The sequence below is a fragment of the Panicum virgatum genome, chromosome 4K, assembly GCF_016808335.1.
Source record: "Panicum virgatum strain AP13 chromosome 4K, P.virgatum_v5, whole genome shotgun sequence".
NCBI classification, from domain to species: Eukaryota; Viridiplantae; Streptophyta; class Magnoliopsida; order Poales; family Poaceae; genus Panicum; species Panicum virgatum.
Genome location: NC_053139.1, coordinates 29,092,914 through 29,165,002, shown reverse-complemented (window position 1 = coordinate 29,165,002; position 72,089 = coordinate 29,092,914). Strand labels below are relative to the sequence as shown.

Sequence of the window (72,089 nt, the reverse complement as noted above, 5' to 3'; positions counted from 1 at the left end):
TTTGGCACATACGAGGCATTATATGATTACCTACCTCGTATGTTATCCCATGTTGCTGCTAGAAATCCTGGAAGCTTTTATGACACATACCTTGTACCAGCCGTGACTAGGGGCAAAGCATTCTGCAACGAGCCTTCTTTTGCCTAGGTGCCTGTGTTAGGGCATTTCAGTGTTGTCTTTCGGTGATCTGCATTGATGGCACATTTCTGATTGGAAGGTATAAATGTCAGATATTCACCGCAATCGGGGTAGATTGCAACAACCAAATAGTTCCGCTCGCATTTGCATTTGTTGAGAATGAGAACTTAGACAGTTGGTATTGGTTCCTTAAATGAGTGAAGGTTCATGTTGTTGCTGCACGTCCAGATGTATGCCTTATTAGTGATATGCATGCAGGTCTGCTAAAATCAATATTGAAATTGCAATGTGGAACTACGACAACGCCTCCATTGTGGCCCGATGTCCAAAACATGTGGTGCATTAGGCATATGGGTGCAAACTTCTATGACCACTTCAAGAACAAGGATCTTAAGAACATGTATAAGAGGTTGTGCACCAAAAATCAACAGAGAAAATTCAATGCATTATGGCAGATATTTGATCAGTTGACTGCAGAGCAAGTGAAGGTAAGGGCATCAGGAACAAGCACGAGTCAGGCTGCAGAGGCTAGAGATTTAATTGAGAAGCCATTTTCACACTGGATTCAAGGTGCACCTAAGTAGAAATGGTCATTCCTTTATGATACCAACGGAATACGGTATGGTATTCAGACAACGAACCATGCAGAGTGTTTCAATATGATTATGCGTTCTTGTCGTGCCTTTCCTCTTGTGGGAATTGTTGAGTTCATCATGTATGGGTGCATGAAATATTTCAGAGAGCGTTACATGGCTGCAAGCATAAACATCAGCAACCCCCAAATTCAGTTTTGCACAAGAGTGACACAATATATGCAACAGAAGATTGAAAAGGCCAAACTGCACCGCGTCATATCGACAGGTACAATGGAGCATAGATTTGAGGTTCTATGCAAGGATAGAACTGGTCGTGGTATCCGTAGAGATAGGGTGGTACAGGAGAGTTTGATTACAGTAGATGGCAAAGCCTTCTGCTCCTACATGAAGCCTAAGTTATTGCATTTGCCATGCTCGCATCTCATTGCGGCATGTGCAGAGTCTGGGTTGTAGCCAGGAGTATTTGTTTCACCTTACTTCAGCAAGGAAGAAGCTGTATCCACCTAGGGACATGAGGTATACGGGATTGGAATAGTGGGACCTTTCATTCAGGATAATGAGAATAAGATGTTTATTCCTGATCCAGCCACTAAGAAAGGCAAAGGCCACTGTCAGACATGTCGTATTTGGAATGGTATGGACGAGTCCGAAGCAAGCAAGGCACAAAAGCGTTGCAGCCAATGTGGAACATTGGGTCACAACTACAAGAAGTGTCCTAAGAATGCACTTCACGATGCTGCTGATGTCGGTCCTTCCGGAAATCCCAGAGATGGAGCACCTCCTACGTTCAGACGACCATCGGCGAGAATTGCTCGTGGAAGGCACTCGGTGTCATGATCCACCAGTGTGCAGTTTGTACCTATATACTAATCGTGCGTGGAGTTTGTATCGAACATATCTGTAATATGTAGTAATCGTGCGTCCAGTTTGTATGGAACATATCTGTAATGTATAAATATCATACGTGGAGTTTGTATCGAACCTATCTGTAATATGTAGTAATCGTGCGTCCAGTTTGTATCGAACCTATCTGTAATGTATAAATATCGTGCGTCCAGTTTGTATGGAACATATATATACCTATGTGTTCTCATATATTTTTGAATGTAGGTATGGAGATGGACTCCTTGCTAGACCCAGTTATCGACTCGAGCCACAGGTCTTTCTTTGCAGCAGTTGAGCACCGAGCCCTAGAGGTGCTACGTCCTCGTCCACCTGGGGAGGCGATCTCTATACACCACGATTGGGTTGACAGGTATGTAATGAAATATTATTGTTTATCACTTATGTATTCGTCGGTATTCCTTTGTTTCGACAATTTTGTTTATTGTAGGTTACGTGAGTCCGGTCTACTGACCCTGGGCCGTCTTGTCAAGGGTGGGCCTGTTCAGCTCGACCGATCCCTCCTGACGGCGCTCGTTGACAGATGGAGGCCGGAGACACACACGTTCCACCTCCCGTGTGGGGAGATGACTCCTACGCTGCAGGACATGGCCTACCTCCTCGGCCTCCCTATCGTCGGGGAGGCTGTAGGTCCGCGTGTGGTGGCGGCCTCGTGGAAGGATGACCTGGAGGCCCGTTTTGCCCTGGTTGACCACGTGGAAGAAGCAGGTCCGATCAACCCGCACCCGCGAGCAGCATGTCCTTCGAAGACCTGGTTCCTACAGTTTACAGTACGTATTCATTGCATATTTAAGTTTAATTGTTACAATTCACATGTTGCATTGTTAGTTGAAACCATTAATCTTAATTGTTTATGCAGCCTACCCTGTTGGCTGCGGATGCCGACGAGTACAGTGTGACCAGATCACTGGAGGCGTACCTACTTTGGTTGTTTGGTTACATCATGTTCAACAACACTCATGGCAACTCGGTCGATAGGGTTCTCCTTCCGTATGCACAGGAGATTGCGGATGGGGATGAGGACGTACCGCCCTATAGCTGGGATGAGGTGGTACTTGCAGCCACTTACCATGGACTCTGCGACGGCTGCATGAAGACACATGGGAACGCTATCCTGGCGGGGTGCCCACTACTGCTGCAACTTTGGTCGTACGAGAGGCTAGCCGTTGGTCGGCCCATTGTCAGCCACGAGCCTTACCACGAGGCCATATACGGCGAGGAGGAGGACGACAGGCCCACTATGGGAACTCTCTGGATCTGGCGTCAGGTACGTTCGCAACAAATCTAATTTTGTTATTCATTGTTACACGATGCATTAGCACACTTTTAATTTTATTTATTCGGACTGCAGAGGTCCTGGACGCGTGCGCAGGTTAGACGCGCATATCCTGAGTTTTTTCGAAGCTCGACATGCTGACGCCCGAGGACGTTGTCTAGGAGCCTTACAGCACAGAGGCTGTGGCTACACATGCACTAGCAGGCCTGTCTTCGCACTGCTCCGCGAATGCGAGCCTGTGGCTTACTACAGCCGTCCTGGTTTACGACATCGCGGTTGAGGCATATTGCCCCTGGAGAGTCAGGAGACAGTTTGGGCAGCGCCAGGAGTTTCCGGTGCCCACCGCGTTGGAGCGTGTCAGTTGCCAGGACCACATGTAATTATGAATGAACCTGGCTCATACATTCGTGTCGAATGTAATGATTCTTCGTGGTCCACTTTTGTAGGATGTCAAGGAGTGGCTTCCGTGCTCTGATTATTGGCTCACCAAGATGCAGCCATGGGTGGACCAATGGGAACAGGCAGACGAGCACTTGGTCCATCTAACAGGACCACACACAGACTCGGGCTCGTCTGGTTTATGTTGACACTCACCCGCAGCCACACCAGGCGAGGCCTCAGGATGGCTATGCCCGGCACCACGTGGAGGCACTAGCTGGCGCGGTGAGTCTCTTGATCATATTTGCATATATATCTTAATATTCATAAGATAATTCATGTGTTTCTAACTGTTCCTTTACTGAATGGATGCAGTTTCGCCTTTGCAACATGATGGAGACAGACTGCTCGACTTACCTGACGAGTGTACGTGCCGGATCCCCAATGACCCAGTTTGAGCAGACAGAGGCATGGTCGAGGCAGCGTGACCAGTTGCGTTTAGTACTGCACAACTTGGGAAGCCGTGTGCAATACGAAGACAGCCACGGGTCGTCCCAGGTCTCGTCATCGTTCCCGTGTCCGGCGACCGTGCACGGGCTGACGTCTCAGTACTACACAACTGCAGGTAACAAAGATATCTCTTTAAAATTAGATCAAGTGTTGCTACATATTTACTAATATCACAAATAGGATACGATCCAGCTACTGCGTTCGGCCATACTGGAATGTTAGATGGGCACCACCAGTTGGCGGACCATATCCAGGGATGGTACCGGGGCCACAGATACCGGCCTACACAGGTTAGTTTATGTTTCGTATTTCGGTTTCTACATGTCATGACGAAATACACGAGCGTACGCTAACATCCGCATTTTATGCGTAGGATTCTACCCTGATGCGGGCGCCGGACTGTGGCGCTACCACCCAAAACTACTGGGCCCGGGTGCACTGATCTTTGTTGCTGAGCAACTCTGACCCAAATTGGCACTCACCGGTAGTTCCTCGAGTGAAGCCTCGATAAAAGCCACGCTATTCCAGGATCAGCAGACAACACTCACACGAAGGTGAGCCCAGAGATTACAACACAGAACAATTCATACATCACAGAGTGATTGCAGCGGAAAGGAAATTTATTACAAACCATGTTCAGCATAGTAAAGTACTACAGAGTTCCATCTACTCAAATTATTCAAGTTTCATTGTTCAGCGGAAGCAGTAAAAGATAACTAGCGAAATAATGTGACGCATCGATAAAGCCCGTACGAAAGCGTCACTCAGCGGGAGGGTGGTCAGCACTAGCTGAAGGGCCATCCCACTCAACAGACTAACCCAGAGGCAAGGTACACGGCCAAGTAAGACTTGCAAACAGATCCTCGAAATTAGTACCTGAAAAATAGTGCCACAAGCAAGGCTGAGTATACTAATACTCAGCAAGACTGACCCGTCTCCGGATATAACATAGTCCGATAACTAGACATGCAAGGCTTTTTGGTTGTTGGGGTTTATTTTGCCAAAAACGCCACTAAATGTTGATCCTTATTTTCAGGTTTTACTTAGCCATATTCTAGTTGGATTAACCATTCTAAATTTGCAACTAACTCTACACAAATATGGTAGAGCAACCATTTAATCAACCAACAGTATTATCATCATCATGTTCCACTTGTTACTCTGTGTGACCGAAAGCATTAAGCAATCTCATGCCGTGAGAGGCGGACGATTCTGAATCGGATTTCAACCTGGCCAGGGGAACCTAGACCACACGCATGAGGATCGACTTCGCTCCCGCCCACGCTACTTTTCCCCTTTCTTTCCAGTCCGTGGATCCGGAACACCCTCCCCGACTACAGAGTCCGACCACTCTGCACCCGTACGTCGCGACAAAAATATAAACCCTACTTCTACCAGGAGGGTGCGAGATCGTTCCACTCGCCGGTCCAATCAGTTACTTAAGCTTACCAAATACCATATTTCTCGGTATGTGGCTAGTACTTTCAAACGCTTAACGAAATGAGCCACACACCGCGACCTTAGCCATTTTTAACTACACCAGCGGGGTATCACAACTACACAACCCCACCCGTTGTCCTTACATTTCAACGAGAATTAAAGTCAGTGCAATTCCTATTTGCTCGCGAGAGGCAGGAAACCACTCGACTTCTACCGTACCTATTTAGCATGGCAACTAGTCGATAAAAGATCCGGTAACAAACATAGGTTACTAGGGATCATGCATCTAGGGTTTTCGATCAACGCCTAGAAAACTTAAATGTAGAAAACAAAATATTACAATACATTAATAAATAGATAGCGGAATGATAATTCGGAAAAATAGTGGGATTATGCTTCGGGGCTTGCCTTCTTGGGCACTGTCAGGCAGAAAAGCCTCTGGGGCTTGGCCCAGGTCTTGAGATAAGTTAGCACAATTCAAATTGACCTCCTGATCCACACGAGAGTCCGCGGGCACCAATTCGTAGTCCCCGTCCGCGAGATTACCCATTTCTATATGCAATGCAAAATTTATGAGTTATCCATGGTTAACGATTTCTTTCCTTCACGATAAAGTTGTAGTTCAACAAAGGTTAATTTAGTGATGATTTCAACATTTCATTTCATGGGCAGTCGTTTATAGAGTAGTAACCACAATTATGTTTCTTCATGAAGGAGTGGTGGTTTTGGTTTTCATTTTCAAAATTAACCCATAGAATGCTTTCATTATTTCATAACAACTCTACTCATGAGCTAGTGGTGAAAAACTCAAGTAATACAGATCCAAACTTAAGCATTCATGGTATAAATTTCAGCAATTTACCATAAAGCACAAACCATAACTATTCATGTAAGTAGATCACCCTAGTTACTTCATCTTTTTGTACAGAACATTTAACGTGGGTTCTGGTGCTACAAATTTTACGAGAGCAACTTTATAGCATAAACTCAGTACTGAAATTGTTCCAGATTTTATACACTTATACAACAGAGGTGACAAAAAGAATAAAAACAGCAAGCCATTTACAAAGATTAAATCTACAGAAAGTTTTATGGTTCTCAAATTTTTACCAGAGCCTATTCATGAGCTAAACATACTCCATAAAAATTATCAAGCTTTATAACCACCAAATAAATTAGTTATGCAGTTAACTTAACATGAGTTAGCATAAATTCCTCAAGGTGCATTTAATTAGTACTGCATATGAACTTTTTATTATAGATAGAACATACTCTAATCAAGATCATGCTCAAAAATCATGATCAGAAACATTGTAGATTACTCAGAATAAAAATAGTAAAACTAACTCTAAGATACTAAGCATGATTATTCACCAAAGCAGAACTCGGTAACTGCAGCTCAAAATTTTTAGACAGGAACACAGAGCTAAAAATAGACTTCAGAAATAAATACAGATTTTTCTGAGCATAAGAACTATATATGAAGAATTAAGTTGATTAAACAAGCATAAATCATGGTATATAGCAAATGAAATCTAATAAATCTAAAATTTATGGAGTAACAAGATTTCAGTTATACATGTATGCAGTAAAAAATTCCAAAGCAAGTTCATGTGCATATTTTCCAGTATTAAATCAAGAATGCTAGCAACAGATTAGAGAATCTTGATTGTTCCAATATGATAACTATTTTGGTTGGGTGTTATCTTTTTACTGTGGTCTTAAAATTCCATTAGTGATAACATCTCCAAAAATCAAGGTCATTTGCTGAGTAAAACTTCATGAACATGCATAAGGTGGTTTTCTTATTCTTTTTCTCGGATTAAATTCGGTTGAGTTTCTGCATATGTGACTGTTACAAAATTTGTAGATTTTTTCACAAGGATTCCAGATCAGTTGAGTTTACATTTTTCCTATTTTTATGTGATTTGTTTCGCATTTTAGAAGTTCACTGATATACACTGGAATACTTGCAGAAACACCCTTGAACGAAAAAAAAGAAATTACAACCGGGTCCTTCGCCGGCCTTCTCCGCCGCCACAGTTCGCCCGGTGGTGTTCTGCTAGGCAGGGCTTACCGGGGCTGCAACGGGGAGGCGCGTGGGAGAGAAGGGATCGAGGAACACTTACCCTGGTCGGCGTTCAAGGGTTGGGTGCACGGATTCGAGCTCGTCGGCGTCAATGGCGGGGTGGTTGTTCGGTTCGCCGGCGCTGGAGGTGAAGGAGGGCTTGGGGTAGGGGAACAGGGCGCTCACGAGCACGGCGTGAGCTTGTGGATGCTTCTGGGGTAGCTGTAGTGCTCGGACTTCTTCTGGGCTGGCCGGTCCGCGGTGAGCTTGAGCTCGCCGGCGACGGCGCAGAAGAGGAACGGCGTCGGGAGGAGGTTTGGGTTTGATTCCGCGCGCGTGTAGCTTAACTAGGAGGTGGCGAAGCTGCTACGGTGGTCGGATGGGACAATGTAGGGCTGGGTTAGCCGGTCCGCGCGAGCTGGATCTCGGCGGCCATGGCGGAGCGGCGGGAGGAGGAAGAAGGAGGAGAAGGCGCGCGACGGTGGAGCTCTGGGGGTTCTTATAGGCCAAGGAGCTCCTGGGCGAGGGATGTAGCGACTGGGGGCGGTCGATTTGGCCCTGGGCGACTCGACGGCGAGCGGGCGGAGGAGGCAGCGGCGCTGCGCCTGGCGGGGGTGTCGTGGCGGCTCGGGGAGGCGTTTGGGACGCGTGTGAGCGTGAGAGGGTGCCAAGGGGCGGGCCAGGTGGCGTTGGGAGTTTTCCCCGGGTCCTTTTGGCCGCGGGCGCGCGGTGGACGAAGTCCACCGGCGGCGTACGGCGGGCGGCGCGAACAGAGCAGGCCGGGGGAGAGAGAGATGGAGATAAGGGCATATCTGTGATTTCTGAAATTCCAGGGACCTCTCGGTAATCTAATATTATCTTCTATTTAGGGGGCTCAAAAGAAAAAGTGTTGAATACCAATCTTGCATAACTTTTAAAGATCTACAACTTTCGTGTTATGCAAATTTTCATTTGAAACTCACATTTTGAACTATTTGTCCATTTGCAAGTTTGCACAAAAGGACTTTAGTTTTAATTAGTTTTTGACTTGATTTTGGCTGAAGTTCAATTGAGCACATGTCAATTGAAGTACCTCTCATGAGCCAACTAAAATTTTGTGCACATTTTTGAATTAAATTTTGAGTAGCTTTTCACTCCTTTTTCTTTCTCCTTTAATTTCTTTTGTATGATTTGTCTTTTATTGGACCCTTTCTCTTTGAATTAATTTTTTAAAACGGACATATATTTTTTAAATTTTTATTTTTTTTAAATATAAAAAGAAAAAAGACGCTTTTCAATTTGATTTCAAGTCTTTCGCAGCCCACCATAGGACTCGGCCCAAGATGCTCATATTCAGAGCCGGAGCACCCACACATCCTAATTTATTTGCTCCTGCCATGTTAGCCTTGCGTCACCTATTTTCTTCCATCTTTTTTTCTATTTTTCTTTATTCTATTTTATCTTTCTGTTCCTTTTTCCTCCGTTATTACTTGTTGATATGTTTGGTTACGTTTCTATTACTTTATTTTTCCATTTTCATTTTGGTAGCCTTTTTCGTTTATCTTTTTCTATTTTTCTCATTATTCATTTAACTTTTCCACTAGTCTTTGTTTTCTTTATTTATAATTTTTACCATTCATGTGAACTTCTTGTAATTTTTCTATGCAAATTCATAATTAATTATTATTATAGTGAAAACTATTGATCATAATACATTAAGAATCATTATTGCAGTAATTTTAGTATATAAAAGTAGGGGCAGGGGGGAAGAGAGTTGCAGGGATGGCCGAGCATGCCTAGGGCCCTGTGAAGGAAGAGGGAAGGAAGGAGCTGGGCCCACATTTAAGTGATAGAAAGAGCGTGAGGAATGACAGAACGTATACGGCAGTGATCAACGGAATGGACGGAAGGGCCAAAAGTCAAAACGAATTTCGTTTTTGGCCAAGTAAATAAGTTGGCAGCCGATGGAAACCAAGGAAGCTATTGCAACCTTACAAACTTTGATTTTGGACCATAGGATGCTCATCTGGTGGCTAGGGATGGAGATAGGTAATTTTGCAAGTTCAATAAGATTTCTTGCCACCAGATGTACGGCTCGAAACGACATCTATTGAAAGCATCTATACCCTAATTTGAGTTTTGGTAATCAATGATAATGATTTGTGGATGAACAATTTCATTCAAGATAATGAGCATAGGTTGATCCACAGATGAAAGGGATTTGGTTGTGAACGTGTGAAGTTTGGAGATGATATGCAAAGCTCGGGCTCAAGGCAAAGGTATAAAATAGGGCTTTTGTATTTTACCGGTCACAAGGCGCTTAGTGGATGAAAAGTGACCGGATTTGTTGGATAGATAGCTGTACTATCAAAAGGGGTTGTGTACTCGTGCTTGACGGGTCTTTAGTGCCATTTTGCTCAAAATGTCTAGGTGCATGCATGAGGGCTAACGACGTTTTAATAAGATTTGAAAAAGAACAAGTTTGAGAGCTGACTGCACAAGCGCGGACAGTCCGCTCCCTAGAGCACAGACGGTCCGCACCTGTATCGGAGAGCATGTTTGGCTCTGGTGGAAATTAGATGTGACTGGCGGACAGTCCGGCCCAGGTGGGCAGACGGTCCACCGCTCTAACTCAAATTGTATCAGAGAGGGTGTTTTCTCTGGTTGAGGCGATGATCTGTGCGGCGGACGGTCCTCCGGCTATTTGACAATTTGTACCAGAGACATTGTTGTCTCTGGTGGTTTTCAAGGATGAACGGCGGACGGTCCGCCTGCTAATTTCAAAGTTGTACCAAAGACGATGTTCATCTCTGGTGGTGTGGAACACATAACTGCGGACGGTCCGCCCCTGGGGCGCGGACGGTCCGCCAGGGCTGTAACGGATAGTTCTGACACGTATTAAATGCACTCTGACTCACTGGTTTATAACGGCGGACGGTCCGCGACTTCGCAGAAAAGAGTGTAACGACTAGTTTTTTTAGGGGATGTCTATATATACCCGATGCCCAGCCATTGGGAGGCTCTCTTGACCATTTGGACTGCATACTTGACACTATAGAGCTAAGGCATACCTCTCACACACACTTGCTTAGAGATTGCATTCTTGAGATTGTGAGGGCTTCCTAGTGCATTGCATCAAGAGTTTGAGCTTTGTGGCACTAGGGAAACTTCAAGCAAGCGTCATCGACTTGTTACTTTTGGGAGTTGCCGCTCCCTAGACGGCTTGGAGAAGAGGATTTCGTGGAGCTCCTCCAAGGAGATTGTTGAGGAGCCCCGCTTTCGATTGTGATAGGTCTTGTGCTCACCTCACCGGAGTCGTGAAGAGCAACTCTAGTGGAATCGAGGTGTGCAGCGGTTCCTTGATTCAAGCCGGCTCAAAATCAAGATGTTTTTGATAGAGGAGCGGTTGATTCTTGGAATCCACCTCCATGTGGATTAGGGGTGACCAACCTACACTACGGAATAAATTCGTTTGTCAAGCTTGGTTACCTCTCTTGCCCACTTTAATTCTTGTTTTTACTTTGAGCAATTTACTTTACTAGAGCTTGATTTTTATCTGGTCACCCTAGGTTGCAAACCCATCTAGAGATAGTAGTAGCATGACATAGGGCTTTCCTTTGTTACTAATTAAATTTTTCTAGTGTTGTTGGTTTTAGATTTTAAACCGCCTATTCACCGCCATTCTAGTCGGTGTTCTTGGTCCTACAAGTGGTACCAGAGCTAAGTACTCCATTAATTGCGGATTTAACCATCTTGGAGTAGAACAATGATAGTGATAATGGGATTCATGTTGGGAAGCCACCGTTTTTTATGGGAACAATTATGATTATTGGAAGACTAGGATGTCGGCTCATCTCAAAGACATGAGTAGAAAGCTATGGAGAATAGTAAGTGATGTATATGTTATTTTGGACTCAAAGAATTTGACACCCCTAGATGAGGAAAATGAGATACTAAATGATCAAGGGGTTAATGTGCTCTTTAGTGCTCTTGATGTGACTGAATTTAATAGAGTCAAGAGCCTCGCAAATGCAAATGACATATGAAAGAAGCTCATAGAAATTCATGAGGGCACATCAAGTGTGAATGAGGCCAAGTTATATTTGCTTAAGGGCAATTTTAGTGAATTTACCATGAAGAAGGATGAGAGTATAGCCGAGATGCTCAACCGGCTAAATGACATTGTGAATGACCTCAAGAGACTTGGATTTGAGGTATCGGATGCGGATTTCAACCACAAGTTTCTTAGATGTCTTCAGAAAAGATATGACACAATTGTGACCTTGCTTGTAAGGTCAAATGTGAAGACCGCAACTCCCACACAAATATTGGGAGAAGTTCTCACTCATGACATGTTCAAGAAATCTCAAGATGAAGCTCATGGGGGAGAAATTGATATGAAAAAGAAAAGTGTGGCATTCAAAGCTCAAGATAGCAAAAATGAAGAAGAAAGTGGGTGCTAAGAAGAAGAATCGGATGAGAAGATGGCTCTTTTTGTCAAGAGATTCAATAGAATGATGAGCAAGAAGAACTTTGGCAAGAAATGTCAATCATAAAAAAAATTTTTTGTGGACAAGACTTGCTTCCAATGTGGTGAAGTGGATCATATCATTGTCAATTGTCCAAACAAGAAAGATGACAAGAACAAGAAGGACAAGAACAAGAAGGACAAGAAAAATGATGAAAAGAAAAAGAAGAAGTTCATCAAGAAGAAGAAGAATGGCCAAGCTTATTTTGTTGAATGAGATTCCGATGTAAACTCCGATGATGATGATGATGACAAGGCATCCAAGAGAGTTGCCGGGATCGCCATCAAGGAGGCTCCATCACTCTTCTCTATACCACATTGTCTTATGGCAAAGGGTGGTGCAAAAGTACAACAAGATGATGAACTTGATGAACTTTCATATGATGATCTTGTTGAAATGCTCAATGATGCCGATAAATTCATGACTAAGGAAAATGCTAAGTTAAAGGACTTGAAGTTGAAGTTTACTTATCTTTAAGATTCCTATGAGGAGCTAAAGACTTCTCATGAGAATCTCAAAGAAACTCATGAGAAGCTTGAGGAAGCTCACAATACATTGCTTAATCATGAAAGAAAAGCAACATTGAGCATTGGTATTAGTTGTGATTTAATTGATGATAAACCTTGTGGCTCTAGCTCTACTAGTTCTTCTTGCACCAAAATTGATAATCCATCTTGCAATGAATCTCTCATTATGGAAAATAATTTGTTAAAAAAAGAGATTACTTGCTTGACTAATGATTTGAGAAAGTGCTATGATAGTAGAGTCAAGTTTAATCATTGTTGGGCAAGCCAAATGTTCACCTTGAACAAGCAAGAGTTTGGATACATTCCTAAGAAGGGGAAGAAAGCTTTTGTGCAAACCAAAACTACTTTTGTCAAGAGTAGTGGTAAGTCATATTGTGAAAAATATAAGAAGGTTGGTTATGTTGAGAAGAATTGCACCAACAAGAAAGTCAAATCCTTTGATTCAAGTTACATTCTTATGAGAAATTCAAATGGAAATGTTAGTGCAAAATTTGTTGGGATACCTATAGATGGTGCTAAAAAGAATGTCATTTGGGTGCTAAAAGTCTTGGTCACTAACGTTCAAGGACCCAAGAAAGTTTGGGTACCTAAAAGAGTTATTTATTTTTTTAGGAGAATTACAAGTCCAGAGGAAGACATTGGGTGCTTGACAGTGGATGCACTCTACACATGACCGGAGATCCAATGATATTTTCCTCTCTAGATGAGAATGCGGTTGGCTATAGTGACATCATCTTTGGTGACAATAGCCGGGGCAAAGTCAAAGGAGTTGGTACAATTCCTATCTCAAGTGATCATTCTCTTGCAAAAGTATTATTGGTTCATTCTCTCAAGTTTAATCTCTTAGCGGTCACTCAACTTTGTAATTTTGGATATAAGTGTAGTTTCACTAAAGATGATGTTGTAGTGACTAGCTTGTAAGGAAAATATCACATCTTTACGGAACTTAGGCATGAGGATGTATATCTTGTGGATTTTGCTACTAAAGAGGCAAACTTGTCTACTTGCTTGTTCACTCAATCATCTTTGGGTTGGTTATGGCATAGAAGGCTTGGTCATGTTGGCATGAAGCAACTCAACCAACTTTTGAAGCATGATTTAGTAGTTGGCTTGAAGAATGTGAAGTTTGAAAAAGATAAGTTATGTAGTGCATGTCAAGCCGGAAAGCAAGTTGCAAATGCTCATCCCACTAAGAGTGTCATGTCAATCGAGAGACCATTGGAATTATTGCATATGGATTTATTTGGTCCTACAACATATAGAAGTATTGGTGGGAATTGCTATTGCCTTATGATAGTGGATGATTACTCAAGATATACATGGGTTTTCTTTCTTCATGACAAGGCCAATACATATGACACATTCAAAAAAATTTTGACAAGGGCCGAAAATGAATTTGAGCTCAAGGTGAAGAAAGTGAGGAGTGACAATGGAAGTGAGTTTAGAAACACAAGAGTTGATGAATGATGTGATGAGAAAGGAATGAAGCATGAATTCTCAACCAAGTACACTCCGGAATAAAATGGTCTTATTGAGAGGAAAAATAGAACCTTGATTGATATGGCAAGATCAATGCTCTCCGAGTACAATGTTTCGGATAGCTTTTGGCCGAAGCAATCAACACGACTTGTTATGCCTCTAATAGATTGTATTGCCATAGATTCCATAACAAGACCTCATATGTGTTGCTCATTGGAAGGAAGCCAAATATCTCATATTTTAGAGTGTTTGGTTGCAAATGCTATATTCTCAAGAAGGGAACTCGGTTATCAAAGTTTCAAAGCAAATGTGATGAGGGTTTTCTTCTTGGGTATTCATCTTGTAGCAAGACTTATCTGGTCTACAACAAAACACATGGCATTGTTGAAGAAGCATATGATGTTGAGTTTGATGAAACCAATGGGTCTCATAATGAACAATAAAATCTTGATGATGTGAGAAGTGATGGTTTGAGAAATGCAATGAAAAATATGTCAATTGGTGATGTTAGACCAAGAGAAGAAGATGAAGATGAAGATGGTCCTTCTATCTCTATTAGAGTTAATCCATCAACTTCTATCTCAAATGATCAAGCACAACCAATTGTACAAGATTCAAGTAATGATGATTCTCAAGTACAAGATCAAGTTGGTTCATCTAGTGCACCTTCTCCATCAACTCAAGAACCCATTTTTCCTCAAAAAATTTATCATATTCTTGCAAAGGATCACCCGGTGGATCAAATCATGGGTGATATTAGTAAGGGTGTCCAAACTCGATCTCTCATTGCTTCATTTTGTGAACATTATTCTTTTGTATCTTTTCTTGAACCTAACCGTGTAGATGAAGCATTGAGATATCCGGATTGGGTGAATGCTATGCATGAAGAATTAAATAATTTCACCCGGAATCAAGTTTGGGATCTAGTTGAGAGCCCAAGAATTATAATGTCATTGGCACTAAACGAGTCTTTAGAAACAAGCAAAATGAAGATGGAATGGTTGTGAGAAACAAGGCAAGATTGGTGGCTCAAGCCTTCACTCAAGTCAAAGGTTTGGATTTCGGTGAACTTTTGCCCCTGTTGCTAGACTAGAAGCTATTAGAATCTTATTAGCTTATGCTTGCTCTCACAACATAAAATTTTTTCAAATGTATGTGAAAAGTGCTTTCTTGAATGGCAAGATTAGTGAACTTGTCTTTGTTGAGTAACCTTCCGGTTTTGAAAATCCCAAGAAGCCAAATCATGTATACAAGCTTTCTAAAACTCTTTATGGTCTTAAGCAAGCTCCACGAGCTTGGTATGAAAGATTGATGGACTTTCTTATCTCTAAGGGCTTCAAAATTGGTAAGGTTGACACTACTTTGTTCACTAAAGCAATTGGTAAGGATTTGTTTGTTTGTCAAATTTATGTTGATGATATTATCTTTTGTTTAACTAACCCATGATTTTGATAGGAATTTGGTGAAATGATGTCTAGGGAATTTGAGATGTCCATGATTGGTGAATTGAGTTTCTTTCTTGGACGTCAAATCAAGCAACTCAAGGAAGACACCTTTGTGTGTCAATCAAAATATGTAAAGGATATCTTGAAAAAAATTTGGTATGAGAGATGCAAAACCAATCATGACTCCTATGGACACCAATGGGCATCTCGACCTAGATGAGGGAGGTAACCCGGTTGACCAAAAGCTTTACCGTTCTATGATTGCTAGTTTGCTTTATTTGACCGCATCTAGGCCCGACATAATGTTTAGTGTTTGCATGTGTGCACGATTTCAAGCCGCACCTAGAAAATGTCATTTGACCGCCATCAAAAGGATCTTGAGGTACTTGAAATATACTCCTAATATTGGCTTATGGTATCCCAAGGGTGCTCATTTTGATTTGGTTGGATTCTCGGATTCGGATTATGCGGGGTGAAAGGTTGATAGGAAGAGCACTTCTGGTGGTTGTCAATTTCTTGGTAGGTATCTTGTTTCTTGGTCTTCAAAGAAACAAAATTCCGTGGCTCTTTCAACCGCCGAAGCAGAATATATTTCGGCCGGAAGTTGTTGTGCACAATTATTATGGATGAAGCAAACTCTTCTTGATTTTGGTGTGAAGTTTGATGAAATTTTATTATTGTGTGATAATGAAAGCACCGTGAAAATTGCAACTAATCCGGTGCAACATTCAAGGACCAAGCATATTGATATCCGTCATCATTTTCTTAGAGATCATGTGAACAAGGGTGATATCAAAATTGATGGTATTGACACGGATGATTAATTAGCCGATATATTTACCAAACCTTTAGATGAATCTTGGTTTTGCAAGTTGAGAAATGAGCTTAATATCATTGACTTCTCAAATGTGGTTTGAAAACTAGCATATGGTTCTTTCATGCATTCTTTGCTTCTATTTTCTGAATTTTCGGAGCATTTTTGAGCCATTTATGAGTTTTCATGGTTTAACTTTATTTATTTTGGATTTCTTGTTGAAACTTGCTCATATGAGACTTTGGATGGTGTTCATGCAAGTTTTGAGATTTTAGGAATTTTATATGAGCAATGATCCCAAATTGAAGTTGGAATTGAGAAAGTTGGCAAAATTTTGGGCTGTCTGAAATTTGGTACAGCGAACAGTCCGCGGGTAATTGGCGGACAGTTCGCCGTTCATGAGACTTGTTCACCAGACGCTCTGCAGAGTTGTTCTCAGCCGCAAAATTACACTGCGGACGGTCTGCCAAAGGAACGCGGACGGTCCGCTTATCATCGGTTCATCTGGCAAGTTTCGGATACACCGATGGTTTGCTACTGACCACTTCTACTCAGTGTTCCCGGCTCCAGTGCCACCTCCAGAGTTCTACCTGCACCAGCCGTTCTACCCACCTCCACCTCCTCCACCGCCGATGAATTGACCTTCTTGGCAATTGATGCTAAAGGGGGAGAAGGAGCTTTGGAGTGCTTGGATCTAGGGGGAGCTCATGGACTTCACATGGAAATCATTCGCTTTCGGCTTCCGCTTGTACTCGTGTTTATTTGTGTTGAACTATTGCATTACATGTTTATGATTTGTGTCTTGCATGAACTCGGTTTGTGATTTGTGGTTGAATTTGAACATTTGGTTTATAATGTGTGATGAACTATGTTGATTTGTGTTACTCGTATCTACTTATGTTCATCTTGTGGTTGTGAGTTTCTGCTAACTAAGCTAAAATTCATATCATATATATATATCTTGTATCTTGTATGCCTCGATTTCCACTTGTAGGAGAAACTCCGTCAAAATTTTCAAATTTCATATATATGTGCTATTGGTATTCATTCAAATTTATATGCACATATCAAGGGGGAGTTCTCTCTACTCATCGAACTTGGTGAATTTATTCATACCATATTCTGAAATTTTCAAAAAAAATAAGTAAATTCTTCCAAAGTTCAATTCCAAGTCCACCTTATGCCTAGTGTATAAAGTTGACTTAAACACTTTTATCACTCCAAAATTTAGTGTTGTCATCAATTACCAAAAAGGGGAGATTGAAAGCATCTAGGCCTCTAATTCGAGTTTTGGTAATTAATGACAACGATTTGTGGATTAACAATTTCATTCGAGATAATGAGCATAGGTTGATCCACGGATGAAAAGGGATTTGGTTGTGAACGTGTGAAGTTTGGAGATGATATGCAAAGCTCGGGCTCAAGGCAAAGGTATAAAATAGGGCTTTTGTATTTTACCGGTCACAAGATGTTTAGTGGATGAAAAGTGACCGGATTTGTTGGATAGATAGCCGTACTATCAAGAGGGGTTGTGTACTCGTGCTTAACGGGTCTTTACTGGCATTTTGCTCAAAATGCCTAGGTGCATGCATGAGGGCTAACGACGCTTTGACAAGATTTGAAAAAAAATAAGTTTGAGAGCTAACTGCACAAGCACGGACAGTCCGCACCCATACCAGAGAGCATATTTGGCACTGGTGGAAATTAGAAGTGACTGGTGGACAGTCCGGTCCAGGTGGGCGGACGTTCCGCCGCTCTAACTCAAATTGTACCAGAGAGGGTGTTTTCTCTAATTGAGGCAATGATCTGTGCGGCGGACGGTCCGCCCCTGGGGAGATGACGATCCGCCGGCTATTTGACAATTTGTACCAGAGACATTATTATCTCTGGTGGTTTTTAAGGATGAACGGCGGACGGTCCGCCCCTGGGGCGCGGACGGTCCGCCAGCTAATTTCAAAGTTGTACCAGAGACGATGTTCGTCTCTGGTGGTGTGGAACACATAACTGCGGACGGTCCGCCAGGGCTGTAACGGATAGTTCTGACACGCATTAAATGCACTCTGACTCACTGGTTTATAACGGCGGACGGTCCGGTTTTTGAAACACGGACGGTCCGCGACTTCGCAGAAAAGAGTATAACGGCTAGTTTTTTAGGGGATGTCTATGTATACCCAATGCCCGGCCATTGGGAGGCTCTCTTGGCCATTTGGACTGCATACTTGACACTATAGAGCTAAGGCATCCCTCTCTCACACACACTTGCTTAGAGATTGCATTCTTGAGAGTGTGAGGGCTTCCTAGTGCATTGCATCAAGAGTTTGAGCTTTGTGGCACTAGAGAAACTTCAAGCAAGCGTCATCGACTTGTTACACTTGGGAGTTGCCGCTCCCTAGACGGCTTGGAGAAGAGGATTTCGTGGAGCTCCTTCAAGGAGATTGTTGAGGAGCCCCGATTTCAGTTGTGAGAGGTCTTGTGCTCACTTCACCGGAGTGGTGAAGAGCAACTCTAGTAGAATCGAGGTGTGGAGCGGTTCCTTGATTCAAACCGGCTCAAGATCAAGAGGTTCTTGATAGAGGAGCGGTTGATTTTTGGAATCCACCTCAACGTGGATTAGGGGTGACCGGCAAGTCATCGACACCACAGGATATATTCGTGTGTCAAGCTTGGTTACCTCTCTTGCTCACTTTAATTCTTGTTTTTACTTTGAGCAATTTACTTTACTAGAGCTTGATTTGTATCTTGTCACCCTAGGTTGCAAACCCATCTAGAGATAGTAGTAGTATGACATAGGGCTTTTTTGTTACTAATTAAATTTCTCTAGTGTTATTGGTTTTAGATTTTAAACCGCCTATTCACCCCCTCTAGTTGGTGTTCTTGATCTTACAATCTGCACTTCATAAGGGATTAAATTACGCTTCCTTCATATGATGGTTGGCCAAACCATCACTTGAAGTGATGACTTATTGCGTCTTGCGCAAAATTTCTTTTCTATTGAGCTCTCAACATGCATGCACTAAATTTTTGTTCGTGATGTTCTGTAGTGTAAATTATTTGTTCGTCAGTTTTATATTCTGTTCGCAAATAAATGCATTTGTTTCGAGTAGTCAGTTCGAGCTTTATGAAAAACATTTTAAAAATATATTTTTTAAATATAATCAAGTGTGATCTTAATTTGAAGGAAAACATATTTGGTGTTACCATCCCTTTAGGTGTTACCATGTTATGAAATTTAATTACATAAAAATTTGTGCCTCAAAAAATTATCCAAAAATATGAATAGATAGATCTACCATCATGCAAAAGTTGAGGTTGAACAAAAATTTATGCAAGAAAAAACAAAAAAAAAGATAAACTTGCATTTGAATAATTGTGGGTTCAACTATTCATGCATGATCCACAACCCGCACTATTCATGTGCAAGTCTTTTTTTTCATTTTTGCATAAATTTTTGTTCAACCTCAAAATTTGCATGACGGTGGATTCTTACGTGCTCTATCTATTCATTTTTTTGTTAAATTTTTGAGGCACAAATTTTGTGTAATTAAATTTGGTAACACGGTAACACCTAAAAAAGGTAACACCGAATACATTCTCAATTTTGAAGATCTCGACACTGGAAATAAAATTATGCAATTAAAATTTAATTTAGATATTCTTTCTAAGATTTATCAACTTTTTTATTTTAAACTTGTTTGTATGTGGATGTCGTGTGCAAAACATCTTGTTTAGTTGGTGAAAATTGTTGGTTTTGATATTGTAGCACATTTCGTTGTTACTTGACAAATAATATCTAATTATGGATTAATTAGACTTAAAAGATTCATCTTATGCTAATCAGTTAGACTATATAATTAATTTTTTTCTCAACTTCATTTAATGTTTATACATGTGTCGGAATATTCACTGGAATTCATATACAAATACACCACTGCCCGGCGCTGAAAGCCTGAACCACTTCCGCGCTGCCACCCTGGCCCCACATGGCAGAGGCGTACCCTCTCTAGTCTCTAGTGGCAGGCTGTTTTTTTTTTTTTTTTTTGAGTAGTAGTGGCAGGCTGTTTGTGCCTGCATTGAAGGGCGAGTTCATTTCAGTCCCCAGAATCTTCCCCAAATCCTCCCCCCGAGATGGAGGCTCCCGGTGAGAAGGCGGCCCGAGGGCCGGTGCTGTCGGAGGCGGTCCTCGGCGAGGTCCTCTTCCGCCTCCCGCCGGACCAGCCGGCATGCCTCTTCCGCGCGGCGGCCGTCTGCCAGGCGTGGCGCGCCTTCCTCACCAGCCCCGACCTGCTCCGCATCTACCGCGGCTTCCACGCGGCGCCGCCAGTTCTGGGCTTCCTGCAGAACACCGGCCGCTCCGACGAGCCGTTTCCTCGCTTCGTAGCCACCGCCGCCCCGTCCCCGCCGCTCCACCACCGGCCGGAGTTCGAGTGCAAGTACGGGCTCGCGCTCGACTGCCGCCACGGTCGCGTGCTCCTCCACACGACATTTCCCCTCGGCCTCATCGTCTGGAGCCCCGTCGCCGGCAACCACCAGCTCCTGCCCGAGGAGCCTATCCAGCTCGACCCGCCTGATCCTCCCTACAGCGACTTCGCCGGGGCGGTGCTCTGCGCGGTGGACGGCTGCGACCACCTCGACTGCCCCCCTCAGGGGCCGTTCCGCGTGCTCTTCGCGGCCACCTCCTACGAGAACGTCGACGTGGTTTCCACATGGGCGATCCTCTACTCTTCGGAGACCGGAGCCTGGACCGAGCCGAGCACAGTCCACCCCGGCGCCGTCATGAACTCGCCCGGCGCGATGAGCATCATGGGCCCAAGTCTGCTCGCCGGCGACGCGCTCTACTTCACCCTGGACCTCCTCAACAACCGCACTGTTCTCAGGTACGATTTGGGCGGGGCTGCCCTGACGGTGATGGACCCTCCACCGTTGGTTAGGAGGGACACGTTCCTGGTGACCGGGGAGGGTGGAAGGCTGGGAGTTGCCGCCGTGGAGGGCTACAGCCTCCGCCTCTGGTCCTGGGAGGCTGCTGGGGGATGGGCGCTGCGCAGGGTCTTCGACCTGGAGATGTCGATACCCTTTACCATCGGAGCCCCCATCACTGAGCTCAAGGTGATCGGCTTTGCAGAGATGTCCGGTACCATCTTCGTCAGTGCAAATGGCATAATCTCCAGTGTCCAGTTGAGGTCTGGCTCTGGCAGAGTCAGCAAGTTCAGCAGGACCCCCAATTCCGACACTATCTTTCCCTTCGAGATCTTCTACACTCTAGGTACTAGCCTCATGCCCACCTATGTTTCAGACTTTCAGTGCTCTCTTAATAATGTTGTGCATATGCGACCGACCGTTCCTGGTGTTATTTGTGGAAAATAAGTTAGTGCTGTTCAGTTTAGCTGTTCATGGCAACTTGATTCCTCTTGTGATTGCTGACAAGTGACAAGAAATTTTGGTTTATGCCCATAATTTTGATTCCTCTTGTGTGTGTTTTCTGCAGGAACGCAGCAGGGGGCATAAGCAACACAAGTTTCCAGTGCAAGGTCTTCTACATCAAGCTGGAAGTACCTAGTGCTGCTGAATGCAGATAGTTTTCTTGGCCTTCTCTGCAAGATGGTGACTGCAATAGAATTGTAGTACTCTCTTTGTGCTTTAGGTACTTAGTTTGCAATCAGATTAGGAGAATGATATTGCTCCTCGTGATGACTTGATGATTTTTCCAGGAATCCATACTTACAAACTAAGTGTGCTCGTTCAAGATTTTTACTGTAGCTAATGTTCAATTCATGGTCAGTTTCTTTTATGGAATTTTGAACTCATGTGTGACGCTGCTTCTCTAGTTCTCTTTCCCTGAAGAAATCAAGAAAGTGTCTGTGTGGGTTTGTCTCAGTGCAAATATTTTAAACATGGTTTGCATAAGTAGCTTCAGAATTTAATTTAATCAATGCACATAGCAGGTGGATATGAAAATGTTTAAAGTTATGCTGGTATATTTTCAGTTTGTTTGTGCGGTATGAATGGAATGAGTTTTTTTTAATACAAATTAAATTTCTGACTAATAACTTGGTTACCTGTTTTAACTTTTAAGCACGAGAGCTACTTCTATTTAGAAATTTCTTTAATGTAGTTTGGTTAAGCTTGATTTCTATCAAACAACTTTGTGCAAGTGTGGCTGTTCACTGGTGGAGCTGCGGATAAGATGTTTCTGCTGTTTGGTTAGCATTAGCTGTAACTTGATGGTCCTTGTTGTTGGCAACAGAAAAAAAAAATGTTCGTTGAGAGCAAATGTTTGATTCATCAACCTGTTGATGTTACTTTCATAATTTGTCTATTTCTGTAACATTGGGAGCAGTCTCTACATGTGAGGGACCAAGTGCAGGTGCATCAGTCAAAAGGGAAAATGGTGAACAACTTGGGTTTTTGGTGGAACAACTCTTTAGCATTAATGAGGTTAGTGGTGGCCTAATTTGTTGACCTTTAGTGGTTCTGCTCAAGGTATCTCATCTCTTCAATTTCTTAGCTAGGTTGATCATGGTGTCAAGTTTGATGAACTTTTTTGTAAGTTGATAACCATATTCTACCCTACTCTGTGTGAACTCCAGAATTGTACATAGCATTGAAAGTCTAGAATGACTAATCAGATATAGGCATTTGAATTGAAATACCGTAACTTTATAAGCGTCATCTTACTCTTGGCCAGTTTAGTTGGGTTCAACGTATTGTGCCTTCAAATTGATTGGATAAGCAGACTAGCAGAGACTTGTTAATTTGTTATGATATCTCTTGTGGGTATTCTGGACTTCTGGTAAGTATTCAAACTAGTAGAGATTTTATATTTGTGAATCTTGAACCGCAATGCGTTTTAACAAGATCATCAAACAGTATTGATCTTGAGCCTGGGATCCCAGGAAAACTGCAAAGGAGCTCAGCCAACAAGTTCATCAGTTTCTTCTAAAACATTCGTCATCCTGAATCTTGATTTCAGCTATAACTAGTATGATTTTTAGATAATGGTTATCATCCTGAATCTTTATTTCAGATGTAAGTAGTATGACCTTAGATAATTATAAGTATTATGGGACAACTAGAGATCAAGCCATCTATACAGAATTTCAGATACTGAATCTTCTTGCTGCAGAATACGGTGTTCGACTGATTGTTGGGATGCTGTGGCAGTTGTTCAAGCTCTGCTCCGCTGTTGAAAGTCCAGACTCTGACGTTCATATGCTGGCCAAGGTAGTCGGTACCACAGCTCCTGGTTGTTACCAAAATCTCTGGACACTGGCCATTTGTTCCCGGGGTACACTGGACGACACAGTCAATGATGGGTTCAGGTTTAGCATTGCCAGTTATCCTATCTCAGAGCGTGAACCGCATTGTAGTTTTGCTGGAGATTCCTCAGTCCATTGCCCTGAACCTATTGAGTCAAGGGTGAATCCATTTCTTCAATGTGAATGCTCAGCATTGTAGTGAAGAGCGCGGCAAAGCTGTTACTTGCGGACATTGCACTGGGAAAATTGAAATGAACGATTTTGCTTGGTTTTTGTGCAAGAGGGTGATCCTGAGTTGCTACGTGTTAGCATCTTAATGTAAATAATCCATTTCCTTAACGGCTATGGTTGTATTGGAAAATAGATTATCTGTGCAATAGGAGTTTATGTTTTACAGCTCTAATCAAATGTCATTTTTGAACTAACCATCTTGTCCTAAACGTCACATTTAAGAACGGAGAGAGTAATAAGTCTTTGTTAATTACTTTTCCCACATGGCCACATACCACGGTCAAACAAGCTGCTCCTGCAGGTTGGAGTGCCGGAGGCTGTCCGTAATCTCTTCGTGCGAGGACTCTGCTTAAGCATCGAAGCAGGGAAAAAAGAAAGCCCGAAACAGAAAAGACACGTCCATCCTAGCATCTGATGCAGACCAAACACTGTACTTAGCACTGGGTTGCACCTGCGTTGAACGTACATCCTCCAGCCCTCGAAATCACTGGACTCTTTGGTTCCCTCCCATCCCTCAACATATACCAAGATGGCAAGATGTTTTTGTTTCAACCAAACTCTCTGCATCCTGACGAACTTAGCTTGTAATTTTGAAACGGGCCCTCTGCACTATGAGTTCAGGGGGGTTTTGGTCGAAATCCTGACGAACTTAGCTTGTACAGTGTTTTGGTCGTTCTCGCACAGGACAAATGTGATCTATGGCCATGCATTCCCTTTGTTTTTCTCGTCTACATTCCATGCAGACAAGGAAACAACTTTGTGAACCAGCACCTCCACCTACATTCATACAGATTTGAAGAGAATAATTTTGCTGAACTGCAGTCGTTACATCATGTTGAGATAGAGAGGACACAAATGCATATGACAGGGGACAGGAGAAGGCAGCTCCATCAAGGGACAACAACAGGCAAATTTCATGTTTTGAAGTGGAACTTGCTTCTGAAGACAAAAATGCCCAGTGCGTCTGTATCTAGAACGACATAATCGGAGCGTAACTGAATACATGCCAACAACAAGAACATAGCATAAATAGGTAAGATATTATAGAGTTTCAAACAGTTCCACACATGCACCGCAGGTGCTTTGCTCAATCCTAATATTGTACTCACAACATGAAACACATAGGTTCAGAAGATCATTCGTTACATCTCAGACCAACAGTTCTAATTTCACACTTGGGTGCTAGTATAGATTACAGTATTTCCCCCCTTTTTATTTATGAGACACAAGGTAGTTACAGCTACAACAAAAAACGGAAGTCCCCTATAATTATAAAACACAAATGCTATGTTATCAGCAGGCATGGCTCCCAGATACACAACAGAGCAAGACCAGAAGATTACTTCCAGTTGACATGAAGCAAAGCCAATTGGACTGGATAGTATTTTTCCACACTACAGCCAATTTCCCTCAGAGGTGCTTGCCTCCACATTGTAGCTTAATTGCTTTCCAAGATTCATACCAGTTGATAGCATAGCAACAATATTACCACCACGAACCCTCCCCTCTGGAGCAGACATTGGTGCGTGATGAAGAGTCTCTGAAGGATGCAGAACATTGTTGGGCCTTTCACTGATTTTAAAAGGGTTGAATGACTCACCATCCTCAGTTCTATAAACCGAACCACAATTAACCAAGTTGTTCACAACAGGTCCTGGTGAGCCCATAGCACCAAGTGTCTCCCCGCCACGGACTCGGCTATCTTCCACCAGAGCATTGTGAGCGACACACAGTCCATTCCTTCCCCTCGAAAATCGCTCGCAAGGAGCACTGCTGGTGCCAAGGTCAGATCCTGGTTGGCCCCATAAGCAACGCTTGCCTCCGCCATGAGACTTGCAAAAGTCAGTGCTCCCCTGTGCACTCTTACTGCAGCCGGCAAATTGGCATCTTTTGCCCCCACCATGACGAACACAGCAGTCTGTTCGTCCTCTAGCACTCTTGGTGCATCCTGGTACCACACAACGCTTTCCACCTCCATGGGCAACACAGAATTCAGTGCCACCATGGACACTCTTTGGGCAGCCTTCAGCTGCACAGCGCTTCCCCCCTCCGTGGCCCTTGCAGAAGAGTGTGCTGCCCTCAGCACCCTTGCTGCAATTTGGATGTGTGCATCTCTTACCACCTCCATGGGATTTACAGAAATTAGTACTGCCCTGAGCACCTTTTGTGCAACCTTCATGTTTGCAGCGCCTCCCACCTCCATGAGCAATGCAAAAGCCAGACTGTCCCTCCGCACTCTTTGTACAGTTTTCTTTTTGGCATCTCTTCCCCCCTCCATGCTTAATACAAAGACCAGATTTTCCTCTTGCTGCCTTTTTGCACCCTTCTCTGCTACATCGGCGGCCACCCCCATGAGCTATACAAAAATCAGTGCGACCCTCGGCACTCTTTGTGCATCCAAGATGCTCACAGCGCCTACCCCCTCCATGAGCTTTACAGAAGATGGTTTTCCCCTCCGCCCCTCTCTTGCAACCCTCTCTCTGGCACCTTCTGCCACCACCATGTGCAATGCAGCGCCTAGATGAACCGCGGGCACCTTTAGAGCATCCTGGTTGTGAACAAACTTTTGTGCTACTACAGCGCTGTTGTGGGATGATAACTCCAGAAGAACAGGCTACTGGAATTTTTGGCAGTTGCATTGCTGGTGGCATTGGTAAAGGACCATGAGATTGATTAGAGCCAACAGGTAACAGGTAAGGATGTAGCATACCACAAGATTTCCAGCGACTTGATGTTGAACCTTCATCAACAGTTGACACTGAGGCCATATTGCATGATTGCAGCAATACTGTGTGATCTTGGGAGGCCACATTAACGTCCACATCAGTAACAATAGATTCAGCAGGGCCGACGGTCAAAGATAACTTAAGATCCATAGAAGGCTGCTTCTCAGAAGTCTTAGCATTACAAGCATTCGTGCCCAATTTGGAAGTGCCTTCACTACAGAGACTAAACTGAAAATTTAGGTCCAAGTCAATAGATGATCCATCATCCTTATCCTTTGCAGTAGAAGACAGGGTGCAGCATGTGCCCATGCTCTGCTTGCTAAAGTCAGAGGAGCTTGAAGAGTTACCTAAGCCAAGGGACAAGTCAACATACTTACGCTTGATCCCTCTTGATACAAAATCCGTGCTATCTTGGGAAAGCACATCAAGTTGTGTAGGACAAGCTCTTCGTTCCATGACTATTGGTCTATGAGTGGTTCAGTTTCCAAGGCTGTTTGAACTCAAAGATTTTGCAGTATATCCTGAATGTTCAAACATATGATCAATTGCTCCTGGTGGCTGAGAATACCATCAAATCCTACTGATCTTTATGGGAAAGTACAGTCAGCGACTCAGCGTCACTTCTAGGTTACAAAATGCAATGAAATACAATGTGTTAGAAGTCTATGCTTGTTAGCAGTCCCTTTGTCACCTTGCATCCTCCACTAACAAACCCAAAAGTATCAGGACGGTCCATTGGTTAGCACCCTTTAAGAGAGTCTATTTATTTATCAAATCCAGAACTAACAATCAGAAGCAACTGACTCTGCTTCCACTGGACAAGATTTTGCAGGTCTGCAACTCTGCATGGATGGAAAAAAGACATGGTAATGTAAATATCCATGAATTTCAAAATCAGTACTGTACAAACAAAAAAATAACAAACACACAACAGGAAAAATGAGAAATGTATATAGGGGTTGAAACAATGAGCATTCAAAATCTGTTAATGATTTAGTTGTATTCTACAATATTCGTCAGTATAGTTAGTGTTCAGTTAATAGAAAATCACATGTTCATCATGTTTTTGCAAAACACAGGTGAGTTCGTGTAAGTTATTTTATCTCATAAAAAAATTCATTGAAATAAACACCAAATGCAAATATAAAACTTTATGTTTCTTTGTTTCCTGCTTAGAAATTGATTACATGCACATTAAAAATGATAGTTGAATCTGAAAAAGGGTACTAACCCGATGCCATTCTTGATCTCAGAAAGAGATGCAATTAGTTTTGAAACAAAGGTCCATGTAGCTTTCAAGGAAAAAATAAAGTTGACAATAAAATGCTATGTGATTGTGTCATCATCAGGCATAACAATTTCATGAGAAACAGGAGCTAGGTTCACAATTTGAGCATATTCAATAAATCCATACTCCTGTTATCTATTAGCAGGATGGATAAATGTATAGAGTTGACTCCATGCGATAGATAAAAAGGCTTGTGATAATTACCAGTGAGTGGAAAACAGCAATAGCCTTTCTATACTGCAAGAAATTGCAGTGCTGTTGACATAAAAAATCAGCAAGATCACTCTGCAAACTGAACAAAGAAAACATGAGTTAGAAAGTAAAAATTATATGCCATCCTTTAACTCTAACAAAATTTATGCTACCAACAAGACACCCATCAAAATAAACTAAACTAATTTGACGCACCAAATGATATGGATGGACATCAATAAGAAAGCAAGAATATACAAGAATCACCGACGAAGCAAGAAGGCCGCTCAAGTTTGATCAATAGACGACTAGAATATTTGTATGCATAGCACTCCAATCACGGTGAAAGTAGCAGTGCTACACTCTAAAAGGGTATCACAGGCTCACAGCCAGCCACTTCACAGCTTAAGAGCGTGATATAAACATCATAAGAATATCCAATGTGCATGTCACATCAACAGGCATAATGGAGTTTTTTTTCTCAAGACTGAACATCTAGCAGCATTTCAACTGAATCAACAGCACTTAGTCTTCAAGATGCTTCTTTACATCTAACAACAGAGCATGGAATCGAATAAGCACTAGATGAGGGAAAAGGACACCTTCTTTCATATGGCACACTCACTTCAGTAAACAAATCAAAGCATCAGAAGCAGTAGCTTTGCACCATAGATAAATATCGCAGTCAGCCACTTTACGTCTTACAAAGTATAATATCAGCATCCCAAGAATGTTCTGAATTTATGTCAGCGCCAACAGCCAAAATACAACTTCATATAAACTCTTAAGAGTAAACAATACCATATATTATGTTGAATCACATATGTGGTCTTAAAGTAGCATCTTCTTATTGCTTTCAAAAGAAAAGAGAATCATCTTTGTTATACGAGTGGAGCCTATTAAGCACTAGAAGGGGTAAAAAAGGACTTCTTGCACAACAAATTCAACTTAGAACAAATCAAAACCATCTAATGTTAGTAGCACTGCACTCTGATATGTTTCAGAGTCAGCCACTTTGCATCTTAGGAGGAATATATGTCAATATGACAAGAATATTCTGTTCTGTACTCAGATCAGCACCAACACATGAAATGGAAATTTGACTGAAGATTAAAGAAAATCAACTCTCAACTGAAGCAGAAGCACACGTGCATACTCCATTAATCTCAATTCTTCAGGAAACACCGTTAGCACTGTAACTACTAGAGGGGCAAAAACGGAAAGATCTTTCCAGTAGCACACTCGATACATGGAAGAAATCAAAATCATCTAAAGTAGCAGCACTGATCTCTACGTAGGTACCACAGTCAGCCACTATACAGCTTTTAGAAGGCATGACAGGAATATTCTTCTTTTGGGTCAGCGACAACAGGCACCACAGAATATTTCCTGAAGCTAGAATAATATCAAAGCTATAACAGTAGTAACTTACTGCATCAGTAGTAGTTAGTGAAATCTACGAATGGAATCTACTAAGCACTACAAAAGCATGAACATAGCATATCTCGCAAATTTTATAGGAGGCCGAGAACAAAACATATTGGCTATCTGACCATACTGATGCCCAAAACTTAGATGCAGACGAGTACAGGATTTGCTGCAAGGCAAAGAAAGAACGAACCCAGGTAATGATGCAGCTTCCCACGAGACGGCAAGCGTGGTGACGATCGGAACAAACACAGAAGCTGACTGGAAAACCCGAAATCACGCAGGCTAGACAGAACAGAATCAACCCGAGCTCCTCCTAACACCTAGAGGATACGGATCCGTAGTGATTCCAGCTTACGCGAGATGCTATGCTAGTACCCAGGAGCAGCGCGGCAAGAGGCCGCCGCCCGCGATTCTTGGCGCATTTAAGTAAGCACCCCGCAGGGGCTGCGCGGGGCCAAGGAGTCCCGGACAAGGCAGGGTCCGGGCGGGGGCGGCAAGCAGCCAGGGGAAGGGACAAACAAAGCAGCCACGCGTGGGGCGTCGGGACAGGCGGGAGGAGGAGACCGACCTCGGAGGCACGGGAGATGGGACGCGCGCGGGGGCGGGCGCACCGAGGCGGCGGCGTCGGCGGTAGCGGAGGGGCGCGAGAGCGTCTCGGGGATGGAGGGGGAAAGCGAGCGGGGCGAGGAGTCGGAGGTGGAGGACAGAGACAAGTGGAGAGGAGGGAGGAGGCGAGTCGAGTGGCGACTAGAGCTGGGACTTGGGCCGTGCCGTGCCGGCCCGGCCCGGCCCTCTCGTGCCTCGTGCGGGTCTACACTTCCAGGCCCGTTCGGCACATCGTGCCGTGCCGTGCTGGCACGACAAGTCTTTTACCAAACCCAAGCACGGCCCATGGCACGCCGGCACGCCTTCGTGCCATGCCGGCCCAAGCATGGCCCTCTAATTACGTACTTGTTTAATCATCATTACAAAAAGAGATGATCACGACTAACCTACCACGCTTATATATTTCTACTACTACCATAATGAGAAAAAAATGTTCAAACTAATATAAGAAAAGTAAGTAAACTTTATAAAGAACGAGAAGAGACAAAATTGGGGAAAACATATGCTTTATTAATTTTATTTTGCATTAGTACACTGCCTCGTTAAAAACCTTACACCCCATGACAGGGCTCCCCAGTAAGGAAAAGAGTACAGTGTACTGTTACTGTAACATAACCACTACTCCTCATCCTCGAGCTCAAGATCTGCCATCGCCTGTGCAATCTCTTGGTCCTCTAGTTGATGTTGTTGTCGTGTATCTGCTGCCTCCCAATCCTTGAGGCATGTGAGTGCTTCAACCATCTCAGGTGCAAGAGAGGACCTCCGTTCTTCGATTATTCTTCCAACTGTGCTGAAAGTTGATTCAGAAGAGACGGTAGACACAGGAACTAGAAGAACATCACGTGCAAACTGAGATAGCACAGGAAATTGACGTTCGTTGTCCTTCCACCATCCAAGAAGATCGATCTGGTCATCCTCCTCCTGAAGCCGTGGATCATGAGATACATGATCTATTTTCGAGGTAGTGATTGAACTCTGCCCTGGGGTTCCAAGATGATCGAGCCGTCTGTGATGAAGAAGAGTCCATGCTCTTCAGCTTCTTCCACATGTTAGCTGCTGCAGTACTTTTGGGCTTCTCATTCTGTGCTGCCTCCGATCTTGGACGAGTTTGGCCAAACTTATCCTGGTACATATCAAAAACTCGAAATATCTCGGATTTCACATGTGAGTAAGCAGATGAGTAATCAAGATCAAGTGTGTCACCAATAAAACGGAAGGCAGTGTCTAAACCATCTAGCTTCTTGCGCGGATCAAGTACGATAGCAAAACAGTACAAATGTGGGATAGCATCAAAATATTTCAAGTATTTTTCCTTCATTGCAGCAACAATGGGAGCTAGCATCCTGTCGGTACTTTTTTCTTGAAAAGTGTCAACAATTTTCATAAGCCATTCAAGAACAAGAGGAGAAGTAGGATAGTAAATACCAGACAATTGCGTTGTGGCATTGTAGAATGGTTCGAGGAAATCACATAAACTTGCGACAACTTGCCAATCTGTGTTAGTAAGCACAATTCCTATATCTTGAGCATTGATAAAATTGGTGAAAATTTTCTCGTACCCTTTTACCTGTTTTAGCATATGGTAAGTGGAGTTCCACCTCACCTTCATGTCCAGGCCAAATTTTCTTGGTTTCTTACCTCTAACCTTGCAATACTCTTTGAATTTGCTGTAAGCAAGTGGAGAGGTCGAAAGAAAGCGAATAGCACTACGAATACTGCTTAGATGTTTACTTACCTGTGACATACCTGACTGCACGATGAGGTTGATTATATGGCACACACATCTTTGGTGGAGAACATATCCACCAATGTAGCTCTGTATATATGGTTCCAGGGTGTTCATGGCTGATGTGTTGGCTGAGGCATTATCCAATGTAATAGAAACAACCCTATCTTCAATCTTGTATTCCTGAATAACCTCCAGAATTTGTGAGGCAATGGCCTCTCCAGTATGGGACTCATCGATGTCCTTGAATCCTATAACCCTTTTGTTTAGCCTGTATTTGCTGTCAAGGTAATGGGCAACTACACTGAGGTAAGATGTCCTCTGATGTGAAGACGTCCAAATATCTGATGTCAAAGCAATAGAAAAGGTTACTGCACTAAGACTCTGTCTTAGAGCATCCCACTTTTCATGGTACGATTTGACTATATCTTTCTTGGTGGTTTTCCTGGACACGTTAGAGTATTGAGGACAAAATGCACGTTGGATCATTCTTTCAAAAGCAGGACTTTCACCCATCCTAATGGGTAGATCCTCCACAGCTATATACCTTGCAATTTCTTGACGAGCAACATCTGAATTATAAACCCATGTACTTACAGAGCCATCCGCTGCGATGTTCAATTGAGTTTGCACTCCTCCGCCTTGTTCGTGCTTGCTATACTTTTTCAAGCATGCCTCATAATGCCGATTAAGATGCCCAGTACCCCCACGTGATCCTGCAGAATATTCTTTTTTGCAATATTTACAATTTGCAGAAACTACAACCAACTTACCATTGCACATTTCTGTATTCTTAGTGAAATGTTTCCAGCATTCCGCGCCGCCGGCCCTGGGAACAACGGATGGCCCGGCAATATCCTTGCCGGCAGCCGGCGTCTCAGGGGAGAACTTGCTTGTCGTTGGTTTCTCCGGAACGGAAGGGCCTCCATGTTGCTCTTCATCCTTGTAGTCTCCCGTATCTGGGGAGTGCTGCTGTGGATCGACCGGACTAGGTGAGCGCCGGCGGCGGCGCCCTGCTGGTTGTTTCTGCCGGGGCATTTTCTTTTGTGCGATGGTGTATCACGAGAGGAATGGCAATTGGCCGAATTGTACGACTATATGCATGGATGGGTGCCCACTGCCCAGTCATATGGAAGGCAACCTATCTCAATTAGGAAGCTAATTAACTATGTATGGCAGGAAAAATTACCTGATTTTTAATTGTAAAGGAAGATTAACTACCATAGTAGCGTAGCGGGCTATATGCGGGCTGGCGGGCTATTTTCGTGCCGTGCCGGCCCAAGCACGGCCCAAAATGCGGGCCGGGCCATATAGCCCATCGTGCCGAGATCTTAGGCACGGCACGGCCCTCATGTTCGTGTCGTGCCGGCACGGCCCAAAATATTTCGTGCCGTGCCGTGCTTCGGGTCGTGCCAAATGATCGTGCCGCAGCCCGCCCGAAATTGGCACGGCCCAAGTCCCAGCTCTAGTGGCGACGAGGGAGGGGGAGGCGGTCTGGTGGAGGTGGAGGGCCTCGTGGTCGACGTGGCGAAATGGCGAATCTGGGCCATATAGCCCATAGGCCGTAGCTGCCACGGCCACTGCTGAGGTTCATCTTTTTTCTCGGTTAATGTATTTTTAAATTGGTTTAGATCTTTTTTTATTATTTCTGGACATATGTTATTGATCTTCCTGTTTCATCGCCTTATATTACAGGACGGATGGAGTACCTCAATAAAAATACAAAAATAAAATAGGGCATCATCATAGATACATCCCCAAATTTGTGTGACGGAAGTATAGATGACATTGTATTGCTTTGAGATCCATGCAAGATTTATGGTAAACATGCTTAGTACGTTGATTAAGGTTCAAAACACGTGAAGGGCAAGAGATTGGTTTCGGAATCCTTGGTGGGTAGATAATCTTGTGGTCCTTAATTTTCACGAAATAACCATATCATTATCTCTCACTCCATTCTATTTCCCACATCATCAAAAATAAAAATTTCTTTGTAAATCAGAATTGCATGGGATAACTGTAAGGATCGATGGACCAAGAGGGGGTGAATTGGGCATTTTTCAAATTTCTAAAACAAAGTAAAGCAACCTTAACCTATGCAATACTAGTAAGGCTCAATTCACCAACCGGCTAGCTAAGCAAACTACACAAGCTTACAAAGATACAACTAGATATGAAACTAAGTAAGGTAGAGTTAAGCTATGATCTCTAAGGTCAAGCACATGAATAATTGCATGAATGTAAGTGCTTGAAAGTAAAGAGCGGGCAAGAGACAACTGGATTTTTTCCCGTGGTGTCGATGTGTTGGCACACACCCCTAATCCACGTTGTGACACTCACTAAGAGTCTTGTCACCTCCCAAGTCACCGAGACGAGGGCGCTCACTAAGAGTCTCCGTTCACCATCCCGGCGTGGTGGAGCTCAAGCCACGTACAATCTTCTTCTCCGGGCTCCCACAATCATTGGCAAGCTCCGCGAGAAACACCTCGATCACCAAGATCGCCTAGGTGATGCCAATCACCAAGAGTAACAAGCTAGGGCCTTCACTTGAGCAAGAACCGATCACCAAAAATGGATGCACACAAGCTTCTCTCTACTCAAGTCCTTAATCTTGCTTCTTGATTGATTGGATGAACAAGTATGCGAAAGATGAAGCTCAAAGTGGCTCTCAATAATGTATGAGTGTATGAATGTAGCCCTGGTGTTAAGAGTGTACAAAATAACCCATTGGAGGGGTATATATAGACAGCTCACACGAATAGAGCCGTTGGAGAAAAGTTGCCAGAAAACTGCGTAGCGCCGGTTAATCCGACGTACCTCCAATAGTCATCGTCGATTTAACCAATGAATGTAATCTGCACATTCTGAAAACTAGCCGTTACAAATTGGGCAGATTAACCGACGTATCATCGGTTTAACCGGTGAGTGTAGTTGTCCACTGATCAACTGAAAAACCAAGTCTCTGGACAACTGCACCGACGTTAACTCAAAACCATCGTCGGTTTAACCGGTGAGTACAACTTCAGAAATCCATGGAAAAACCATCTCACTGGTCAATTGCACCGACGTCTCATTTCAAACAGCGTTGGTTTAACCGGTGTATAGAACTTGAATCACCCTGGAAAAACCAACTCCTGACTAATGCACCGACGTTAAATTCAAACACATCTGTTTAACCAGTGTATTGAATTATCCAGACTCTGCTGACTTCGTTTAACCGACGTATAGAAAAGGGTAAGCGTCGGTTAAACCGGTGTTAAAGACTTTTTCTGATTTTGCCTTTTCTGATTTGAGTCTTGAATGAAATCTAAATATTCTTGAGATATAAGTTGAAAGCCACTTATTGAACTTCTAGGAACCTGAGTGACCATAGTGTGCATCCATTTTTGATTGACCATGTCCATGCTCAAGTTACTTGGCCTTAACCCCTCTTAATATTGCGATCACTACAAAACTATAAAACCTATACTAACCTAAGTGTCCTTCTCAACCTTATGACACTTAGGACTAGAAAGATCCTTAGTCTTGACATATAATTGAGTTGAAAACCGAGATCGCCTTTTTGAATAATGAAATTGAGGGGCCTCTTTTGACATATGACCAAATGAGCGATAATAATCTATTAAGCTGCACAAATTCATTAGTCACAATAATGGTTGTCATTAATCACCGAAACAAACCTTGAGGGCCTAGATGCTTACAATCTCCCCCTTTTTGGTGATTGATGACAACACAAACATAAATAACGAGAGAGCGAGAAAGATAAAACAAGATAAACACAAGCAAACTCGAAGAAGGACCAAAGAGCTCAACGGCTCAAACGAAATCCATAGATATGTCTCAAACCACAGCATACTCAAGCGTCAAATGTACATATCCATGAATTAACACCAAATGATAATAAAATATCAAGGTCCTGAAACTACGAGCTCTCTCTAACTCTACCCTCCCCCTGACTCCAACTCCCCCTGACTCTCTCCCCCTTTGGCGTCAAAGCACCAAAAAGGCGAGCTACTGATCCGGCTGTCGCGGCACGGAGAGGAAGCGTTCCGTGTCGTCGTCGTCGGATGGTGAACCCTCGGTGACGGACGGGAGCTGCTGGTCAGAACTGCCTACTGGATCTGAACTGACTGGGGGTGTAGCTGTCGTCGAGGCTCTCGTGCTGGCACTGCCTAGAAGAGGGTCCGTAGAAGTGGTAACCGGCTCAGTAGAAGATGTGTCAACATTTGAAGTAAGTGCTGAGGCTGCCGGCTGTGTCGACTGCTGAAGCAAAAAACCCTCTCCTCCTCCCCCTGAAGGTAGTGTCTGTGGTACAACGGGGAGGGCGACTGACTGGACTGCCGAAGGAGAGTCCTGGAAGAGTGAAGTCGCTGGCAGTGGTGAGAAGAGTGGACGACCGGCAGACCCAAGTAGTGCGGACATTGAGAACGTGGTCTCCGGTGTTGTCGAGAGAGCAGGAGATGCAGTAGTAACTGGAGGAGGAGCCGGTGTGACCACAAGCTGAGGTGCTGCAACACCCTGAAGTCCTGGCTGCTGCGGGGCGAGTCCGGTGTGAGAGTAAAGCTGTGAGATCATCCCGAACATCGCCATCATGCCCTGCTGCATCTGCTGGAACTGAGCGTCTGTCCTCTGAGAGACTCTATCAATAAGCCTGACAAAATGCTCCTCGGTTGCAGCCCGCTCTCGGGCGGCCTCCCTCTGTATAGCAGCAAGCTGAGCCTCATGGGCTCTCCTGGCCTCCTCCTGTGCAAGCCGGTCCTCTCTCTGCTGAGTCACGAGCTGCTGTAGAAGTGCGGTGAGCTCGGACGGCTGAGACACCTGGGACTCAGAGACTGTAGCAGCAGCGGCTGACTCTGGGGCTGGCTCTCTGGACCCCCCTGCCTCGTGGTCGTGACTAACTGGGGCTACTGCAGGGAAGTACTCGACATCCTCGGAGGAGTCTGACTCAAGCTCAGACCAGTGTATCTCATCATCTCCTCCGGGAAGCTGGGCCTCGGCAGCTAGCAGTGCCTCATCCTCCTATGCCACTCGGGCCTGTGCCTCTGGTGACAACTGTGCCATGGCAGCTCTCTCTGCCTGTCTGCCCCTCCTCCGGTCCTGTGGTGCTGTCGGTCGGTAAACTGGGAACCGGGGAGCCTTATCCTGATGGTACACACTGCTGACAGGTGACTCTGCTGGTACAATCATCGAACAAATATAGCTGATCCAGTGTGCATAGGGGAACTGTCTCACGACCCCCATCCCGTCAGTGATCACATCCTCGATCTCAGCCAGAATAAAGTCAACAATATCGAACGGCTCGTGAGTGAGGATGTGAAGTAGTAACAGCTGCTGCAAGCCTGTAAACCCCTCCGGGTAGCCACTCCTCGGCAACAACGTCCTCCGGAGGGCCATGTGAACTGCGTACGCCTCCGGGGTCAGCAAGCTGGGCACTCTAGCATACGACGCTGGAAACGGCTGGCGGAAGCACTGAGAGATCGCCTCGTGAGAAGGTGCAATCCTGCCAATCATAGCTCTGCGCGGTGGATCTGCGTCTCCATATACCATCTCGTGCAGGGAGACGTCAACCAAGTCAACTCCGAGAATCCCTGCTAACGTCGCCCTCGACAGACCAAAGACCTGGCCTCCAAAAACAAAGTGTACGGCTCTACGCTCGGGAGCTATCCAGGCTGTGGCATAGAAAACTCTGACCCAGTCCTCGATATATCTGTTCTGCTCTATCTGGAGTAACTTGGACAGGCCTCTAAAGTGAGCGAAGTGCTCTCTAACGTCTGCTCCCCCTGCGGCTGTCCTCAGTGACACCCAGTCAAGCACCCTGTGCGGGAAGATCCTGTGGCCCCGCCTCTGGTAGGTCTCGTAGAAACTGGCCTGAAGAAGCGTCCAGAACCTACGGTTGACCCTGCTGTCACGGGTCATGGGGAACCAGTCCTCCTCCTGAACACTCCACCTGAGCCTCTTGACCTTCGCCGCATTGGCCTTGGTCAAGTTCTGGAGCAGCACACCTGTCTCCAGACGCACAACAGTGTCCATACGGAACACTGCGCGCTCGGCCTCTAAGGCCTCGGCTCTACGAGCTGCTGCTGCTGCGGACCTGCGAGGCTCCTGTGGCTGGTGACCTCCTCGTGTCCTCGGTCCAGTGCGATGCTCAATCGCTGGCGAAGTCTCTGCTGCTGGGGACGTCTGCCGAGTGCGACCAGACCGTCGTAGAATCGGTGACTCCTGTGTGCCCTGCCCCTGCGACTGCTCAGACTGCTCTGCCTCTGAATCTGCATCTGACTCTGCAGCTGAAACTGACTGATCTAACTCTGCTGCTGCCTCTGTCGTGGCTCTGGTGGCCCTGGCACCTCTGACTCGGCCCATACCTCGGCCTCTGCCCCTGCCCCTGGCTGGCGGATCCCTGATCGCGAACGGGCAAGCACGGCCCGATGCCTGCTCCTCGGCGGCCTTGGCCACCATCTTGGCCCTCTCAGCCTCCTTCTCTGCACGAGTCCGCTTGCGAGCGGGCTTCTCGACCACAACCTCCTTCCCCTTCCTCTTCTCACGACCCATCTCGACTGACGGTGGCTATAGTGGTGTGGGAGAATGAGAATGCGAAATCAACACAAAAAGTGGCTCGGGCAAAACGTCGAGCACTTGGTGTGCGCACAGTGGATGGCGGTGGAGAATGATTTCGTGGAGTAGTGAGGACGTGGGGCTGTGAGGAAAGCAGTGGTGGCGGCGTGATTTTGCAGTGGTGACGGTGCGAGGCGCAGGTGGCGGCGAGGGCGTGGTGCGGCGGCGGCGGCGGCGCAGAGCGGTTGCGCGGGCGGCGCAGAGGGCTCGCAGGCAGCGCGGCGTGGCGCGGCGGTGCGGCGAGCGCGCGAGGATGGCGCACGGCGGCGGTGTGGAGGAGCGGATGGAGTGGCGGCGGAGTCAGGAAAAACGAGGGCAAAACAGGGAAGTGAAGCCGGCGGCGTGGGGGCAAGAGAGATATATGACAGGTGGACCCCGCGAATCTTATCGCCGGTTGATCCGATGCTTAGGGTCTGAACGCCGGTTGATTGCGTCGGTGTAGATTACCCGAGACTCCACTAGATCTGTATCTGAACGCCGGTTGATCCGATGATATGACTTTTGTATATGCCGGTTGAACGCTGATATCACCAGTTGATTTGCAGGTCAAATCTGTATTGCGTTCACCGGTTGATCCGATGCTCCGAAATTTGTATACGCCGGTTGAACGCCTGGTTTGACTGAGCTGAGGCTGAAACTTAGTAACACTGGTTAAACCGATGAGTTAAAACCTTTTAAGCGTCGGTTTAACCGGTGAACCCAAAAACCTTCACTCAGCTCACACTTCTATGCTAAGTCCAATAAACTTATAAAATTCAACTAAACTCAAGTTAATGGACTTGCATAGGCGACTTTACCCCTCAAAATAAATAGGATAGCACATTAGCTTAAATAAATTTTCTTTTCAAACACAAGGAGAAGCCGCAAAGCGAGACAAAGCGCCAAAAAAATGTATGAGCCATGTCTTAGGAATATTGAAGATAGAGAGCTTCAAACTCATTATGACATGACTCACTAGGCAATAACGCACCTAACACTTTGCTCTTTTCACTTTTCATGAATTAAGATCTTGCATATGAAACAAGTCTCATTTTCATCAAGTGATCTCCTTTGTGACCCTTACGCATGCAATGTTAATGTAAACTACAACCACATGCGAAAGTAAAGTAAACATGAAGTGCATATCTATATGACAAGAAATGCATAACAAGAATTTAAGATCTACTTGCCAAGTTTGAACCCACGGGAAGCTTCTTCATGATGAGCCTTTCTACAAGCCTAGAGGAAAACAAGTGGACCACCACCTCTAGCTAAACCCTTGCTCATCACTATCTTACCATGGTTAGACAAGTGTCCTATATGAATGCATTTTTCTATATGACATGGCAACTTACATGACGTTTGCCGCATCTAACACATTAAGCTCATTCCTTAGCCTTACAAAAGTACTCTCGTCTAATGGTTTTGTGAAAATATCCGTCAATTGCTCCTCGGATCTCACACCTTGAAGAGATATGTCTCCTTTGGCTTCGTGATCACGCAAGAAGTGATGGCGAATATCAATGTGATTTGTGCGAGAGTGTTGAACCAGATTCTTGGCAATTTTTACGGCACTTTCATTGTCACAAAGGAGTGGGATCCTATCTAGTTTCACACCAAAGTCCAAAAGGGTTTGCTTCATATATAGGATTTGGGCACAACATGCACCGGCCGCTATATATTCCGCTTCCGCGGTGGACAAAGCCACGGAATTTTGCTTCTTACTCGACCAAGAAACTAGAGAACGCCCAAGCAAGTGGCAACCCCCGGAGGTACTCTTGCGATCCACACGGCTTCCGGCAAAAATCCGAATCCGAGTATTCCAAGAGATATAAACTAGCGTCTTTGGGGTACCACAAGCCTATGCTTGGGGTGTGCTTGAGATACCGAAGGATCCTATTCACAGCCGAGAGGTGTGATTCTTTTGGATTAGCATGAAAGCGGGCACACAAGCACACACTAAATATTATATCGGGCCTAGATGCGGTAAGGTAAAGCAAAGACCCTATCATAGAACGATAGAGGGATTGATCAACCGGTTTATTGTCCACATCCAAGTCGAGATGCCCATTGGTTGCCATAGGTGTCTTGATTGGTTTGCACTCATCCATCTTGAACTTCTTCAAGATATCTTTAGTATATTTTTCTTGATGGATGAATGTCCCTTCCTTCATTTGTTTGACTTGAAACCCAAGAAAGAAGGTCAATTCGCCAATCATGGACATCTCGAATTCCCTAGACATCATGGTAGCAAACTCATGGCTTAGTGAATCATTAGTTGAGCCAAAGATAATATCGTCAACATAAATTTGACAAATGAAAAGATCCCTGTTGACGTCTTTTGTGAACAATGTGGTGTCCACCCTCCCGATCTTGAAGCCTTGCATGATTAGGAAGTCACGAAGCCTCTCATACCAAGCCCTTGGAGCTTGTTTGAGCCCATAGAGTGCCTTGTGCAACCTATAAATATGGTTAGGATTCCTCGGATCTTCAAACCCGGGAGGTTGCTCAACATAAACAAGTTCGTCAATAACGCCATTTAAGAATGCACTTTTCACATCCATTTGATATAACTTAATGTTATGATGTGAAGAGTAAGCAAGAAGGATGTGGATAGCTTCAAGTCTTGCGACCGGAGCAAAAGTTTCACCAAAATCCAAACCTTCGACTTGAGAGAACCCTTTTGCCACAAGTCTTGCTTTGTTGCGTATCACCACCCCATGTTCATCTTGCTTGTTTCGAAAGACCCACTTTGTGCCGATGATGTTCTTGTCTTTCGGAGGAGCTTCGAGGACCCAAACTTCATTGCGGGTGAAGTTGTTCAATTCTTCTTGCATGGCCATCACCCAATCCGAGTCCTCAAGTGCTTCCTCTATGCTAGTGGGTTCGAAACAAGAAACAAACGAGTAATATTCGCAAAATGAAGCATGCTTAGAGCGAGTTCTTACTCCCTTGGAAGGACTACCAATGATTTGATCCATTGGATGATCCTTGGAGATGTGACCGTGCTTCACTAGCGGTTCATGCGTGGATGTTTGTTGGGGTGGATCATGGGTGACTTGTGCTTGTGGTGGAATATTTTGCTCTTCTTGTTCTTGGACTTGGGGTGTTGGCGTTGGCACATTTTCTTGAGATTGTGGATCATCTTTTTCTTGATCCCCATCCACTTGGGGTGCCGTGGAGGTGCTTGGTGTAGACAAGGAAGGTCCTCCCCCTTGATCATTGCCTTCATGCACCTCTTCCGGCTTGATATCCCCAATGGACATATTCTTCAAAGCTTCATCAATCTCGTCATCACCTACATTGTCATAGCTAACAACCTCCTCTTGGGAGCCATTAGATTCATCAAACTCCACATCACATGTTTCTTCAACTAACCCGGAGGTTTGATTGAATACTCTATATGCTTTGGAGTTTGATGCATAACCAAGAAAGAAACCTTCATCACATCTACTCTCAAACTTACCGAGCCTTTTCTTCTTATAGATGAAGCATTTGCAACCAAAGACTCTAAAGTAGGATATATTTGTTTTCCTCCTGGTGATGAGCTCATATGGAGTTTTCTTGAGGAGTCGATGGGGATACACTCGGTTGGATGCATGACACGCCGTGTTGATTGTTTCCGCCCAAAACTTCTCGGATGTGCCATAATCATCCAACATTGCTCTTGCTAGGGTGATGAGTGTCTTGTTCTTTCTTTCCACCACTCCATTTTGTTGAGGCGTGTAGGTGGCGGAAAATTCATGCTTGATGCCCTCTTCATCGCACCATTCTTCAATCTTCATATTTTTGAACTCGGTGCCGTTGTCACTCCGGATCTTCACAATTGGAGAGTTGTACTCCCTTTGAGCTCTTCTTGCAAATGTCTTGAAGATTTCCAGAGTTTCACCCTTATCGCCTAGAAACATGACCCAAGTGTAACGTGAAAAATCATCAACGATAACTAGGCAATAGAGGTTACCACCAATGCTCTTGTATGTAGTTGGACCAAAGAGATCCATATGAAGTAGCTCGAGCGGCTTGGAGGTAGACAACATCGTCTTGATGGGATGATGTGTTGCAACTTGCTTCCCGGCTTGACATGCTTTGCATAACTTGTTCTTGTCAAAGGTAACGTCCTTCAAGCCGGTGATCATCCCTCTCTTATGGGCCTTCTTGAGGTTGCTCATGCCAATATGAGCAATTCTTCTATGCCAAAGCCACCCAAGAGACGACTTGGTGAAGAGGCATGTCATGGTGCTTGTTTGCTTTGAAGAGAAATCCACCAAGTAAATGTTGCCATGCCTAAACCCCGTGAATACCAATGACTTGTCTTTTTCATGAGTTACTACAACACCATTTTTGTCAAAGGTACACGTTAGTCCAAGATCACATAATTGAGCAATAGAAATGAGATTAAAACTAAGTGCTTCAACAAACAAGACATTAGAAATAGATAAATCTTTAGAGATTGCTATTCTACCCAAACCTAAGACTTTCCCCCTTGAGTTATCACCATAGGTGACATGTTCATGATCGCCGGGGTCTTCAAGAGAGGTGAACATGCTATCATTGCCGGTCATGTGTTGAGAGCAACCGCTATCAAGTACCCAATGTTTTCCACCGGCTTTGTAGTTCACCTACACACATGAGAATTCACTTTTGAGTTTTAGGAACCCAAACAAGCTTTGGGCCTTGCACATGTGTGACAAGAGCTTTTGGGACCCAAAGTTGCTTGGGGAGCTTCTTCTTTGACTCCTTAGCAATTTTGCCAATGAATTTGGCCTTCACCTTGCCCTTCACTTTACTCAAGAGAAAATGGTTATTTTGAAACATTGATGAGTAATTCTTAGGTAAAGTGGGAAGAGGGCGTGATGGTAAGGTGCACTCCCTAGTGTGGTGCCCGGTGACTTGGCAATGCTGGCAATATGAACTAACTTCTTTGATGAAGCTAGTCTTGATCTCCGGAGAAGGAGTGGTTCCTTGATTTGGCTCCGGAAATGAACCAAGACCTCTCTTGCCATAGTCACGTGCATTGTTGAAGAGAATTTCCTTGTGAATGTATTCTCCTCTTGAGAGCTTCTCCACACTACTCTTGAGGCTTGCCACTTGATCCATCAATTCCTTTTCCCTAGAAGGAGCAAGCTCGGGCACAATATTAGTGGCCTTTGCATTAATGAGTAGGTCATCACATGAAGTAGAAGCATTGACCTTTTCAATAGTTTCATTGACAAAGTTCTCAAGACTTGGGTCAATTGCTTCATAGGCGAATTCAAGTTCTTGATATTTGTGAGCCAACTCCCTATGCTCTTGTTTAAGCTTTTTGTGGCTCTCTTCAACTTGCTTAGCAAGTACAATTGACTCATTGTGCTTTTTGAGCAAGTCATTGTACTTACCAAGCAAATCGGATTGGGCAAGCTCTAACTTGGCATGAGTGCTCTCAAGAATCTTGACTTTGCCCTTTTCCCTCTTGATAACGGATGTATACTCATTAATGAGGTTAGTGAACTCATAAGGGTCAAGCTCTTCATTACTATCATTTTCACTATCCACCTCACATACCTTTGTTTTACCTTTTGCCATGAGGCACATGGGAGGTGGAGGTAGCGATGATTCTTCATTGGTGAGGGCGATGGTGACGATATCTTCTTCCTCATCACTTGATTCTTCGCTTGATGAGACATCGGTCATCCACTCTTGTTTTTCTACCAAGAAGCTTCTCTTGGTGTTGCCCTTTTTCTTTGGGAAGAGCTTGGTCTTCTTGTCATGGCTCTTCTTCTTCCCAACTTTCTTGTTTTTGTTCTTCTTCTCATCTTCATCATCATCGCTTGAGTCATGGCGATGCTTGCTCTTGTTGTCCTTCTTTCTTTTGTCCGGCTTGGGGCAATTTGGAGCAATGTGACCTTTTTCTCCACAATTGTAGCAATTTTTGTTCTTGACATCTCCCCATGGCCGGAACATTCTTCTTTTAGGGTCAAAGTTGAAACCCTTCTTGTTGATCTTGTCATTCAAGCGTGTGAACTTTCTCATCATGAGAGCAAGTTCTCCATCATCTTCTTCATTGGATGAGCTCTCATGATGATCTTCTTCTTCATTGCTTGAACTTGATTCTTGCTTGACCATCTTGAGCTTGTGGTGCTTGTTTGCCTTGGTTTTGAGAGCAATTGACTTGCTTGTAGTTGGCTCTTCGGACATACCAAGGATACCCATCTCATGAGCGCGAATTTCGCTCACAAGCTCTCCCACTTCCATTGTATCAAGATTCTCTTTTTGAAGCATAGCATTGATGATGTTATACTTGGGCTTCGGTAGGAGCATGAGAATCTTGCGGTTGATGGAGCCACCGTCAATTTTAGAAACTTCAAGAGCATTAATGTCCTTGACAATGACATTCAAGCGAGAATACATATCATTGCAATTTTTATGAGCTAGCATCTTAAAGGAATCATATTTAGCTCTAAACATGTGATACTTTTGCTCACGTATTTTCGTAGAGCCTTCATGAATTTCAACTACCTCTTTCCAAATATCACTTGCTAAGTCCATGCCATTTACTCTAGCAAAGACTTCCTCACTAATGGCTTCGAAAATTACATTTCTAGCCTTTGCATTCCATTTTAATTGCTCCGTGGTGGGAGTTCCGGTGAACCCGGTCTTAGTTGCCAACCACACTTCGGGGGCAATAGCATCAAGGTATGCGGCCATGCGAACTTTCCAATAAGCAAAGTTCTTGCCCTCGAAGTGAGGCGGCGAACCACCCATCTTGGCCATAGCTCTAGGCAGTGAAGCCTAATGATCCAAATGAGCAACTAGGCTCTGATACCAATTGTAAGGATCGATGGACCAAGAGGGGGTGAATTGGGTCTTTTTCAAATTTCTAAAACAAGGTAAAGCAACCTTAACCTATGCAATACTAGTAAGGTCCAATAAGCAAAGTTCTTGCCCTCGAAGTGAGGCGGCGAACCACCCATCTTGGCCATAGCTATAGGCAGTGAAGCCTAATGATCCAAATGAGCAACTAGGCTCTGATACCAATTGTAAGGATCGATGGACCAAGAGGGGGTGAATTGGGTCTTTTTCAAATTTCTAAAACAAGGTAAAGCAACCTTAACCTATGCAATACTAGTAAGGTTCAATTCACCAACCGGCTAGCTAAGCAAACTACACAAGCTTACAAAGATACAACTAGATATGAAACTAAGCAAGGTAGAGTTAAGCTATGATCTCTAAGGTCAAGCACATGAATAATTGCATGAATGTAAGTGCTTGAAAGTAAAGAGCGGGCAAGAGACAACTGGATTTTTTCCCGTGGTGTCGATGTGTTGGCACACACTCCTAATCCACATTGTGACACTCACTAAGAGTCTTGTCACCTCCCAAGTCACCGAGACGAGGGCGCTCACTAAGAGTCTCCGTTCACCATCCCGGCGTGGTGGAGCTCAAGCCACGTACAATCTTCTTCTCCGGGCTCCCACAATCCTTGGCAAGCTCCGCGAGAAACACCTCGATCACCAAGATCGCCTAGGTGATGCCAATCACCAAGAGTAACAAGCTAGGGCATTCACTTGAGCAAGAACCGATCACCAAGAACGGATGCACACAAGCTTCTCTCTACTCAAGTCCTTAATCTTGCTTCTTGATTGATTGGATGAACAAGTATGCGAAAGATGAAGCTCAAGGTGGCTCTCAACAATGTATGAGTGTATGAATGTAGCCCTGGTGTTAAGAGTGTACAAAATGACCCATTGGAGGGGTATATATAGGCAGCTCACACGAATAGAGCCGTTGGAGAAAAGCTGCTAGAAAACTGCGTAGCGCCGGTTAATCCGACGTACCTCCAATAGTCATCGTCGGTTTAACCGATGAATGTAATCTGCCCATTCTGAAAACTAGCCGTTACAACTTGGGCAGATTAACCAACGTATCATCGGTTTAACCGGTGAGTGTAGTTGTCCACCGATCAACTGAAAAACCAAGTCTCTGGACAACTGCACCGACGTTAACTCAAAACCATCGTCGGTTTAACCGGTGAGTACAACTTCAGAAATCCATGGAAAAACCATCTCACTGGTCAATTGCACCGACATCTCATTTCAAACAGCATCGGTTTAACCGGTGTTTAGAACTTGAATCACCCTGGAAAAACCAATTCTGGACTAATGCACCAACGTTAAATTCAAACACGTCGGTTTAACCGGTGTATTGACTTATCCAGACTCTGCTGACTTCGTTTAACCGACGTATAGAAAAGGGTAAGCGTCGGTTAAACCGGTGTTAAAGACTTTTTCTGATTTTGCCTTTTCTGATTTGAGTCTTGAATGAAATCCAAATATTCTTGAGATATAAGTTGAAAGCCACTTATTTGAACTTCTAGGAACCTGAGTGACCATAGTGTGCATCCATTTTTGATTGACCATGTCCATGCTCAAGTTACTTGGCCTTAACCCCTCTTAATAGTGTGATCACTACAAAACTATAAAACCTATACTAACCTAAGTGTCCTTCTTAACCTTATGACACTTAGGACTAGAAAGATCCATAGTCTTGACATATAATTTAGTTGAAAACCGAGATCGCCTTTTTGAATAATGAAATTGAGGGGCCTCTTTTGACATATGACCAAATGAGCGATAATGATCTATTAAGCTGCACAAATTCATTAGTCACAATAATGGTTGTCATTAATCACCGAAACAAACCTTGAGGGCCTAGATGCTTACAATAACCTAAAACCGTTGACATTTATCAATGTACTGCTCTAATCAGAATGGAAGGTGGAAGGATGTTCAGAGTGTGTGCACCATGCAGCGAATCTAGCAAGCAGCTGGAAGATGTTGTGTCCTGCAGGGAGGCTGCCAGAGGAGAAATTTTGATATTTGGCACTCAGTTCGAGCGTCTCATTGTTTTTAACACCCAATTCAATCTATCTTCAAAATTTGACATCGAACCCACAATTTTCTCCAATCCAGGGGATTCTCCCCATCTTCTATCTTTTCATCTCCTTTTCTTAGTTGCTACTGCCATTGTTCGCATAAACGGCCGTTTATCCCATTTACACATCATTTAAACACTGGACAATAGTACACTGATGCCAATTAATCAGTTGTTTCGATCATTCAAATGGCTGTTTTTCCTGTTTAAACATCCATTTTGCTCAAATAATAGGCTAAATGACAGGTGACTGACAATTTAGCATTTAGAATAACACTAGCTACTGCCTATTTCACATGTTTATGGACAAATTTGCCCCTGGACACTCTCTCTTCTCCCTCTCTCTCGTGTTCCTTCTCCGAGGCCCAGTTTGCTTCTCTCTCTCTCTCTCCCCCTCCAAGAATAGGCCTGGCATGCTGCCGTTACTAGGGATTGCTGGCCCAAATCTGGGTGGCTGATTTGGGGAATGACGTCGACGCGAACCACTACCATGATCCCCTTCGAGGTTCCTCCTTGTTAAGCCCGCAACCCTAACCTGTTTGATGTGAATCTAGTTTTATTTTAGGAAGACGCATTAGATATCGACTCATGCATCTTCTTTTTTTTTTCTATTGGCACTCATTAGGATTGATCCGGATAGGGCTTTTTAGGTTGTGTATTCAGACTTTTCAATTCTCAGCGAAGCTAGATGATGGTAGCTATGTTGATGTGCCTCGAAAATGTGTTGAATGGGTTGTGGACTATCGTTCTTGTACCTTAGAGATGGTAGAGTTAGAGCAGGCAAAATGGATATCTTGGAGGAACTGCTAGGAACTCAAAATTTATGAATTTGACCTGAGCAGTGGTGATGAAAGAGAATTGGTGGATGATAAAACGCTTTCATTTGCTTTCTCTGAAATGCATACATCTTGGAGGTTGGTTCTATTTGTAGATGTCATGGGCAAACCCTCAGATTTGCTTGGAAATTCTGGTGTTACAGAGATTGTCATGAGCAGTGTCACACATAATGATAGTACATAAGCACATTCAATCATGGAGCATTATGGTGTAATTGATTGGGACAACCTAGATATCATTCCTATCCCAGATGAGCACATATGTGTTGTTGTTACATTAATGGATGAGGATGCTATGTATGAATTTTTTGGTCTTGCAGCAGAGGATGAGAGAGTACAAGAAGAAAAAATGGCAGCTGAATAGGAGGGTGATGCAGATATAGACCTAGAAGGTGCAGAGCTGCCAGTTGATGAGCTGATCCCTAGAGAGGATACTGCCTTGGACACTAGTCCTGCAACAATCACTAGAAGGTAAACTAATTCTACCATGCCCACTACTTCATTTCCTTGATGATGTTTAAAAAATTGATTGTTGCTCTATTTATTAGGAAACTGGCCCAGAGCAAGCAAGCTCAAGCAGAGACAAGTCAGGAGGTGAGCACTCGTACAACAAATATGGAAGTAGCTACTTCAACAAAGGAAAAGAGAGCAGTCCAAATGAAGCCGACTCCAAGGAAGGAAAAGAAATAGATGCTATGATGGAACCTTCTTATAATCTTTTTGTGAAATTCAGAAAATTATGGAGCAGTATGCATGCTTTTATTGAAAGTCGGGAAACTATGGACCTTTAATATCAATTAAGCTTAATTTCTGGATGATGTATGCATTTATGGATCTGGATGATGTATGCATTTATGGAAAATATGTATGGCTGAAATATATGACATTTATGTGGCCTATTGAACTCAATTTGGCTCCCAATTTTTTTATAGTTAACTTATCATCTGTACAAGGTACATGCTATCAAAATTTAAACAACCAGATTGGGCTCATGGATACACAAACAACATTTCACTACACCTCTAGTTCATCATTTCTAGAATAAAGAAGTACCAGTTCATTTTAAAAATATCTCCAGCACACTACATCAATTATTTTTCATCCATCTACTTCATTACAATCAAAATGATACACAGACAACATGTCATCTACACTGTCTGTTGTTGGGGAGAGAGAACATGGGAGAGAGAGGGAGAAGCAAACTAGGTCTCGGAGAAGGAACACTAGAGGTAGGGAGAAGAGATAGAGTGTCCAGGGGCGAATCTGTCTACTAACATGTGAAATAAGCAATAATAAATAAGAAAACGAAATGAAAAGATAGAAAACGAGGAGAATCCCCCAGATTGAAGAAATTCGTGGGTTCAATGTCAAATTTTGAAGATGGATCGAATTGGGTGCTAAAAACAGTGAGACGCTGAAATTGAGTGTCAAATATCAGAATTTCTCTTGCTAAAACTAGAGCATTTGATAGGAAAGCTGAAATACTCAGCAAGTCAACCGGAAAAATTAGACCCTAGTTGGCATTCTTGATGAAACTATTTTGACCCTAGTTGAAGGTTGAAAATTAGACTCACTGCGACAACTCCTCCACACCTCACAAGTATGTTGTAGAAGATCAACAACCCCATGGAAAGCTGATCGACATGGGGGAGAGAAGAACTTTTGCTCGAGGATGCTCTAGTTTTTGTTGCCCACATGCTATTAGAATTTTCGGTCAATGACTGGTGAACTGTACTGTAACCGATATGAATGGTTCTACTTTTAAGTAGGGAAAGTCCAGTTTACACTCGAACAATCACAAAAGTCTAATTTTCAACCTTCAACTATAAAACTGGATAACAGAGGCCATCCAACTGTTGAAACCGGATAAATTTGACCCTTTAGGCGGTTTCAAAAGTATTTTCCATCGTATGAAAATTAAAATAAAAAATTTATAAGTAATTTATTTTAAATGAAAAATACGATCACAAGTTTTCTAACAATATAACCTATCTATTAGCACTCTACTTGTCAGCTATTTGGATCCAATTTTTTCATGCTTATAGTATTTGGTTGTTTGTAGTTATGCCTATAATTTTTGAATAATTAAGATTTAAATAGAGCAATAATAGATATGTTACATTTTAGAAAAAAATTTGTACTAGTTTCATATTTTTCTAACTTAAAATAAAAAGTTTTGATTTAAGATCTAATCAAAATTTTATTTATTTTTTTAAAAATCACCTTCAATGCAGTGCTCCTGCAATTTTCTTAAAAAAAACACCTTTGAAATCACCCAAAGTGCTAAACTTGTTCTGTTTCGATAGTTGGCTGACCCTCTTTATCCGGTTTTATAGTTGAATGTTGAAAATCGAACTTTTATGATAGTTATAGTGTAAACAAGACTTTTTCCTTTTTAAGTATGGCTAGGGTGTGTACGCTCTGCTCCTTTCAAACCCTTTCCCGAGGTGTGCGCGCTTGTATTCCATATACAAGAACAATTTACTCCAGCATCGTTTCATCAAATCGCTTGCGGAGTATCATCAATTTGCATACATGCATGCAGCTTGCTTTGTGCCTGGTCAAGACGGAAGGATCATGGAACCAATAACTAAGCCTATGCAACTCAAGCTTTGGTCACCCTGATGCATGGAAAACATTTTAGCTTCCGTGCTACTTGAATCACCAACAGTAAAATGTATAGGCATCTAGATCAACACATTATGTCCTTATCTATGGGCCAATCTAAAAAGTGAAGGTACATCTTAGAAGAGGGTACCGAAGGGGGTGTATATAATAACTCTACAAAGATGTATACTCCCTCCGTCCCAAAATACTAGTCATCCTAGGATTCAAAATTTGTCCCAAAAGACAAGTCACCCTACTCTATTTAGAAAGTGTATGTGCATGCAAGAATCAATTAGTGCCAAATATAGATAATATATAGGGCAAACATGATCATTTTACATTCTTGTTAATTTGTTTTAGAATTCCTAGGATGACTAGTATTTTGAGACGGAGGGAGTACGTCTTAAGAATTTTTAGAGTCAAATATATTTATTAGGTTAATCTCAATAGGAGTGTTATATGCGTGTCATGAGCATTAATATCATGTCACATCAATAAATTTGATGATATAGCAGAGTCATCATTTATAACAATAGAAAAAAGGAGGTTGTCTCATAGGATCTGGGAGGAGTGTCATCGGCACAGTTACCAAATTTCTTGTCTTAGTAACTGTGCGATGACACTTGCCACTGAAACTAACCTTGACCTTGGCATTAAGATTCAGTACCTACCTAGAGCGTGGGTCATTTGAGCTTGGTTTAAGGATAATATACAATAGGGGGCATGTTTGGGAGGGCTTTCTCCGGCTTCGGCTTTGGCACTGTAGCTCACTATAGCGAAGAGCTAGAGGAGCCAGCAAACCGCAGCTCCGACTACTCCTTCCCTTGCCCAGTTGAGGGCGTGTTTGGCCGGGCTTCGCCGGCTCCGGCTATTGTAGTCTACTGTAGCACGGAGCCGGTGAAGCTACGGAAACCCAGCTCCTCCCCTCCGGCCTTTGGCTGTAGTACGGAGCCCCGTCTCAGCTCTGCGCCACAGTACAGCACAGTGCCGATTACTGTAGCACTGAGCCGGAGCTGCGGTGGACGGAGTCGTCCCAAACACGGCCTGAATGTAGCATGTAGTGGGCCCGGACAGCTGGACTCCTCGCGAGCGACCTGCAGCGAGGAGGGGGTTTTTTTTTGACTTGCAGCGAGGAGGGCTGTGGTGGCGCCCGGGCCGCGGCGGCATCTGATGATCTGGGTCGCTTTCCCTTTCCTCGGCATGCAATTGCAAGCAGCTTTTCGGACGGGCGCGCCTGGCTGCGGATCCGCCGCGATCTTGCCTTTCTAATTCGCAGCGGGATCCACCGTGATCCCCTCTCTCCTCCCTGCGTGGCTGCTCGTGGCCGGCCTGCGCTTGGACGACCCACGTGGCCCGACACAGATCCCATCCGATTAGACTAAAGAAAATGCAAATAACAATATTCGACGATCAGGCGCGTGCCTTACGATGTCCTTGTGCCAATATACAGTACTATATAAACTTATTTTTGCTAGCTCGATCTTACTACAAACTTGTTAATTTGTGACATTCAATCCATAATGATATCCTGGAAACGTCAGGATATTCTGAAAAAAATCTGTGACGATTTTCAGATATCATCAGAGATCTACATACTTTAAATTTGGGGGCTGTTTAGTTTTGTACTACCAACAAATTGCTATATATAGTTTGCCACGTTTTGAGATTAGTCAAGTCCGACCAGTTTTTAGGCATGCAGCTTGATACACTTGTGGCACGACTTTTTGCCAGCGGTCTGCTAGGTTCCACGCATCAATCACCCAAAAAGGTATGGCAAGCTTCTCTTAGTCTTGCAAAGGTGTGGCAAAAAAAGATCAAAATCTGATAAAGCTTAGTCAAGTCTAGCAAGTTTTTGTTCCAAACGGTGACAATCTTAACAATTAGTATATGAACCAAACATACTCTTAGATTCGTCGTCAAATCAGAGAAAAAGAAATTTAGATTCCAATGCTATCTGAACGACGTGAATCGATCCGGATCCGTTCGCTATCTGTCGTGTACAGATGCGAATCCATCGAAGAGCTGTAGGTCGAGATGCCTGCCGGTTTGGTTGCTGGAGATTAAACACGGGCTAATAATTTAATTTGTTTGCTTTGTTTAAGGGCAGCTAATCAAAGCACGCACCTCATTTGACAGGGACGTGGATCGGATCCGGGATCTGCCAAGGAGAGTGACCACGTACGCAGGCAGAGAAAGTGCGAAGCAATCAGAGGGGTGTGGGTGGCGAAAGGGACGCGTGCCAAGGACCGACCAAGGCTGCTGCTGCAACTAGGGATGGCAACGGGTATATACCCGTCGGGTAGTGGCTACCCATACCCGTACCCGTTAGGATTAAATTTTACCCGTCGGGTTACCCGTACCCGCATACGGGTAAGAAAATGATTCCATACCCGTACCCGTCGGGTAATTTTTACCCGTCGGGTAACCCACACCCGAAATCATACCCGAGTATTACATATAAATATTAGACATTCACATGAAAAATAAATCATTACAAGCTTCATTTCAACAAGTTAATGGCTCGTATGGGTTAACATGAGTTAGAGAGGGTTCAACAATATATATACTAGGAGGGTTTAATTGGATTTGAGCTAAATTCATAGGTCATATGGGCTAAAATGAGTTAGATACTTAGGCTCATTTGTTTTTCCTGCGGGTATTTCTTACCCACGGATAGGCGGGTATGGGTAGTATAAACCCACACTCGTACCCGCCATACCCAATGGGTATAGGATTTTGTCCAATAATATACCCACGGGTAGAAAAATCATTCCATACCCGCCTTCTTATCGGGTAAAACCCGTCGGGTACTCGGGTTTCGGGTACCCATTGCCATCCCTTGCCACTATGCGCACATGTGCCCGTAATATGCCGGCCCGCTAGGCCCATGCTCTTGCAACATATCAGCCCATGACGAGCGGTCTTTGCCCACTATGCTTTGTTTTGTCTCGATCAAGGAGGAACTGTTTCGGCAAAATATCGTCAAATTTTAGACTTATTATGAAATAATTTATAATTATTAACTTGATTTTGTTTTGTTAATTTGGCCCTCCAGTGCCATCGGGGTGGAACGAGTTTGCGAGGAGTAAATTGAAGATCACCTCCAACGACAGGAATTTGTCTTTCCCCAATCTCCCACCTCCATATGCAGAGTTTTACTTACCCGCAAAAAAAAAAGCAGAGTTTTACTTGACGAACATATACATGGTGGCTACGGGCCGAGCCCAAGCCGTGCTGTGTACAAGGATCCGAGCTGGCTAGGCCTACATAGGCCCTGTTTGATTTCCCATAGCACAACTAGTGGTATAAGAGAATCATGCATGTACCGAGTACTAAATAAAATTTATTTGCAAAACTTTTTCTAAGATGGGTGTAACTTTGCACCAGTGTTTTTAAAGCGGTAAGGCGAGGCGAGGCGATGCGCCACCGCTCGGACGCCTAGGCGATAAGGCGGTGAGGCGAGGCGACGCCTTATTTACCTGTAAAACACGTTAATTTACCTCTAAAACACATATATTTACCTGTAAAAGAAAAGAAAAAATAGAGGACCACTGGGCCTAAAGTTGGAAAACAGGCCCATCAAATGAGCCAAGCCCAAATTAACCCATTCCCACCTCCACCTTATCCTAACCGGCCAACCCTACCGCAGCTTCCAGTCCTCTCCCATCCCGCTGCCTCTGCCTCTCCTCCTCCCGCATCGCCGCCGCTGCTACCTGCCCGCCTCCTCCTTCTCCTCCTCCCGCGTCGCCGCCTGAGGGCATCCCCTCATAAGAGAAGACTTAAATGTGTTACAAATATCAGTCCCAGGAGGCTGATACATATTTATTACATCAAATGGTACATCAGCGTACAAATCTCCGAGGAGGTGGACACTCGAGACAGACAATAACAAGAAGTAAAAAGGCTACGGTAATACACCAGAGCATGACCCACAGGGGATCCAGCTCGGGCTCAGAGTACTGCGCCAGCGAGAGCATCCTGAACAGGGCCAACACCACAGGCAGAGTTGGGTGCAGAACGTAACCCCTACTCAACGTCCTCGGGAACGAAGTCTGGATCTTCCTCTGTAAAAATTAAGTGAGGGGTGAGTACAAACGTACTCAGTAAGTCCAACCACACCCACGGAGGGGTATAAATAGAATATAATGCACAAGGTAAATCAAGAATAAGGCTAGGGTTTAATTTGCGGAAGGCTAATTTTTATGCATGGGTTTATTTGTAAGAAAAGGATTTTCAAAGCAAATTTTCTTGTACCGAGTAACACGTAGTGTTGATCCACACAGGATCTAAGTTTTAAGTTGCTACCGGACTCATCATCCGCCGTAGCACACGGTACTGCTGCCGGACACTTTTCCAAAACAACTCACACCAACACATTCATTCCCAAAAGAAACACTAGTTATTTGACCACACCGTAACTTGCCCAATACCGTGGGCATGACTATTCGAATAGATTTTATACTCTGCAGAGGTGTGCAACTTTACCCATAATCGGGGTACCACAACCCGATCACCTTAGTGTCGGTGCAGATCCCAACAAAGCACTTACCCACCTTAGCTAGACCTGACTAGCCCCCATGGGATCCACCAAGGGGTCATCGACCTTTCACCTAGGTTTAACCGGGGCATAAGTCACACAGAGTTTATCCCTTCTCCTTAGTCACCCATTGCTCTCAACTCTCCTGATGGCTATCAGACTAACTAGTGGGATTTATGCTAAGTCGTTGCCCATACAACGGTCGAGTGGTTTGCACGATAGTTGAGTTAGGTGAGATGACACACCAACTCGGTCCTTAGTTGTGACAAGATGGATATCTCCCAACCTTGATCAACCACACAGGTACGAGCACACCATTCGGCAATTCACACAGAAGTGCCATCCATCCTGTCTAGACTCATCTTTTGAAAATTCCACATTTTTCCTTTCCCACACACTCACACATTTTTTGTTATAAAACAAGTTGTATCGTGTTTAGGGTCCTAAGCGTTCTAGCAGTGATTAACGTCCAAACAGATCACATTTAGACATTAATCTAGGTGGTCAAGGAATGATTATAACAAATCAAGGGGTGGCTATCCAACCATATTTTCAACAGGCAAAATATATGCAGTTTTGTAAAACAGGCCAATAGGTTGTGTTTATAAAACTGGGACAAAACATGCATCAAAGAATGGGATTGAACTTGCCGTTCTCAAAACCTTTCGGGAAGTCCTGATCGAGGTACTGTCCTTCGGGTTCAGGGTCGCGGAACTGGTCCTCGTTCACTTGCTCGAATTACTGCTCGTCGGCGGGTTCTCCCTCGTTCACACCGTGATCTACGATGCATACAAACAAATACTCAATCAAGAAAAGAAATAAATGTTTTATCGTTGAGCTCGAATCGGAAACAATTAAGATATGGAGATAGGAGTAATATTTTTGGGCGGTTTTCTAATAGCACGGCCAAAACTATGTTAGGAATGGCATGGTAAAGTTTCAGGTCGATCGGAGATTGTTTAACGCATGAAATGATAGGTTACAGAGAGGTTTTGGGGTTAAACCGGGGTTCAGGGGCCTATTTGTAAATAGTTTTGAGGGTGGAAGGATTTGCTTGTAATTTTAGAAAATAATCGGGCTATTCTGAAAAGATCAGGGGCTTATTTAGAATTAAGTTTATATGGTGGAAGGGTTTATTTTGGAATATAATAAAGGAGAGGGTTTATTTTGCAAAAAGGCCAGAGAGTGGAAGAGCTCTTTAAGAAATATTGAAAAGAGCAGGGGGGTTTGTGCAAAAGCACTGTCTCCTTCCTCCCCTTTCCCGTGAAATAGGGGAGGGGGCGACGCGTCGCCGGCGGCTCGGGGCGCGATTGTCAGACCCGGGGCAGCGGGACTGCTCACATGTGTAGAATGTTATAGAGTAAGGGATAGCTCATGTATATACCTTACCTCTCTTGTAAACTACCCGAATAGGCGTCGAACTAGCTGCAGTACAAAGGAAACTACCCGATCGTGCTGTAGTAAGACTCCAACTGTACTCCAACTGTACAAGGGCGGACAGGACCCCCTCCAAAGGCATCTACACCTAAGGCAATACAAACCATCACACAGGACGTAGGGTATTACGCAACTCGTGGCTCGAACCTGTCTAAATCTTTGTGTTCCTTGCACCATCGAGTTCCAGAGCCGCCGATCCCTACCTACAAACCCTACTGCTAAGGGTATCCCTGAGCAGGCTTGGCGGTAAACACCGACAGCTGGCGCGCCAGGTAGGGGATTCGGCGAGTTCATCGACGAGTTCAATGGCCACTTTCGCTTTCAGCACCATGACGCCTCCCAGAGGCGCCACTTTCATCTTCGGTTCGTGGGTGTGCATCGCCAATGGTTCAGGCGGCTTCGATAGCCACTTAACCAACTCTCCCACGCTGAAGAATCCTACGTCGGAAGATTCCAACAAGTTCGCCAGATCTCATGATCGCGGCGTTATGTTGCTTCCCGACCTCGCCAAGGAGATCGAGCCGAAACTCGAAGACAACTCAAGTTCTACTCGGACTCAAATTAATCTCAAACCGAAATCTACTCGGATTGAGACTCTTCTTGCGCAACGTATCTTTGGTCTGCGCAATTCATCATCTGCTTACAAACAGATGATTAAATCCATCTATGAAAGTAGCTTGGATCGCCCACTTCACATCGAAAACCAATCAGCCACCGCTAGCCGGGAGGCACCCGTTTTTGACGTTTACCCAGATCCAGTCGAGTCGCCTCAAGACAGCCTGGATTTCATCACCAATGCGCTGGCCAAGATGCAACTCAAATCTTGCCAAGGCCACACTCTCGCAGAACTACTCAACAACCTGCGAGAAGTCGCCAGCATTGACGATCTCCTGTTCCAACACGGCGCTCCCCTCGTAACCGAGAGGGAAACTAGCTCAAGCGGAACTGTCCTAGCCGATTACGAATCAGACCTGGAAAGCTTCTCGCCTGAATGTCTGATTCCAGTCATCATCCAACAACCTGAAGCTAGTTAGCATGATCCAAACGAAGCCGTGGACCAGATCTCAGCAGATAATCTGACCCAAGATGCTCCGCCAGATGAAGATGAAGCTACCCGCACAGCTCGCAGGGCAAGAAATCGACGCAAAGAGGAGCGCAGAGTTCAGGCAGCTCAACGTGCTCGTCTTCCTCCGCGCAACCTCAACAACAACTTCAACAATGCTGCGGATCCTATCTTCAGAACACAAATTGCTGCGATGACCGAAGCAACTCTGCGACTTATGACGATGCCCCAGAATCCCGAGTTGGAACGAGTCATAAATGTCACTAAAAACGCTGTTGAACAACTCAAGAGACAGAACCCCCCGTCCTCGCTTCATGGTACGCGATCAAGGGCTACTGCAACAGCAATACCTCAAGCAAGTCGCACCCCCGGAGGACACCAGCGTCAACAGCAGCAGGAGCTGTAGAATCAATGAAACCAAGAAGATCAAGAAGTTGCGAGCAGCCATCGCCCCAGGGGTGGCCAACCACCAGTAATCCAAGCCCCTGGGCCTCAGCCGCACCGCAACAACAACTGTGGGCACAATAGGAAAGAGGTAGCCAATTCTATCATGGACGCACGGGATATCATCAACGCAAGACGCAGAGCACAGCTTGCGGACAACTCCGATCGCTTCCCCGCCCTCAGCAGAGTCTTCGACAACATTGAGTACCCAAAGGATTTCAAGCCAACAAACTTCCAGTAGTACGACGGTAAGCAAGACCCTGCTCAATGGTTACGTTTATACTCGACTGCTGTTAGTGTTGCAAGGGGAGACACCAACACCAAGGTCCTCTACTTCCCGATGGCTCTGGAGCCCGCACCCCTCACGTGGCTCGAAAACTTGGCGCGCGAGTCCATACACTCATGGAATGACCTCACTATACCGCGACTTTGGGCGTAATCAGCCCAAAACGGTGGTAGATCTACGTGACATGATGTAGCGCTGGGCTGACGAAGAGGAGCAAGAACACAGTCGCTTCCCTCACCGCAACAATGACAACAATGGGAAGCGCTTCAACGACCGTGGAGGCCCCAGCAACCAGCGGGATCCTGCGTGCAAGCGCAAGCCTGACAATACAGTCGGCACTATGGATCACACCCCATGTGGTAAGAAGGGCGACAAGGCGCAGGATCAGTTCGACAAGATTCTCCACAACAAAAGATGTCCAATCCACCCCAAGAGCAACCACTCGATGTGGGAGTGCACGATCCTGCGCAAATCCTTCCAGTCAGCACCTGCAGCTACTCCAAAGAAAGAACAAGATAAAGATGATGAAGACGACAAGAAAGACCGTGACGGTTTCCAACAGCATGAAAACATCGTCAACGTCATATTTGGAGGAGATCCTAGCTTCTCCAAGCGAGCTCAGAAGCTCCTACTCGGAGAGATCCTCTCAGTTGAGCCAGTGATTCAGAGGCCACTCAAATATAGCGAGGTCCCCATTACCTTCTCCAGGGAAGATCAATGGACTAGCTTCTCTGAACCTGGAAAGTTCCCGCTAGTACTCGACCTAGTCGTTCAGGGCTCCAAGCTCACTTGAGTACTCATCGACGGCGGAAGTGGGCTCAACCTGATCTTTGCAAGCACATTGATAAAGATGGGCCTTAACTACATGTGTCTGCTCACCCCAAGCAAGGCTCCATTTTACGGCATTGTCCCCGGGAACTCTTCTACACCAATCGGCTCGGTTACTCTCCCAGTCACATTTGATACAGAACAGAACTTCCGGACAGAGTACATCAAGCTCGAAGTAGCCGACTTCGAATCTTCCTACCACGCTATCTTGGGAAGACCCGCACTAGCCAAGTTCATGGCAGTACCGCACTACGTTTACCTGCTCCTCAAGATGCCAGGCAATACAGGAGTCCTTTCACTACGTGGAGACCTCCTCAAGTCTTTTGAGTGCGACAAGGAAGCAATAGTTCATGCCTCCACTATCCGAGCTCCAGCTCTGTCAGTGAAATACTTGCCGCTACCAAGGAACTCTAACTCAAAGAGCCGATGCCTTCTAAGAAGCCAAGCCATTCGTCAGTTAAACCAATCGGTGATATAGGCACCAAGACCATCCAGTTGCAAGAGGGAGATGACTCCAAAACAGCCATCATCGGAGCAGGACTGGGTGACAAATAGGAACTCGAGCTCGTCAACTTTCTTAGGGCTAACCGAGACGTATTCGCGTGGAAACCAGTGGATATGCCAAGGGTGCCTAAGGAGTTGATCGAGCATGCCTTAAAAGTCGACTCTAAAGCCATACCGAAGAAGCAACAGTTGCGGCGGTTCTCACCGGACAACCGTGAAGCCATCAAGAAAGAGCTGGCAAAACTACTCGCAGCTGGGTTCATCAAGGAAGTCTACCATCCTGATTGGTTGGCCAACTTTGTGCTCGTCCAGAAGAAAAACAACAACGAGTGGAGGATGTGCGTCGACTACACTGATCTAAACAAGCACTGCCCAAAGGATCCTTTCGGGCTACCACGCATTGATCAAGTAATCGACTCGACAGTAGGATGTGTCATGTTATCTTTCCTCGACTGCTACTCAGGGTATCATCAGATCGCCCTAAAAGAAGAAGACCAAATCAAGACGGCCTTCATCACCCCTTACGGGGCATACGCCTACAAGACCATGTCCTTTGGGTTGAAGAACGCTGGCGCTACCTACCAGCGTGCAATACAGCTGTGCTTCTCCGATCAGCTACATCGCAATGTTGAAGCCTATGTTGATGACATCAATATCAAAACCAAGACCCAGGATCAATTCATTACTGACCTGGAAGAGACCTTCAACAGCCTCCAAAAATTTCGCTGGAAGCTCAACTCAACTAAGTGCGTCTTTGGTGTACCCTCTGGAAAACTACTCGGATTCATCATCAGTAACCGAGGAATTGAGGCTAACACCGAGAAGATTAATGCCATCATGGCCATGGACGCCCCATCTACCATCAAGGACGTCCGGAAGCTTGCAGGCTACATGGTGTTGACGCTCACTAACGATCATTCCTAGGTGTCAACTTTATCATAAAATCATGAGAGTTTGCATTTCTTACACGCACTTATATTCAATAAAGTCCCTAAATAACACTTTACCTTCTAGATTATGCAAGTTGTGTTTTTGAGCTAATATGTAGGTTGCAAGCATGTAACACCCGGTTTATAAAAGAACATAAACCGAGCAATCATATATGTGCCAGAATCAAGTCACACGTATATACAACAGAATGAACAGTATATCACAGCACATATCACGAATAAGACATAATAAACCGAAATACGAATGTTATTTATTACATTAATGACAAAAATGTCTGATACAGCGGAAGCGAAGTACAAATACGAATAAAGCTCTCCGAAGCTGAAGCAGGGCGCCACAGGGACGTCGACTGGGAGACGAACGCCTAGAAGTCCTCGTAGTCCTGGTAGCGCTGAGCGAACTCCCTCGTGTCGGCAGGAACTGAGCAGCAGTAGCATATCCAAGAGGAAAAAAAGTAGAGAAGAGGCAAGAGTGAGTACACAACTTGTACTCAACAAGTATAACACAAGCTATGAGGCTCTAAGGTTGGCTGACTGACTGCATTAGCTTTTAAGTCTTGGCAAAATTTTATTAAAGCTATTTACTACGAGTTGATGAATTACCATTAACCCAGTTACATAGTAATTAATCAAGATTAAACATGATACTACTGAGAACCAAACCAAAACCAAGCCACCAAGGTAACCCCGAGAGGCACCTCCCTCGTCGGAAGGAGACAACCCCACTAATCAAAAGGAGGATCTGGGCCGCTCATAACCGTGAGCACGGCTAGTATACCAGTTTTACACTCTGCAGAGGTTGCACATCTTTACCCACAAGTCGTGAGCTACGCCAGAGGTTCATCACACTTCCTTAGGTGAGATGACTAGCGACTCACTACGAGGCCGTTACAAAGAATCTCGTTGGTAAGGCGTAACCGCGAGAGTTAGGTCAGCGACGATGGGGCCCACCTCCGGGGGTACAAGCACAGGAGCGCAATCCAAGCACAGACCAAGCCGGAGGAGCAGGGACCATTGAAGCTTACTACTCTTGCCCCGCAGGTAAGTTACTCCAAACCAAAAAGACCTAATTAATAAGCCAAGTCTATCCCATTCTAGCCTTGTGGTAGCGCTGTTGTCCCAGGTTGTCGCTCTATGAACCGGTCCTTATGGAGAGTGGCCAACCAAGCACTAAGCACCGTGCTGGCCCCCTAAACCATGTTTCTACAAAAACCATATTTTAACGAGACGTGAGCCACTCAAGCACGAAGCACAAAGGGCCACTCTCAGAGTTAAGTTCAAGTAAACCATTAATCAAATTAATTAAAAAGGACCAGAGTGTTATAGCGCAGCAACCTAGCACAACTAACCAAAATGCAACCCAAAGGTATATATGGAGGATATAAAGTGGCTAGGAAAGTCCTTATAGGCATACAGTATTAAAATGCAGTATGAAATTGTAATTAAAGTTATAGGTTGTTCATGTTACACTTGCCTTCCTCGTACTGCTCTGGCTGCTGCTCAAACTGCTCGGAAGGCGGCTGCTCCTGGTACTGGTACTAGGACTCCTCAGATGGATCAACGTCTACTCACGAACACATGGCCAAAACAAAGCATGATAATAAGCAGACAAGCAAACTCTAACAAAAGCTAAAGAACAGTACATGAATACATAAAAACAGCAAGAAAAACTAAGCTAAAACTATTCTACGTGTTACAACGATCGCGTGGATATAAAGAACGCTAAAAACGGAGCTAAAACACATTTTCTAGGCTAAAAACAAGTTCTAGGGGCTTATTTGTAAGAAAACTGAAGTTCCAGGGGGTTTTCTGCTAAAACCGAGGGCATAAATGTAAATAACGGTTAGATCTAAGGGCTAGCGTGCAAAAACTCAAAGGCTGGTCTGCGGGCGCTATTTCTAAAGAGCTCAGGGGGCTATGTGTTAAAAACAGGGACCTAACTGGAATTAATTTTGAATAAGCCTGGACGGCGGGTTGAATAGGGAAAAACCGAGGGCCTCTTTAGAAAAAGAGCCAGGCCGAACCGGTATGATCTAATATGGGCCGTTGATCTCAGATCTAAAGGCCTGTAGCGAAGCGGTACGCCAATCTAATCCGGGCCGCTGATTCCGGATCCGGCGGCCACGGGCGAAGGGGCGTGCGGGCGGCGGCGCTGACCGCCGGAACAGGCGTTCCGCGGTGGCGGCTCGCTGGCGCAAGCCAAACTCGGCCTTCCCGTGGAAGATTCGAGCGGGGCTGGGGTCTAGAGGCATCTAGGCGGCATGTGCAAGCCACCTGAGGCCACAAAACAAAGGATTGGGGCCTGGTAGGAGCTTGCCACGGCGGGGAGCGGACTGCGCGGCGGCGCATCGCCGGCGTGCAGCGTCCTAGGTGCTAGCGCATCCTACAGGCTGAGATTTCTAGCGCAAACAACAAGGGAGGCTCTGGGGGGCTCACCAAGGTCCGGAACGGCCGGAGTTGCAGCGGAGCGGGGCCGACGTCGAGGTCCGGCGGCGGCGGCGGCGTGGAGGTCGCGGACTGGTTGCAGGGGTGGTTCTCCGGGCTCTGGATCTTCACGGTTCGTCTCGCGGTGGTGCTGCGGAGGCCTAACGGGGGTCAGGGTGGTCCAGCGGTCGCCGGCGGCATGGAAATTGCGGTGGCAGAGCCACTTACCGGCGATGCGTCCCTGGCGAAATTCCCGGTGCGGCGTGACTTGGTCCGGGGCCAAGGAGGTCGAGGAGCTCCACTGGACGGGGGCGAAGCTAAAGCGGGGGTCCCGGTCGACGGCGGGTCGACGGGGCAGCGCAGGCGCGGCGGTGGAGGGAGCTCTGTTCCGGGCGGGGTGGCTGCTAGGGTTGCGGCAGCCTTTGGCGTGGGGTGTGGGTGCAGGGGGGTGCGGTCTAGGGCGTTTAAAGGAGGGGGAGCCGGGGATTGCGGAGGGGCGCCGCGGGATTAGGATCCCGGCGACCTCGCCGGTGATCTCGGGGCCGTTGCGGAGCCGGGAAGGAAGGGGAGAAGAGGGGGCTGACGCGCGGGGTCGGCTGGTCAGTGGCGGGGCGCGCGTCGCGCGGCTGCCTGCCAGGTGGGGTCAAGGCGTCGGGGGAGCGGGCGGGATGCGCGCGAGCGGGCGGAAGCAGGCCGCGGCGTGGGCCGGAGCGCTGCGCTGGGGAAGGGAGGAATGGGCCGCAGGAGAGAGAGAGGGAGACCTGGGCCGCACTGGGCCAGCTTGGGAAGGAGGTTTGGGCTGGGTTGGGTCTTGGGTTTTGTTGGGTTTTCTTCTCTTTTTATTTCTAAACTTTTCTATTTCTAATTCAAACAAGATTTGAATTCAAATACAAATTTGAATTCAACCACACTCAAATCATTGAAAGTATGCACCGGCATGAATGCAACAACAAAATTTAAACCTATGATAAATTTTAATTACTTAAGGAACAAAAATTAGATTAAATGCCAACTAAACACAATAAACCTTAGAAAATTAAATAAAGCCAATTAAATTTATTAATAAATGCTGAAATTTAAATTAGGGTGTTACACTTTTGAACTGCAGTGGACCGCGGGTTAATTCCCGAAAAGTCCAGGGGCTCTTTAGCAAAATCGCCAACCCGAAGCGGTAAGATTGGATCTGGGCGCTAGGATCTGGATCGGACGGTTCAGATAAGGTTGGATTTAGATCTAATCTCCAGCGTTGCTTTTGGATTGGACGGTACAGATCCAAAGGGTGTGCGGGGTGGCGGCGCGGCTCGCCGGAGACCAAGCTCCGCGGCGGCGCTCGACCGGAGGTGGCCAAAATCGGCCATCCGGGCTGGGATTTGAGCGGGTTTTGGGTCAAGGAGCATCCACGCGGCACGCGTGGTTCACCTAGGCCAAGAGCGAAGCGCGGGGACGCTCTGCGCGGCGGTTGCTGTGCGGGCGGCGGCCCTACGCGGCGGGGCTCGCCGGCGTGCGGCATTTCAGCACTGGGAACGGCCTACGGGCCGAGCAACCTAACGCTAAAGAACAAGAGAGGGTCTGGGGTGCTTACCGGGGGCTTGGAGCGGCCGGGGTTGCAGCGCAGGCGGTCGGCGACGAGGACCCGCGGCGAGTCACGGGCGGCGCTCGGGGAGGGTCTGCTGCAGGGCGTCTCCGGGCTCTTGGACGGCACGGCTCGATCCAAGGCGGTCCTGCGGGGGTCCCACGGGGATTAGGGAGACTCGGGGGTCGCCATCGGTGAGGAATCGATCGGAGCTGAGCGCACCTGCGGCGGCGAGTCCGCGGCAATTCCGGGGCGTGAAGAGGCCGGGGTCGACGGCTGTGGCCCGAGAAGGTGCCTGGGTGCTCGGTGAGGCTCCTGCAGAGGAGTGCAGGGGACGGGGGACGGCGAGGCGGTGGTTCCTCGGCGGCGCAGGAAGCTCTGTACAGCGGCGCAAAGCGGAGCGAGGGGGAGACGGCGCCCTAGGGTTGCGGCTAGGGTTTGATGGGGCGCTAGTGCGTAGGAGGAGGAGCAGGGGGTCCGCGGGGGTTTAAAGAAGGCGCCGGGGATCTTGGGGGTGCGCTCCCGTCATGATCCCGGCGGGGATTGCGGCGCGGTCGTTGCAGCGCGGGGAAGGCGGGGGAGACGGAGCTGACTGGTGGGGCCACGGCGTCAGCGGCTCGCGGGCGACGCGAGCGACGCGCAGGCGCGAGCGGGTGGGGGCTGGCGCGTGGGCCCGGCGTGGCAGCGAGAAAAGGCGCGTGATGCTGCTGGCTGAGGCGGGGCAGCGGGGTTGTGGGCCAAACGCGGAAAGCGAGGGGGAGGCGGGAGGCTGGGCCGGCTCGGGCTGCTGCGGTGGGAGGAGTGGGCCGTGCGCTGGGCTGGCCGAGTAGAGGGAGAAGAGGGCCGCGAGGAGAGAGAGGGTTGGGCCGCGGGAAAGGATGGGCCGGGTTGAGGTTTGGGCCGGGGTCAGGGGTTTAGCTAGGTTTTGGGTTTTGCCTTTTCTATTTCTAAACTTTTCTTCTCCTAATTCAAACAAGGTTTGAATTCAAATACAAATTTGAATTCAACCACACTCAAATCATTGAAAGTGTGCACCAGCATGAATGCAACATCAACATTTAAACCTATGATTAAATTTTAATTACTTATAGAACAAAAATTTAGATTAAATGCAAGTCTAACACAATAAACCCTAGAAAATTAAATAAAGCCAATTAAATTTATTAATAAATGCTGGAATTTAAATTAGGGTGTTACAAAGCACACTTTGGCCCAATAGAAAATCACAGATAATATCAGAGTACCGATTCAGACTCAAATGCACCAAGTGTAGCCCAAGGACCGAAGCAAAACAAGTCAAGACAGGCCAACCCCAGCGTGGATCAGACAAGGAGGCCCAGACAAGTGCAACCCCCAGCAGTTGGGGGCGGTTGGCGGCCAGGGCAGGCTGGCTGACCTATAGGTCGGCCGACCAGGCCCATGGGCCCCACCGCCTCAACTTTGCCATGTGGCGCCTCCCTGTTGCTCCTTTAGGTCGGTTTGGGGTGCTGCGGCTGGTGGCTCCCTCCTATAAATACAAGGGAGGGGGTAGAGAATAACACACACACACACACACACACACACACACACCTCACTTCACTCACCTCTCAAGTTCCTTCTTGCATAGTCTTTAGGCTTAGTGGAGTTTAGGAGAAGTCTAGGAGTCATCGAGTCGCCGGTGTTGCTCGAGAGTCTGGTATGGGTTCATCTCTAGCTCTCTCTTGTAATATTCGGTCATTTGTAATAGAATTAGACTATTGTAACCGATATCTGCTTGAAGTATATTCTGAGTTATTGGATATATGCTTCTTGATATGGTTGCGTTATCATTCTATGCTTGCATTGTATGATCGCCCTGTGCTGGAGATGGTTAGTCTTTTGTTCTTAGAACTCTATCAACTGCTCCAGTATTCGTATGATTGCTCTAGTGTGATGTCTGTCCATCTGGAGGGTCGGGGCTCCGTGCGGGACACTATAGTATCCCTTACTAGTGTAGACATGGTGTCTAGATTAGCTAAGTGTTGCTGGATGTCAACTATACCCATGGTTTGTAGAGGTAGCTGGCAGGTGGTGATAGCCCTGTCCGAGGCTTTTAGTAATCCTCCATGTTCGGTATGAGGGGTAGGAGGTAAATAAAGTCGCCGGGGTGTACGGGCTCGTCCCGTCGTTTCGATAGCGATCTCCCTGTTGTATAGTTTAATCTCTGACGAGCTAACCAATGAGAAAGTGTAGATATAGCTAGCCTAGCTCAGCTGACTCGAGCTCTGACTTTTACCTTACTCCCGGCCTAAAGCATCTTTTATCTTTCTTTTATTTATTTATCCGTGAGGGTAGTTTGTGTGTGTGTCACACTACCTCCTACCATGTTATTATCTTACCCCTGTTTATGCATGAGAATATCCAATCTAGATAGAGTTCACCCACTAATCTATATATTCTCTCACTCACTACCTTCCCTGCGGAAATATAAATGACACCCCGATATACTCCCGGGTAAAATGCTACAACGGTATTCCATGCGCTTGCGGATTCATTCGTGGTTCATGAAATACTGTCACCCTAAATTGGCGTCTGCGGGCGTCATCGCTGGTGACGTTGGTAGGCGCCAACAAGCATTTTTGGCGCCGTTGTCGTGGGAGGCACTGAGTGAAATATATAGATAAAAGTAGTGAACAAAATCAAAATTGGTATTCACTTGCTAAACAGGCTAACTTGGCTTTGTTTTCTTGTCTTCGTTGATATGAAAACATGGTAGTGTATGACCGGTTTGGATCTACCGTAAAACTTTCATTCCGATCCAGTGTCACTTTTGAGAAGAGTTCGACCTCGTATCATACCTCCTCAGATCTCACTCTCGGCAGTCGATCCAGTCATCGCATCATCGTCAGCTCCCAGAGCTATGGCCCAGAAGTCACTCCATGATTACTCTGCTCCGTCTACTAATCAGGTCCCTACCGGGCCCGAGGTTAACACCGGAGGAGAAAATTTCGAGATCAAGATGGGTCTCATTACGATGGTGCAGGCCAGCCCATTCTGTGGCAAGGACAATGAGGATGCCAGCGCTCATCTCCAGCAGTTCCTGGAGCTCTGCAGTACTTTTGTTATCAAGGGTGTATCGCAAGATGCAATCCAGCTCCGTCTGTTTCCGTTCTCTCTCTTGGGGAGAGCGAAGCAATGGTTTTATGCTAACAAGGCTGCTGTGGATACTTGGGACAAATGTGCCAAGGTGTTCCTCTCAAAGTTCTTCCCTACGGGCAAAACTAATGCTCTTCGTGGTCGGATTTCAAATTTCCAGCAGGCATCAAATGAGTCAATTTCGGAAGCTTGGGAGAGGCTTCAGGAGTACATTCTAGCGTGTCCGCACCATGGAATGGATAATTGGCTCATTCTATAGAACTTCTACAACGGGTTGACACAGTCACCCCGTGATCATGTGGATGCCACTGCAGGTGGAGCTTTCTTCTCGCTAACCATTGAAAGAGCAACATCATTGATCGAGAAGATGGTTTCCAACCAAGGTTGGAGCGATGATCTCCTCCAACCGCACCAGCGAGGTATGCACTCCGTTAAGGAGGCCGACATGCTCGCTATGAAGATTGGTCTCCTCCTCAAGAAATTTGAGGATTATTCCCAAGATAAGGCTCAATTGCAAACACTTCAAGCCTTGGAGACTCGCATGACGTGCGAGGTTTGCAGGAATGTTGGACATTCGGGCGATAATTGCCCAGAAACCCAAGAAGAAGCTCTATTTTTCAATGGCAGCAACGAGTTTCGTCCACAAGGGGGTCAGGGGTGGAATCAACCACGCCCATACTACCAAGGAGGTAATGCGAATTTGAATTCTTTTGGTCCTAACCAGCCTACCTTGAGATATCTTGTCTACGGCCAAGCGAAGATCAGTGAGTCCCTTCAGAAGAAGTTGGCCGTTATAGACAAATCTATGGAGACTATCCATGCCAAGATGGATGGATTCTCCACGGCTATGAAGAACCAGCTGAGTTTCAATAAGGTGCTAGAAACTCAATTGGTTCAATTAGCTGCTGCTACACCTGCTGCTGAACTAGGGAAGATTCCAGGGCAAGCCGAATCAACTCTAGAGAGTGTAAATGTCATCAATGCTATGTGGAAAGAGCCACTTAGCAGGACACCCCTCAGCTATGTAGAAAAGCTCACACGCCCTAGAAGAGGTGCGTGGGGCAAGTTAGCAACCACAATAAGAGAAGATCCCGGAACCCCAGTGATCAGCTGCTCAATCTTTGATTATAAATTTGATCACGCCCTTTGTGACCTTGGAGCCAGCGTCAACATCATGCCCAAGGTGACTTTCAAGAAGCTAGGCCATCCATGAATTTCCCCTACCACTATGTGTGTTCAGCTGGCGGATTCCACGCTAAGATATCCAGAAGGAGTTGTGGAAAGGTTAATGGTAAAAGTCAAGAATACCTACATATTAGTAGACTTTGTAGTCCTTGATATGGAAGGAGATCTTGGAATTCCGCACATACTTGGGCGACCATTCCACAAGGATACAAACGCCAGAATTGATGTGGGGACAGGAAGAATCAGCCTCTGTATCATGGGAAAGACCATGAAATTCAAATTCCAGAACAAAAGGGAGGTATTCCTGATTCATGAGGATAGTGAGAAACAAGGGCTATGGGCAGAGCCAGGATGTGATGGTCAAGATTATCATCCCCCTTCCAAGCCAGCTTGGGAGGATTGGGAAATTCATACTCCACCAACCGAGCCAGTGGAAGACGACCAGAAGATCCCTGACTTCATCACCAACACAGTATGGGAATATCTGGAAATTGTCTATCCTGCATCCGAGGATCCTGTTCCTGCGCCGCCTACGCCACCAAAGAGGACCAAGAAGGTGTGGCGCAAGAAGAACAAGACGTCATCGACCGCTACTACTTCTCTAGGTACGGACGAAATGACATCAACCTAATCAGGTATGGAGAAAGGTCCTGCTTTTCGACCCTAACCAAGAGCTAGCTTGGGGGAGGTTCCCTCCCTTAAGTCAACTGTATCCCTTTATTTTCTTTCAATAAAATTAGATAAAAAACTTTCAAAAACTAAATAAAAATTTACTGTTTATTTCTCTTTTTCATGATGCGCGGTAAGAATGTTTTAACTCCTTGTGATAATTTAAAAGGATGAGTTTTGCTTTGCTTTATCGTGTCTATTGTGCCTAGTTTGAAAATAAGAGTTCTCTTGAGTTTAAATCTGCTAGTTATGCAAATATCTTGTCAATGAACCTGAAAGTTCCGTGGGTTGCATATGCTTGATTCCAGTCTAAGTTGTTGTGAGTTCAGATATGGTAAATAAGATTGTGCAAGCTTGTTCTAGTGATGCTTGAAGTCTGGAGTTATTTTCAAAAAAAAAATTCTAAAAGAGGCAAGTTCTCTAGCGATTTTCAATGTCCTACCAAAGCCATATGTCATATTCCATGAAAAACCCTTTACACATATGCTGCTTGATATTCTGTTGAGTTTTGTCAAAATTGTGTGACCCTAGTGAGATGTTTTTCATGCTTTCTAGATCATAAGCACGTACACGTCCCATCCAATTACTACATTCCTACACTGGGAATTGGCAACACCACCCATTCATTCCACATAATAAATGCTCCATGTCTTGGTGATCTCTCTCGTAGAACATCCCTGAAATAAAATAAAGTCAGATTATGGTTGCCCCAAAAAGAGAAAAGATGGCATGCCAAAGAAGCATGACCAAAGAGAGAGAGAGAGAGAAAAGGGGGTAGCCATGTCTCAAAAAAAAGAGAGAAGAAAGAGACATAGGGATGATACGAGAGAGAAAAGCCATTACCTCAAGGAGTAATTCATATCCATCCACCCATCCATCCACTCATACACTTGCACCTTTTGATCGAGATTGCATGAATTGTTTCTCCTTGGATCCTCTCTTTGACTTTACAATAAATAGAATACAAGTGTGCCCTGTTCTTATCCTACCTTGAGCTCCATAAAGGCTTGTAGTAGTAGGGAAGATCAAAGGCAGATACTGCCCTGGTAAGGAAATATAAGATGAGTGCCTCGAGGGAGTTGTCTTGGGAGCTTTGCCATGTTTTCAAAATTCTTTCAAAAAAATATCTCCAGATGGATTGCGGATCTATGAACAAGTAAGTATCACCCTATGCACCGTTCTGACTTTCAACAGCCCAAGACAAGGAGATAGCTAAAAAGCCCCATAAAGAAGTAAGGTAATTGAGCAAAGGTATGCTAACTGACTTATTTAAGCTTATAGATGAATCCCTTTGCTTCAGACTATGACATGACAGGTAAGGTACGAGTCAAAGTGATTTTCTAATCAACAACCTGATTTGTCCTACTTTGCTCGGGACTAGCAAAGGACAGCTTGGGGGATCTTGTTGACACTCACTAACGATCATTTCTAGGCGTCAACTTGATCAGAAAATCATGAGAGTTTGCATTTCTTACACACACTTATATTCAATAAAGTCCCTAAACAACACTTTACCTTCTAGAATATGCAAGTTGTGATTTTGAGCTAATATGCAGGTTGCAAGCACACTTTGGCCCAGCAGGAAATCACAAAAAATATCAGAGTACCGATTCAAGCTCAAATGGACCAAGTGTAGCCCAAGGACCGAAGCAAAATGAGTCAAGACATGCCAACCCCAGCATGGATCAGACAAGAAGGCCCAGACAAGCCCAACCCCCAGCAGTTGGGGGCGGTTGGCAGCTAGGGCAGGCCGACCGGCCTAGGTCGGCCGACCAGGCCCATGGGCCCCACCGCCTCAACTTTGCCACGTGGCGCCTCCCTGTTGCTCCTTTAGGTCGGTTTGGGGTGCTGCGGCCGGTGGCTCCCTCATATAAATACAAGGGAGGGGTAGAGAATAACACACACACACACACCTCACTTCACTCACCTCTCAAGTTCGTTCTTGCATAGTCTTTAGGCTTAGTGGAGTTTAGGAGAAGTCTAGGAGTCATCGAGTCGCCGGTGTTGCTCGAGAGTCTGGTATGGGTTCATCTCTAGCTCTCTCTTGTAATATTCGATCGTTTGTAATAGAATTAGATTATGGTTACCTATATCTGCTTGAAGTATGTTCTGAGTTATCGGATATATGCTTCTTGATATGGTTGCGTTATCATTCTATGCTTGCATTGTATGATCGCCCTATGCTGGAGATGGTTAGTCTTTTGTTCTTAGAACTCTATCAACTGCTCCAGTATTCGTATGATTGCTCTAGTGTGATGTCTGTCCATCTGGAGGGTGGGGGCTCCGCGCGGGACACTAGAGTATCCCTTACTAGTGTAGACATGGTCTCTAGATTAGCTAAGTGTTGCTGGATGTCAACTATACTCACAGTTTGTAGAGGTAGCCGGCAGGTGGTGACAGCCCTGTCCGAGCCTTTTAGTAATCCTCCACGTTCGGTATGGGGGGTAGGATGTACATAAAGTCGCCGGGGGTGTACGGGCTCCTCCCATCGCTTCGATAGCGATCTCCCTATTGTGTAGTTTAATCTCTGACGAGCAAACCAATGAGAAAGTGTAGATATAACTAGCCTAGCACAACTGACTCGAGCTCTGACTTT

The 72,089-nt window shown here is 45.3% G+C and overlaps 2 protein-coding genes and 1 non-coding gene across 6 annotated transcripts; 1 reads left to right on the top strand and 2 right to left on the bottom strand.

The window, feature by feature from the left end:
- The first annotated feature begins 20,153 nt into the window (after positions 1-20,153).
- LOC120704722 lies at positions 20,154-23,608 on the top strand. 3 transcript variants are annotated; one of them, XR_005687654.1, is made up of 3 exons: positions 20,154-21,342; positions 21,565-22,514; positions 23,203-23,608. XR_005687654.1 is itself a non-coding variant. In XM_039989204.1 (2 exons), exons 1-2 carry the CDS (start codon positions 20,208-20,210, stop codon positions 21,582-21,584), a joined length of 1,155 nt encoding a protein of 384 aa, XP_039845138.1. In that variant the 5' UTR covers positions 20,154-20,207; the 3' UTR covers positions 21,585-23,608. The 3 variants fall into 3 exon arrangements, 1 of the variants encoding a protein (XP_039845138.1); XR_005687653.1 differs by having other exon boundaries at positions 21,565-22,559; XM_039989204.1 differs by having other exon boundaries at positions 21,565-23,608.
- Positions 23,609-24,572: 964 nt separating this feature from the next.
- Positions 24,573-29,953, bottom strand: LOC120704720. 2 transcript variants are annotated; one of them, XM_039989202.1, is made up of 3 exons: positions 29,772-29,953; positions 27,785-27,872; positions 24,573-27,134 (listed from the first exon to the last, which is right to left on the bottom strand). In XM_039989202.1, exon 3 carries the CDS (start codon positions 26,746-26,748, stop codon positions 24,961-24,963), a length of 1,788 nt encoding a protein of 595 aa, XP_039845136.1. In that variant the 5' UTR covers positions 26,749-27,134; positions 27,785-27,872; positions 29,772-29,953; the 3' UTR covers positions 24,573-24,960. The 2 variants fall into 2 exon arrangements, with proteins under 2 accessions (XP_039845136.1, XP_039845137.1); XM_039989203.1 differs by lacking the exon at positions 29,772-29,953 and adding an exon at positions 29,394-29,762.
- A 37,816-nt stretch (positions 29,954-67,769) lies between these two features.
- LOC120705393 lies at positions 67,770-67,876 on the bottom strand. The gene has a single exon (XR_005687972.1). It is a non-coding gene; the product is annotated as a small nucleolar RNA R71 (small nucleolar RNA).
- Positions 67,877-72,089: the final 4,213 nt, after the last annotated feature.

Bases quoted from the DNA above. Each gene is read 5' to 3' on its own strand.
- LOC120704722 (XM_039989204.1), top strand. From the start codon at position 20,208: ATGGAGGCTCCCGGTGAGAAGGCGGCCCGAGGGCCGGTGCTGTCGGAG. The intron at 21,343-21,564 runs GTACTAGCCTCA...TGTTTTCTGCAG, and splicing joins CGAGATCTTCTACACTCTAG to GAACGCAGCAGGGGGCATAA.
- LOC120704720 (XM_039989202.1), bottom strand. From the start codon at position 26,748: ATGGAACGAAGAGCTTGTCCTACACAACTTGATGTGCTTTCCCAAGAT.